This window comes from Chenopodium album, chromosome 3 (assembly GCF_948465745.1).
Source record: "Chenopodium album chromosome 3, dcCheAlbu1.1, whole genome shotgun sequence".
NCBI classification, from domain to species: Eukaryota; Viridiplantae; Streptophyta; class Magnoliopsida; order Caryophyllales; family Amaranthaceae; genus Chenopodium; species Chenopodium album.
The window spans coordinates 13,954,808-14,026,896 of record NC_137836.1 but is presented as its reverse complement, the minus strand read 5'-3'; the positions used below and the strand labels follow the sequence as shown (position 1 = coordinate 14,026,896).

Sequence of the window (72,089 nt, the reverse complement as noted above, 5' to 3'; positions counted from 1 at the left end):
TTTCTAGTGTTTTCGTAGTTTTGGTTGAGTTTTGCAGGGAATTGCACCTTTGGAGCATTTTCCCGGGATTTTTATGAAGCGACTACGAGCATTGGAAGAACACGACCACTTATGGAGCCCAAGGCCGGTTAGAGCCATCGAGTCGGTGATTAAGGGCTCGGTTATTTGGAACGCGAGGCAATTGGACCATGTATTCGAGACCCGAGAGGAAATATGGATTGGGCCGAGAAATCTAGCCCAATCGAAGTCCAAAGCCTTGAAGATAAAGACCGGGCCCGATCGGGCAAGCAATCGCCCGATCGGGCGGATGTGTGGGAGTGCCATCAAGGGAAGGCGCGCCCGATCGGGTGAGCTGCTAGCTCGATCAGGCGCGGCAACTTAGAAGGAGCACTGGCAAAAAGGCGCGCCCGATCGGGCGGCCTCTAGCCCGATCGGGCGCGTGTTTCTGGAGAGGTGTTTTTGGACGAGCAATTAGTTTCTAATTAGGAGTTGTTCTTAGTTTTGTTTAAATACGTTTTTGTACGGATTTTAGGAGGCTATCTTCTACCTCTTCTTCTTCTCTTAATCCTTTCTCTTAGTTTTCTCTCTCTACTTAGACTTCTCTCTCTAAACTCTATCTCTAAACCTTTGTTATTAACTCTTTAATTAATTCCAGATTTATTTTTTGGTAACGATTCCTCTTCCCTTAATCTTAGTTATTTATTCTATTCCTTTCATCATGATTTATTATATTGTTTTGTTTAGTTTAGTTTTTAATATGTGTGAGTAGTTCAATTTCTAGGGTTTGTGGGGATCCATAAATAATATGAAGGGGTAAATTATTGTTGTTGATTATCAATGCTAGATTAATTTCCTTTTGATTGATTTAATGCTCTGTGACTAGATTAGGCCTATCTTTTATGCATGAGTTTGACAATATTGATTCAAGAATCGAGAGATGAGAATTAACGTTTAGGTCTAGTTTCAATAGGCAAGTTAATTTATAAATGGTTAAGTCAAGAATCGAGAGATGAGATTTAATACCGATAAATTAATTGTATGATTGTAATAAGTAGCGTGAGCCCTTTACAATCTGGTTAATTGATGCATTGATGATTGACTATTATTGATTGTTGGTATTGCATGATGATTTCTTATTGGATTGTTTTAATGTTTTACAATTGCGGCTTGTAAAAGTATGGCAATATTAAATTGATGAATCGAGCAGATGTTAATTTGATATTAAAGGCTATTTTCAATAAGAACTTAGATCTAGTAAATTGCGAGAGCCTGTTAGATCTGTGTTGATTAATAAATTGCGAGAGCCTGTTAATCATGTTATTTATGCAATGTCAATGATTGATTACCCTATTTTACCCCGGAGTATTATTTATTGGTGAACCTATGCCCTAGATCCTTTTATATATTATTTTCTCCCTATTCCTACTCTTTTTAGTTTAGTTTCTTATTCATTCATAAATATTGGTTACTTAAATAATTTAGATTATAATATTTAATTAGGAGTAAAAAGACTTGTTTCCCTGTGGAGATCGACCCTACTTCCCTATCTACCTTAGTTAGTGATTTAGGTAATTATTTTTGATTAGGGGATACGACTTTACCCTGTCAATGACTTTCCATCAGGCTTTGAGGCAATGATTAATAGCAGGAAGTCACATCAGTTCGAGGAAAGAATAATTCTAATTGCAGAGAGTTGTGAGTGTGTCACTGCTACCCTTGATATTCAGCATTTTAAGTGCAGGAGCAGGACACAATGGACCTGGAAGCTCACAAGACCTGGTGAGAGCAATATCAATGTTGAGGGGCACGTTTAGTAGGGCTTTTCAAGCAGTATGGTGGATGCTATGCTAGATGGAGTTACTACAGCCCTGAGACAGCAACTGTGGCATATAGAGACAAATGCTCCAAGCAGCAATCTTGCCAAGTGGTTACAAGGAGACTCTGCAGGAGCCTTTCATTTTCGTTACAAAATTCACAGAATTAAAAAGCTGCTTCCAAATTTTCATTGTTTTAGTATTAATAACTGTAAGCTTAATGGGGTCTAATACCTTTTTATCGGCTGTAAAAAAAAAAAAAATAAATAAAAAAACATAAAAGGTGATTTTTTTAAAAACGGTTGGACAAAAAAGGTAGTTTATAACAATTTTACCTTTATTTGATTATTAGTAATTTAATATTAAACTAGTTTTATGCTCAAACCATGCCTCGGTTAGTTGATTGATTTTTAGAATAAACTTTTTTGGCTAAATGTCTTATTTTAACACAAACTCGGTCTATTTGTAATGTTTGTTCTATTTTTTGCACACTTTTCAATGCAATATTGTAACTATTACTTCCTCTGTTCCTTTTCTACTGACACAATTTTGACTTTGTGCACTATTCACATAACTTATTTTGACTCTATGTATGATTTAGTACAAGAATATACTCCGTGTTTTAATAAGTGTTATAGTTTGACTTTTTTTCACTATTCACATAATGAGTTTGACTTGATTAATTTACTAATATATAAAAAAACCAATGTTATTGTATAATACATTGTTAGATTCGTTATAACGAATACTTTCATAATATTAGTTTTCTTATAATTTTATTAACATATGGTTAGATAAATTAATGGTCAAAGTCCTGTCTCGACATGCGTGTTTGGTCAAAATGTAACACTTATTAAAACACGAAGGGAGTATATAGTTATGTGGGGCGATTTGTCTCAACATGTAAATTGGTCCCACATGACTTTACAATATTAGCCCCAACATGAGCAGGAAAAATGACGAGTATACCCCTATATTAACAAAAGATGTTAATACAGGATATCAACATGGAATTTAAATAAATATCAAATTTTTATTATTTTGCTAATACAAAATTTAAGATATTTACATTTAAAAGTATTTGTTGGCAAACTTGCTAAATGAAATGTGTTAACAAATATGAAATGGAGGTTATATAATTTCAGTACATATTACAAAAAATTCTAAAATATTTATTTGAAAATTAAAATCCCTGACAAATTCATCAAGATTTCAATGTTTCGAAGAAAATAAGACATTAGAGTACATTATGGCTGTAGTATGAAATTATGATATACTCCGTCCCCGAAAGAATGACCATTTTGGGTTGATTTTGCAGGTATTAATAAAGTTAAATAAAAAGAAGTAAAAGTACATTAGAAAGATAAATTTACATAGGGTTTACAAAAAAATGGAGAGAGATAGTAATAAAAGTACATGGGAAAACAAAATTTTAAATGGGGAAGCTAATTTTGCACAAATATTATTGCAAATTGGTGAATATTTTAATGCTTTTTTTTTTTTTTAAGAAGAATATTATCATTAATAAATAACCATACGGCATCTACAACAATAATAAAGATTTGTAAACCACAGATCTAGAGAAAATAACATAACTTTTACAATCAAAATCATAACTAATTTGCATATCAGGCATAGCTCACACTCCACCGCTTCAAACTTGACGCGAGTAGTGATTTTCGATGTCTTTGCATCTTTCCAAGTAGAGAACTTCGCAATCTGCGCTAATGTTTTGATCGTAGAGTTGATGACGAACCCTAAACCCATATGAATCCAAATCACCTTCTCAATTATTATTAAAACCCTAAAAATAAAATTCTCATCCATAGATGAGAATCGAAATCCCAAAAAATTGGGAAAACCCCAAAATAAATTGGGACAGACTCTCACAAACGGAGAGAACAAAACAAAGCAAAACAAATCAAATAACAAAAAAGCAAATTAAATTGAAAAAAGGGTCGGAAATAGTCTAATTTCCGAAGAAATTAGACTATTTCCGGCCTAAACGGCCAAGAAAATTAAAACCCTAAAGAGAAGAGAGAGAGGAGAGAAAAGAGAGAAGAGGGAGACAGGTTTGGGGTATTTTAATGCTAATTGGTAATTCTTTTTGGGACTAAAATTAGGCCAAATGGGTCGTTCTTTCGGGGACGGAGGGAGTATGAAAATTTTATTTAATTAAATACGTACTCCCTCCGTTCCCAAAATTTCGACCCTTTTGGCCTAATTTTAGTCCCAAAATGATCGACCCATTTGCATTAAAATACCCACCAATTTACAACAATATTTGTGCAAAATTAGCTTCCTCATATAAAATTTTGTTTTTTCATGTATTTTTAATACTTTATCTTTCTACTTTTTTACAAACCCAATGTAAATTTATCTTTCCAATATGTTTTTATTTCTTTTTATTTAAGTTTCTTAATAACCGCGAAATCATCCCAAAAGGGTCAAAGTTTTGGGGACGGAGGGAGTAGTCGATTTTATTTAATAATGTTTAAAAAAAAAAATCGAGCCCATAAGAATATCTTTTAAGAGGAAAAATTGGTAAATGGTGTTAGATTTTTTTAGTAAGTTCTCCGTATTTTAGAGTTGTGCCTCACTGCTGCGTTTTAATAGCGGCAAAAAAAAAAAAAAAAAAAAAAAAAAAAAAAAAAAAAAAAAGAAATAAAAACTCTATTTGTTTAAATCGTAAGCTCAATAATGCTAATTGTGGGCGATCCTTCAAGATTGTTAAGAGATGCTATTAATAACTCGAACTTCCTTAAAGAGGATTACACCCAGTGGACGCTAACAAACTTAGAGGCTATCTATGGATTCCAGAAAAAATCCAACTAATCGAAGTTGGAATCGCTATTTGGAGGATTTAGAGATGGTGCAACTGCACGTGTTTGTGTGCATCATTGCTTGGGTGTTCTCATTTACGAGCTCTCATATTTAAGAGTTAGCCTCTACAAAACCTTGAGTTTTCATAATCCTTATACGGTCCAAACGAGCCACTTCAATAGCAAACTAGAAATAATGGACACTAATGACTAAAATGAGACATACATTGACAGCTAAACCTAAACGAAATACAAAGATTAAACATTAAGCAAATCATCACATACCATCAGGTTATTTTCTTAGAAAATGCTGAAATCTCATAAAATTACACATTTTGGGACCAGCTGCTCCTAAAAGCCAAAGGCAACTCACCGGCAACCAAAGGAACAGAGAAGGCCACCAACAAGCCACCGCTACGTTCTGTTTCAGACTTATTAGCAGGTGAGTAAGGTAGTTGGGAGCTGAGTTAATCCTACTTTTCCATTGATCTCTCAACTAATATTAATTTCTTCTTTAAAAAAGAAACAAAAAATCATAAATTTGTATACTCTAAATAAACCTCAATATAGGGGAACACAAATACAGAATAACATTAAGCCTTTCGTTTTTTATTTTTCTCCTTTTAAAAAGGCAAACATTACACCTTTCTTAAGGCATAGCAACCTAAATAAAATATTGAACCTAGTTAGGTATATGACATCAGGACTAGTTTAGCTACAAGGGCGAACCCTTCAAGTTAAAATAGATGGTACTAGCAACAGACCAAATGGTCTCTTCTCTCTCTCTCAAAACTCCCCTCATCCAAAAAGGGCGAAAAAAAGGGATTAAAAATAAAAGAAAGACGTTATTTAGACGGGAGTCGCGGAACACGGAGAGAGAAGATAAGAGAGCTTATGATGACAATATACACAAATAACCTATTACTACATCTAATTTTTTTAAGGACTACATCTTCTAATCTACCTACGAAGATTCAATCCCTCAACTAACAATTATGTAATAATAATATACAAGCTACCAATATGCCTAATTACACAAACAATTGCTGCGAGGTCATCCAAAGTAAATAACCATTGCTGGCAACACAAATTTCCAATTCACCTTCTCTGTGGTGGCGGCTTCCCTTTCTTCATGGCTCTGCTATCACTTTGAATCCTATCAGCATACATAGGTAAGCGAATGATCTCTCCTATCTCGTTTAACAGCACCTCCTCAGTTATATTGTCCTTTATACTTTTCATAACCTGCGAAATGCAGTAAAAAGGCATTACTATTACCGCATTGAGTTGGAAAAGTACAAAGAATTACCCCACGAAATGACATAATTAAGTTTAACATTTGTGCTGGACCTTCCTGTAGGTGTTGAATTCATTTGGAGTGTTCTTATCAATCCTGACTCGCATGCAAACCCAGATGTTTTCCTCGGAATCAAACGAGCATTCGACAATCTTACCAGAGTAGGTAGAGGGATCCACATCATCTGCATGTAATCAAATTTGACTAACATTAAGAGTCTGCAAAAGCGTATGGAAGAAGATGAACTGAAAGTCACATCAGCACCTTATTAACTACCGAGACCACCAAATAACAAATCTATATAAAGGTGTGACGAGACACGAGAGGTAAATGCAAACTGAAAGGATGTTGTGTCACCAAAAGCTCAGAGGATCAGATTGTCGGAGAAATCAATTACACAAATAAAATGTTTTTGCCAAAAAATTTAGTTTTAAAGTTTAAGATATTATTTCAAGTTGATGAATGTCTTTCCAACTCTATTGGTCGCATATACAGTCCACATATATGTTTTGTAAATACTTAATTCAAATAAATGTCATAAAACTCTAGCCCATGATATTGAAACATTTAGATGTCCAAATTTTACCTACTTATATAAAGCTATTTAAGCAAAAACTAAAGTATAACACTTCCTCTGTTTTTTTTATACTTGCAACACACCTTGGCACGCTATTTGAGGAGCTGAAACAGACAGATTAACCTATAAAATTTAAACCGCAACAACTTTACACTTCCTTCTTATCGGTGATAAAATTATTCCACAGTGTGTGGCAAAGTGGTTTGTTGCAAGTAAATAAAACGGAGGAAGTACTTGTCTAGGTATCTTATTCTCTCCATCACCCAACGGAACCAAAAACATGGGGAGATTATATACCAACAGTCAAAAGCACAGCCTAGTGCCCCTATATTTTGAAACTTGCATCCTCATCAAATTTATGTTATAAACTAGCAAAACCGGACCAGAAATTTAGGAAGAAAGTAATTTAAAATCTGGAATTACAAACAATGTAAAATACATTCAAGATTGAGGGTTCATTCTCTCCTCAAATAACTAAATAATTCACCCAACAACATTCTTCATTGTTTTCCCCTCCAAATCTCCATGTTTCTAGAACTAAAAATTTCTTTGCTTTCTAATTACCCAGCACATTACATTACTTAGAACTGCATTCTAGATTTCTAGCTATAATAAGAACCTCTTTTCATACATTTGATTACAAATACAGCACGAACTCTCTTAATCCACTCGTTTAAATTGACTTTCACACAGTGCATCCCAGCAATGGTTAAGGGTTCCCACTTCCAAATTTCCTAGTTGATTCCTGCCTCTTCTTCCCGCGACTGCTTTACAAGGACTAGTTTCTAAAATACCCAAGCATTGTAACAAGTACAAATTCAAAATTTTCTAAAATTGCATTCAACCACAAACTGAAGCACGAACAAGTACAAATTCAAAATTTTCTAAAATTGCATTCAACCACAAACATAGGCTCCATATACTGCTTCACTAGTCCAAGTAATAGCACCAAAACAAAGGCTACTATGTTTCATTTCATGGAAATAGTATCCAACAAGTCAAGGTGGAAAAATAATTTAAAAACAACATAAACCAGAAGCACCAGAATCAATCTAAACATACTTCATTCACATATTCAGCTGCAACTATAAAGTAGTTTGGTTATTTGCAAACAAAAAAAATATGGTGAAAAGAGTCAGCTAAATACCACTGTGCAAACATTGGGGGGGGGGGGGGGGAACAAAGGAATTTTTAATACTTCACAGATTAAAAAAAAAATTGAAAATTTGCATAAATAAAAAGCTTTGTTAGATGAATATATATACCTCCAAATGTAACCCTGTTATTGTCCATCAATCGCTTTTTTCCTCGATCGTAAAGATAAAGGTTTTCAGTGCCGTCTTCTCCTATCTGCCAACAAAAGTTATCAAGAAACTTTTAGATCATTAGCATATCTGTTAAAGAAACTGGGAATTCAAATGCGCCTTTGTTCAACTCGGAGTAAAATAATATTTTACTCAGTGTTGAATAGACGGATCACCTGAAATTCCTGCATTTAACAAGTAAAATATTTTGATTGAATGTGTTCCAAGAGAGATTTCATGCGCACATATTGCCACATATACTATTGTTTCCTTTATAAAAGACAAAGGTACAAGGCTCGAGACATTACCTCAAAGAGAAAATCAACTGAGTTCATTTCAGGATATTTCCACTTTAAGAGGCCTTGATGCGTCTTGGGAACGTAGGGATCATCCCACCCCTGATTATTAGAAGAACAGATGCATAATTATCATTTCAGGATTTTTAGGGAGAGGAGTCATCAGAAAAACAAAAAATGACAAATACTGAAATAGCTCCCATACATATGCGTAGAACTGTAGAAGATAGTGAGGCTAAAAGAAGAAAACAGCAATCTCAAAGCATTAATAATAATATTTTGAAATTATAAATATTTAACTATTTTAATAAAAGAGAACTTTAGCATTGAAGTTCACAAAAAGAAAAATGAACCAAACCATACATTAAGCAGCCCACTCTATCCTAGGATCAGAATGACAGATAAATCCCTTTTGAATCTACCACAAACCTCATAATTAAAATCCACTGTCAAAGGCCAAAAATTAGAGCATGCACAATTGAAATGCACAAGTTACTAGCTCCAATAGTTCAAAAGAAACAAACCCAGCCGCAAAATACAAGAGCCATATTTTCTTTAATAATTTTAAGGCTTAGCCATGCCACAATACAGACATGAGCTTATTATAAACAGTGGAATGAGAATGCAACCACCTCCAATTTCCCACTTCACAAGTGATATACCTCGAAACCCCCCCCCCCCCCCCTCTCTAAAAAAAAAAAAAAAAAAAAAAAAAAAAAAAAAAAAAAAAAAACCCCACAGCCGAACTGGAATAAATCAACAATTGATACATCACTGAAGCATACATTGACCTTTGCTTTAGAGAAAGAAATGCATCTTCAGATTTAGGGTTAATAATTGAAAAGTAGGTCTATTAATCAGGAAATAGGAGCAATAAGATGGATTTTTTCATGCAAGCCAATATAGTTGATGTCACAAGGAGAATAATCTCTGAATCACGTTACACATTTAGATACTTCTTGATATGGACTTTTCTCTCTGAAACTGATCATTACCCCTCTTTCAATGAGTTAGGTGCAACCTTGATTCACACCAGACAGCTACAAACAAGGACAAAAAGGACAGGTTACCTAAGTGTGAAAGATGGTTTCATTAGCAATTCATTCTATAAAAGAAGCTCCAGTTTTTATGGTGTCTTTATTGAAGCTATTCTAAAGCTGCAACTACAAGCTAGTTTCTGCACAAGATTTTATATGCCGGATACAATTGCAAAATGGTAATAAAGCACTTTTGCTGTTAAATCAAATGATTTACAGCTATCATGGCCTAATACCACACGTCCACAATTGCAGAAAGATCAGAAACCTTGACATTGCAAATGTGATGCGGTTGTGCACTTGTGCTCGATCAAATACTCAGGTTCTCATAAGTAATTGACTTATCTTGATATAGAAAATAAATTGCTTCATAGATTGAGGACATGAGTTCTATACTCTTTGAACCAAATGGGAAAGAAAAAATTTATAGGAAAAGTGATACCGTAAGGAAGCTAAAATCATTTATGTCAGCCCATACGCTCTTAAACAAAAAAATGGGTATATGTATATCACTGTAAAATCAATCAGAGTACCTGAAAAACAAGACCATCAGCTTCATGTGAAAGGTTAGGGATAAATTCCTTCAAAAGCTTCCCAACTGTTGATAGCAACCAAAAGTCCTTCCTTCTAACCTGAAACATTTGGAATAGTATCATTATGAACAGGCATAAGAGGAGCCAAATACAGTATTAAACATACTGTGTTTCCTGATAGCGTCTAGAATGTCAATTGTACATACCCTGAATGGTTCTAGATCATATCTGTAAAGTGGTTTGCCATTTGTGTCCATATTCCGCCGCTCTTGATTACGTGGCTCAACAACCTCTTTCTCAATCAGTTTCCAACGCTCATAAAAAGGCCTCTGCAAGGTACACAATAATGAGAACCTTGTGAGCCATATATAGTCAGAATTATAAAGTTAGATAAATAGATCTTTTATCTCTGCTGTACAAAGGTTTAGATCTCAACAAACTTCAAAATGTTATTACACTGAACACCTAATGGATATAACTCCATGCATTACTGATTAGCATGGCTAAATACCAATGTGAATCGCATGTAGAATTGACCTGGTAGATGGGCTATTGGGCTGTTTGGGGCAGCAGGATTGCAAACACTCAAAATTGTTAGCAAGGAGGGTCAAGTCATGGTCATGGTCATGGTCATGGTCCTATGGGGAAGGGCTAAGGAGAACCTGATGCAGATCATTGATGGGCCATGTTTAAACTGTAGCTTTTTCATCAATGGGATGAAAAAAGCTGGTTATTAGTTTATTAATGCATTCCAATTTCATCTGAAGTGGCTGATAGTTGTAAGCCATAGTAAGCATATACAGTGGAAAGTAATTCAAATTTTAAAGCAAATCTATTTTTTTTGATATCCAAACTATCAGTAGGAGTAAATTAGCTAGATAGTCTTGAAAGATAACTATATAAATAGGACAGGTTAGGAAGAGGGATATAAATCATGTGGGGTATTGTTAGAACCATATCAAAGTATATTTTCATAATATCAACTTTTTATAATTTTAATTTATTGACACAACAAAAACAAAGCCTTAATTCCAAAATGATTTAGGGTTGGCTAACATGAATCATAAGGAACCGTCCGAAAAGGAAAAAGATCATCGCAAAATAATAAATTGAATAAAAGTTGGAAAAAGTGTGTAAAGTGGATGATAGAAAATATACAAATAAAATTCAGGAGAGTTTAAAAGAGTGGAATTTTTACTTATATATTTAGAGATATTAATCATTGAAATAGTGCTTTGGAAAAAGTAGGGAAGAAAAAAAGAAAAAAAAAGTGTCAACTAAACAAAATGAAGGAATTATATTATACTACTCCCTAAAGCACCCTTCCCTCACATATTGACGTATAGCAACCAGTAATATAGTGATGAAACCTCATTCAAAGTGAATGTAATCACATTCTATATCCAGTTACCAGATAAAACAAGACCAACATTGCAAATTCCCCTCTCATCTGCTCACTTATTACATCAAGTGAATAAAAATCCAAATTCTTATATTTTCCAAACAATAATGCAAGTTCAATGCTACATTCATATATTGAGGCACTCAACAACACATGAACAAAGTACCTCCATGCCGTTTTATCTGTACAGATTAAAACTTATTCTTTCACAATAAAAAGAATCATCTTAATGAGTAACACTCAAAGAATAAGATAATCAACATCAAAAAGACGGTGAAATTTAGCAAACTAGTAAAAGCTGAATACCCAACCTCAGCAAGGGACACACGATTAATAGCAATCAAATCATAGATCAGGTATCTCCTCTCTTGCCTCTGGGGATTTATAGTATCAATAACCATTTCTCCATCAAGCAAAGTATACTGGTGAAGCTGAGACTCAAATAAATCAAGAAAAACAAGCATCAGCCAACATAATAATAGTAAAATATATAGAGACCATATAAGCTCAATTACTCAGGTATAAAAGTAAAACAAATTTATTAGATCTTCTCCACATACATCTGTCATGTTTTTACATGGAAAACGCATCTGGACCCTCCGAAATTTAAAGCTTCTATCAACTAGGTAAGCCCCATCAGGACAAAGGAGCAGCATATATCTTGTGCCATCAGCTTTCCATGTAGCATAATAATACCGCTGCCTTAGCAGTTGTAAATTGTCTCTGTAACCAATAAATGCCAAATGAAGCTAATAGCTGTGTTTATAATAAAATCATGCAAGAGATAATCATAAAAATAACAAATTCTGCCAGTTCAAATAGGTTCATGGAAACAAATAATCTAAGATGCAATGACACCCAAAAATGCTCTTATCCAATACTATCAGAATCATCAACACCAACCTCTCCTCTATAACGAACATTCTATGTTGCTTCTGTCGGCACCAAGGACTTTATAAATAATCCTTGTTTACTTGATTCAGACATTTGCAATTTGATGATCAACAATGAACTGATTATGAATCACTTCACAGATATCCTGATCTACTTGTAGGCAGGATCATGATATAATATATTACAAGGACAAATTTCAAGCTATAGCTCTACTTTATAAATAATCCTTGTTTACTTGATTCAGACATTTGCAATTTGATGATCAACAATGAACTGATTATGAATCACTTCACAGATATCCTGATCTACTTGTAGGCAGGATCTTGATATAATATATTTTAAGGACAAATTTCAAGCTATAGCTCTACTTGAGAACTTATTTGTCAATCAGGGTCGGTAAAACTCTAAACTACTCTCACCTTCCATCAATCAAGTTGGACTCTTCCCCAAGAACTACTCTTCCCGACTCTAAACTACTCTTCCCAAGAACTAATATGTATGTAGTAAATATTTTAACTATTTCGTAACTTCTCTTATTCAAATGAAGAGTGGAAAGCTTTTTTCTGATAAGTAATGTAGATATAAATGATATATATCAGAAAAATACCCCTGCCAGAGGTTGTCACCCAAAATATAAGAGGCCTAGGAACACAACAGCTCAAGCCCCTCGAGTTATCATGAAGCACTTCTTCCTAAAATCATAATCAAGAAACTTTAAAAATTGCTCAGAGCCTAATACATGACTCCAGCTATAGAAACGCCTAAAATATGGGAGCTTAAAACATTGACGAGGGAGAAGAGAATCCTCAAAAACTTATTGGGTTTTTTCTTTCCAACTACACCAACAAATTGCCAACAGAAACATCCAAAAAGAGTATTGATAAAGACTATTGAATTTAGGATCTGGAACACATGAGATAATACACAATCACTAATTCACATTCAATTTTATCACAAAAAAAAAAAAAATTGGGGAAGAGTTTCGTAAGAGATATTTAATCCACAAGCCCCTTCCAAATATTGCCAGACTAAAAGGACGGACATATTTTGAAACATAAGACCCAAGGAAAAACATAATAATCAATTAAGCATAACACTATAAACTTCACAAAAATATTGACGACAAAGCATTGTCTTGCTTCATTGTATCTAAAATCACCCAGATTATATCACAAATTTTCTGAAACGCTTCTCAGCAAATGCCCATAATGATGCTCCTTTTAATTATCCTCCTGCCCTTAGTTTTCTAATGTATTACTTCCTCCGTTCTATTAATATTGCAACAATGGACTTTTTGCACTATTCATCACTCTTGTTTGACCATATAATATGATTTATACGTTAAGCAAAATATAGTCAAGTGGGATCTTGTTGGATTCGTCTCATAAAATACTTTCACAATATCAACTTTTTATAATTTTTACTCTTACACAATTATAGATATTTAGCATATGAAAGGTGTTTCGGGATGCGTAATTTCCTCCTTGTTGCAATATTAACAGAACGGAGGAAGTATATAACTCCACACTAACATTACATTCTCCCTACACAACTTTGGATGTAAAACTTTTAACAGAATTGGCTACACCGTAATGAAAGGCAGGAGAATCAATAAAACAAGTAACTTAGGATACGAATAAACAAAGGTAAGGTGATTCTATTGTCAAAAACAGTGTTACCTATTTTGTTGTATACTTAGTTTTAAAAGGCACAAGGTGCACCAAGGCGCAAATGGTCCTTGCAGCCTAGGCGCAAGGCGAAGGCGTGCGCCTTTTGTATGCAACGCGCATGTATTTATATATTTATTCAAATTAATTTTTACTTTGATAGTACTTAATACCAATTAAAAAGATTCATAATAAATTAAATAATGATATATTTAAAGCTAAGGTAGTCTGAATTTGAAAATATGTCCATCATTCTTCAATTTATAACTTAAATCTTAGTTATTTTCCTTGAGGCGCAAAGGCGCACCTTACCAAAGGCACCTTGAGGCGCACGAGGCGCGCGCCTTTCGTAGGTGACTGAGCCTTGCCAAGCTAAAGCCCATTTCCCAGAGCCTGGGACTGTGGCGCACCCGAGGCGCGCTTTTTAAAACCAAGGTTGTATACTTGTATGCTTTAGTACAAGAAATATAATTCGTAGCTGGCTGATTTGGAGGTGAATTGAAATTGATTGTCCTGTAAATTTTTTGTTGGTTTAATATGTGATTATCAATAATCTGGATTTTTTTTTATTCACTATAGCGTTAGCCTGTAGGTTAGTAGGTGGTGTTTATTATATTTATTCTTTTTTCTTTTAATTTCTAACTTTTGTTTGTGTTCGTTAATACATTACGGAATATATTGACTAGTTTTTCTTCTAGTTTGTGTTGTATAGAATTTTTTTTGAAATATTTTATGGATTTATATTTTGCTGAATTTTTTATGCCATACCCGTTTTTTGGACCTTTGATTTTGCCGTATCCCATTCCCGTTCCAGTTTTTGTACCCGTTCCCATTTCCGTGCAACCTAGCATATTAGCATTATGCCAAATTTATTTCTTCATCATTTTTTACCAAGAAACCGACAGATGGAACCTTGTGTAGACTGTAAGGAAGTAAACAATCCAACATTAAGAAGGCAACCAACGGCACCTTGAATAATCTATTGACCTAGTAAACGTCACTACAATTGGAAATTTTCCTCTTACACAACTGCTCACTTTGTAGTAAACAGATGTAATCTGACATAAAGTTGAACATTCTCGGATCTTCAGAGAAGCAACTTTTTGTTTATATAATTTTTTTATTGCAGACAAAATTCCTAGGACCTATATCAACAAAGTTCCTCCTTCAGTAGCCATCCTCTATTCTTTCAGGTTATATATGCTCACCCAAGTCCATGGTATTTGGTTGTGCTACCAAGATATTAATGTACATAAATTCAAATTTAATAAACTCTTTCTGCAAGTTAGTACGAGTCTTACTGATACAATTCAGCAAAAGGCCACAAGACAGTACATATGAAATAATGGGACTTTATTCTACAATGAGTTGGAATACAGAATCAAAAAATTTGGCGGAAGATATTAGTGATGAGGATAAGTATGTAACGGATTGTTAATAGGGTTTATGGTTTCTTGTAGAAATAGTCTCACTCTTTTTAGAACATCTTATGCTTAAATTTGTCATCTTTTCCTCTCCCTTAAAATTTAATTTTCTTGCCAAAAGATATGAGCACATGTGAAAACTGCAAAGTTTTTTTTCCTGATGGAAGATGATCCAAACAACCCACTGTAATATTATTCTATACAATCTCAGTGCAAAGACCTCTATACGTCTCTTTTAAGTGTTCAAGTACTATTAACACTTTACAACCCTATTTTTGAGGATGAACAAAAAAACCTTCAAACAATTTCATTCAAAAGACTTCTCTTGAGATATAATAACAAATGGTTTATATTTCCATACTCCTTCCGTGCCACAACAGTCTTTCCATTTCGTTTTGGCACACAGTTTAAGGAGAGGGTAAAAAACTTAGGCAATGTTCAGTTCACCTGATAGATTTTTCTAATCTGGTCTGATTTGATTTCCTAATTAGACAAACTTGAGATTATGTTACACTAATCATATTTGCTTAAGTCGAACAGTACAAAGCCTAAGTGGGATATGCTGGGGACATGTTGACTGAGTAGGCAAGTTAGGCAGGAGAGAGGAGGAAATAATTAATAATTCCTCCGTTTATATTCACTTGACCCATAGAGCCTTTGACACAATATCAAAAGGAAAGGACAGAAATTGTAATTGGTGCAGATGCTGTACTTTCTTAACCCCAATTGTTAACCCTACATGCACTTTATAAGATAACTTAGAGATTTTATCTACCAAAAGCTTACCAAATATAGTATGGTTCAAGTAATGACATTTGCATTTTAGGAGTGTTAGTCAAGTAAATAAAACAAAGGAAGTAGTCTTTATTGGTGGATCCATGCCAAATAAGGAATTGGGAAGAATATTTGGAACTAACAGAAATGGTAAATTTGGTAGACTGCTTAAGGTCAAAGGAATTAACAACTACATTCAAAGTAGAAAGTCCTCAGAAAACAAATGTTCCTATAATACAGTAAAAGCTAACAAAATCGGTGCAACTGTTACCTATCAAGAGACACTGGATGTGACCCTGGAAATTGTAGATTACCCCGACCCTGCAACATAAAACAGTGTGGTAAATAACACAGAACAGGAATTTTCAAAAAAAAAAAAAATCCTAAGGTCTATGCCATGTGTCAAAAAAATTAACCCAGAATCTATGCATGCTACATTGAGCACGTACAGCAAAAATTAGGTTTTAAAATTTTACATGATAGCACAACATGCGGTAAGGATCATATGATTTGAGATTCAGTAGAAAATAGATGTACCATGCACAATTCCAGATATATAGATCTTAGTTCTCAAACACATTATTGTAAGGAACCAAGAGGAATCTTGGGAAATAACCAAAGTAAAATAAACAACTCAAATTGCAAATCTTACCAAGCAAGTGTTTGAAAATTCTGAAAAGCAGACACAAAACGAACAAAATTACTTGTTTAAAAAAAAAAGTGTAGCACAAGAGGTTCTCCATAAACAAACAAAAGAGAACACTGAGACAAAGAGTAAATCAGAATGCTATAGCTCCAAAATAGCAACGAATTAAATTATAAAAAGAACAGAATTGAAAGCTGAAAACCAGAGGCAGCCCAACACCATTATCATGCTTTTGAAGCCATCAACAAAAGTATATATTTTTTTTCTTTTCTGAACAAGAATAACCCAATATCTCCCACCACTTACTCTCCTTAAACTATGTGCCCAACAAAGTGTGTAAACCTTTCAAGGGCAGAGGGAGTAACAAGGTTTCTAAAATGAAGAAATGAGGCATAGATTGTTCTGCATTGATTTTTTTTTTTTTTTTTTTTTTTTTTGGGTGTGTTGTCCTGATGTGTTACCTACAAGAACAAAATATTAAGTTCTTAAATAAGGTTAAAGGCTTAAAAAATTTAATTTAAATTTAAATTAGAATAAAAATAAATTAATAAATAAAAACAGTTCCTTAAAATTTCATCCTAACTAAAGACACTATACAACTACTGAAGGAGAGACATTTCAAGATGTTACTCTTTCCCTTTAATGGAAAATTAATTACAAGGATCAGGTATGAAAAGGTAACCAAAGTACAGTCAAAGAATAAAAAATATATTCTTTCTCGCTCAAAGGAACCCTAGCCCAATCCTTCATAGATTGTGGCTACCATGGCAATTTTAGCAAACAGTAAACCCAATTATTACAATTTTAAAGTTGCCTACGTTAATGTTTTCTTCAATAAAGAACATCTCTTCATTTGTAAAATTGAGCTATCTCATCTTTTAATGGTTGAATGATCTCTCCTTATAATAAGAACCAAACGTCTGAATTAAGGTCTAATATTTTAAACACCGCACACAAATTGTCTAATGTAATTACATGGAAATAAGATTAAAACCCTAATTTTCTTACGAAACTCAACTTCCCAATCTAGAGAGGATATAAAATATGTGGATACTAAAATTCTGAGCTAACTAAAGAAAGATCTACAACGGGAAAATCCCCAAAAGGCCAAACAACTATATATTGAACAGACCCACACATCTAGTTCAACAAAACAGGAATTTCAGACAGATAAATTGCCCTAAGAATATATAGTTTGCAGCTTCAGAAGAAAACAAGTACCGTAGTCTTAAGGATTTCGCAGCAAAATCTCTGCAATTGAAATTCTTGCTGATCAGGTATTTTATCCCCTAAGACATCATCATTGGTCAATACTACAGCATTCTCCAGTTTTTCCTGAAAACGGAAACTAAACATCAGACTGCATAATACAAAAAATTAAAGCTAAGTTACCAATGAAGCACAGACGCCAGTCTAATTTATTGACTAATGGTCTTGTTTACTACACAACAAAAGCAATTGTAGGAATTAGTTGACAGCAGAAACCAATTAACCAGCAAATTTATAAGAGAAACTAAGACAACTCAAATAAAGGGCATAGCCTATAAGAAGATATGGAATAATTTATCAAGGAGCTCTGAAAAGTCTTATCACTAGTTACAAGTGCACTGCATTACAGTACAAGAGCTAAGGGCCTGTTCGCTTCAGCTTAATTTCTGTTCAGTTCAGTTCAGCTCCTAGTTTCCTTCTCTCATAAAATATTTATTTCAGCTCAATTCAGTTCAGTTCAGCTCCAATCAGTCCAGCTTAGTAAACGTGAACAGGCCCTAAGACTCTTGCTTAAATTCATTTTCAAACTTCAAGTGGAGCATAATATCATGTTTTCCCACTTGAGTATAATTTTGCAAGTATGGTTCACAACTTGGGCTTTCAAACTTGAGGAAAGGACATAAATGCATCTAAGTGTCACGGGGACTTTGGCCACACATATATCTAATAGAGTTGCAAGTCAAGGCTTAAATAATAACGGTGTATTGCAGTATGATGTCCCAAACATAGAAAATACATACATTCGTCGAAGCATATGGAACCCCATCATCATCTTCTGGAAGAGCTTCGCCATTTAGATCAAAATCAGAGGACCTCTTCCACTCAGGGGTATGGGGACATACAACTAAGTCACTTCTAGTTTCATGGTAGAAAGCAAATAATGCATCAATGTAGTCTGGTTTATAGATCCCTGGAGGCCGAGCTGCTGCAAATCTTTGTATAGCCTGCTCATAAGAAAATAAAGTACTTAAGACATTAAGCATCAGATAATGATAAATAAAACGCTAACTAAGAACAAAAACTAAACTGACCTCAGCAACACAACTAGCTTGCTGTGTACGCATCAAATAATGAACTATCATGTAACCAGTTCGATTGTGGCCATGAGTGCAATGAACTAATACATACTTCTTGGGTTGTCTCTCATTCTGATTGAATATAAATTGTGCAACCTGAAATTCCTCAATGAATGTAAGATTGTAAAATACAAATATAGATAAATGAGCAACACTTGGCAATGTATGTTTACCAAATAAAAATTGATAAGAGGTAATGTGCCTACACCCAAATACAATCTCCCTCTCAGACATAATGTTGGGAGCCGAATAAAAATTGTTAAGAAAACCAAATATTTCCTCCATCCTCTTTAAACTGCAATAATTTGACCATCACACTTGCAACACACAATTTTGACCATTATATCTAAATAATTTAATTATCCAGCAGAAGAACTCTATAAAGTTAACCTTTCGAAAGTATGCATTGAGACCCTAATGAAAAAATCTTTAGCATAATAACATTTGTTCAGAATGTATAAATAAATAATGGTAAAAAATTAGCTTATGAATATTGCAATAGTCAAATCGTACCAATCAAAAGAGAATAGATGAATAATTTACCAAGTACATAAATGCAATGCTACATAATTATTTATACATTGATAATCCTGATTCTTGATTCATCCCCTGCTACTCTAAATGTGCACGCACACACATAAACATTCTAAATTCTACTCACCTCAAAGACAAAGGTGTTTACAGACTCATTATCTGGTACAGAATCACGACCCTGGCATCGAATCTATAAAGAAATTGTATAGGTCAATTAATTAAACATAAAAACCAAGAAAATCAGTTCATTGAGGGGCTTTTAAGAATTTAAGGTACCTTTAGATATTTAAGACCTTCCTTCTTAAAATCACTTGGTGAATAATACCGATCTGTATTTGTCAAATCAACTATCATACCAAGCTGAAAAAAAGCATCTACATCAGTCATTTACTTCGCCAATATAGCAATCACATCATACATTAAAGGACAGGCAAGACCGTGAATTAATAAAATAAAAAGGTAAAGTACGCCCAAATATTTAATTCATATCAGATCCCAAAACAAGGACCTATGAAAAAGAGAATCAGGAACCATCAAAAGGACTCTTGCAATCAGAATGAGTGACTTTCTAGAAGAATTGATCAGTAATATATCATTCAGTCTAAGAAAATGTTAAAAAGAAATCAAATTTCTGTCCACTATCAAGCAAGTACAAAACCAGAAAGGCCAAGATATAAAATGTGCAACTTCTTTTCCCTGAAGTTCAAAAACTATAATATAGTAATATACACCTTGTTCAGTTATCAACCAAAATCATCTTTCTGGACTCTGGAGGTGTTAGTGGATGCCTGGTTAACTGATTCGGCCTTCATCCCCAATTCTCCAAGGATAGGCTACTCCCATTTTCCAAAAATTGATAGACAATATTAGGAATAGAAAACCAAGTGGGTGTTTCCCACATGCCATACATAAGGTGGAACAGGGAAAAAACTACATGCCCACAAAAGCATTGAATTACCTAAGAGGCTAAGACAGAGAATTTAATTCCAAATAGATTCCAAAGCTTGTGATACTTTCTATAAGGAGAATGACGGAATCAGTGAATGGCAAAGGGATGTAACAACATTCCCAGTTACTTTTTACTTAACACCCTTAACAATAAATATTTGAATTTTGGAAAAACAAGATGAGTCAAAAAAACCACACAAAAAATTGATATTTCTAAGAAATTAGTGTCAAAATACGGCCAAAGCTGATTCAAATCACGAAATGACCTAAAAATATGAAACTGAAATTTTAAGAATACAGATCAATACACCTTTTTAAAGAAATTAGTTTGACTTATTCTTGATTTGGCACTGCAGATAATGTGCAGGAGCACTAGCTATCCTATAGAACTCAGGCCACCGATAAATTGGGACCTCGCATAGCACCTTATTCTCTACAGCTATTTAAGTATCAAAACAAAAAGGGAAATTCTATGTGGTAATCACGAATTTTTATTTTTTCTCAGTGGTAAAGTCTGAAACTTTTAATTATCAATGGTAATCACAAATCAATATTACTAAGTCAGTGGTAAATTAAGTTAAATAAATTGTTAATTTTTAACCATGGTTTAACTATTGTGACTATAAAAAGACGCAACTACCCCCATTTAATTTACCCCAACCTTCTTTCTTCTTCCTTTTTTTCTTTCCACCTCCATTAATTCTTTCTTCTGCCACGAATTCCCCACCTTTTTCTTTTTCTTTCTTTTCTTTTTACATTCCTCCATTATTTCTTCAATCCTCGATCGTGGACTCGTGGTTAATTGAAGATAGACGGAGAGGAAAGAAAAAATTAATGATTTTTAGGGATTGTATCAAGCGATTACGGGTTCAAACCTCAAGGCAAAGCTGCTCCAATGGCGGGTGCTAAATCCGGCATCAATTCTTCTTCTTCTTCATCTTCTTCAAATACTGATTTTAATTTCGAGATCAAAGGGTCAAAAACGGCGTGTCGATGCTCGTTTTGGTGCTCATATTGGGATTATTGAGGTGTGGATGGTGGGGGTCTGGGGGGATTTGAGACGCCGTCAACCGGGCCAAGCTAAGCGCCGGCTACGGAGGGGGGATGGCGGTTGGCTGGTGGGTGGGGAGGGTTTGGAATTTTATTTTTTTTAATTGAAGGGTACTAATGTAAATTCAATGTTACTTAACCAAGACTAACCGTGGTTAATCGTTTAAAGATATTTTATTATCATCAATGTTATCATTGGCTTAATAATATTAACTCGTGATTAGCACTGATAATAAAAAATTTCAGACTTCACCACTAAGAAAAAATAAGGTGATCACAAAAAATTTCCGAAACAAAAAATATGACAACAAAAAATGTATCAATTGTATTTGTCTATCATTTGATTAGACCCTAGGTAAACGGTTGGAGCTATAAAGCAATCTTCATCAAAAAAAAAATAGATCACAGCTGGAGCCCTTAAGAAAGCCTTAGGCACTACTAAAAATACTGCCATAGAAATGTACCCAATTATATATCTTCCTTCACTCTTCAAATCATAACTAGTATATGTCATTCAATTTTTTATCAAAGGACATGCCATACTTATAAAATACAAAAGAAATAAAATAAGGGGGAGAAACTAAAAGACTAAATGGCTTCACTATGAAAAAGAAGATTTTTTTAATTTTTAAGAACTTAAAAAGGAAAAATTTTAACAAGAATAAACCCTAAGTCTATAGAAAACAAATTTATTTCTGCCTAATAACCCTAGTAAGAACTTATCGAAAAGCTTCAAATCAATGCACAATAAGTCAAACTTTATGTAATCTAACAAATTTAAAACAAGTTAACATACATGCTTCCAAATTAGATGGTCCATATGCTGGACATCACGCACTCTAAAATTATCATCAGATAGGAGAAGTAAAAAAATATATATATATATATAAGTTAGTTTGAATATCTTACTTTGATATTCTTCACTCTTGTTAAATGAAACAATTGACGGAAAGCATATCTTTTGCCTGGACCAATGCAATCATTAAAACTTTCATCAAGTGGAACTTTAGATGGGACAATAAAACCAACTTCCTGACCAAAATTTGGACAATCCAGCCAACCTGTTTATACACAATAAAATGTATTCCTAAAATGTGTCATATAGAGAGAATATATAATAAGAAAGGTTAGGTAAGAAGGAATTGCAGATATATAACCATTAACATATTGCCATCCATAAATTTTAAATGATACATTTATCTTGCTCAGACACCTCCACAATCATATATTTAAATTATTTATTCTACAAATACAAAGAGTAACAGTGTAGCCCTATAATAAAGACTTTAAAAGTATATGGACTACAGTAAAATTTAACCAAGAAAAATTTTCCAAGTTTAGCCCAGGTTTAAACATGATAAAGTGGATATAACCAATATGCTTGAAGAAGCTTACCAGGGGGTAGCCTGTTTCTGTCAGTTTTCAACTTCTTCAAAATAGGCCCTTCATCACGCTCCAAGGGCCTGGTTACTCGCATTGGTCTATCATCAATCGGATCTCTTCTTATTCGCTCCCGTCTTTCTTCACGCTCCTAAACAATAACAGTTGAACTGAGTTTATCAAGGCCAAAAATATTAAAAGGCTGAATCACCAACCAAATATCAAGAAAGAGTGCTACACATATAAAATAACAAGGCTTGTATTGGACAGTTATAAAACGCTTCTTAAATGGAAATCTCATTCTAGACAAAGATATTAGACAACAATATCTCATCAAAACACTGTTTCAACATCTATGAGTAGTTACAGCATCAAAAGATGTCAACGAATTTGTTAAGCTTATGACCTTCTATTCCTTTTTCCAGTCACAAGGAAAAGGAAGGAAGAGAATAATATCAACAGAAGGCCCCAAAGGCCCAAAATGACAAAGAATAATAATACTACCACCACCAAGTGAAGATCCTACCAATATCAGGTGTGAGGAGAACAAGATGCACACAATCTTTGTCTATTAAATGATTCTTTAAGAAAGCATTTCAAGGGAGGTACAGCAGCAACAATGACAAAATAACAACAAAAAAAACCTATCCACATATTGTACATAAAGAAAATGGCAATAGCCTCAATGCCAATTTCATTGCCATGCTTCAGTGTCCCTTGACAAACTACTAAATTATACTTTGTATAATATAAATTTTTAAAATTTTCCCTTTGGCTGCCAGTTTTTTTTCAATAAATATGGCTGCTACATGAAGTGAGCCCATGACAAGAAAGCTGGATTTAAACAGCCATGAAAATTTAAAGAAAAATCCTTCTCAAGTAATATTATAAGCAAATGGCTCGACAAAAATATGTTATTGTTCATTGGAGCACATGTCCCGTTCAAATTCTTAGAAAAAATAATTTGGAATGGGCTATTAGATATTTAGATTATATTCCTTTGACTTAACCTTTTGAATTGTCAGCCTGAAGAAAGGCTGGTAGCCACACATAATAACACTTATAAGAGTCTTTCGTGATTCCGCCTCTCAATTCCCAAAAATTTGAGACCTGGATATTTTGACCACAATCGCACAGGCAACAATAGGACTCAAACTTCTTTTCAGAATGTAGGGTTGCAGGAAAGTAGAAATAATTAGATGGCAGAGATAACCAAATGAGATAAATGAGAGGGAGGAGAGACGATAATGAGGATTCCTCAAACATGTGAGCCTATTAATTTGAGCTCACACGCACAATGGAGAAGCAAGGAAGGAGCGTAGTAGAAAAAGAGGAATCAAAGCAAAAGCTTAGGAGAGAGGATGGAGTCATACAGCAACTGATAGATTGGGCTAAGAAGATTATCTTGATTCTATTTATAGGCCATTGCATTATTAGGCAGTCGAGGCGGGTAATAGCTGGTCATCTTGTAAAGGGCCAAAAGCAAGTTGTGGGTCTTTAGTGGGTGAACTGATAAATGAGCAAGAGAAAAAAGAGAGGGAGACAAAAGTACGTACTTAAGAATAGTAAACACTACATGAAAATTATTTAGCCTTATCTACGACATGAATTCTATTTAGCCTTATCTGTTTTCTTCTATATAATTATCCGGCAATATTCTATTGACCATGTCCAATAAAGATCCTATCTATTAACAGCCTTCTCCAAAAATAAACTTTATAAATTGACCCCAATCCTATACCCATTGGTTGACACTATCCAATAACAACACCTACATCAAAACATAAATGTAATGGATATTGACCATCAAACTCTATCTCTGGTTAAATCGGATTTTTTTGGATGATCAAAGTTTCAATTCCAATAAAAAATCATAGCATTGATAAAATAAAGACAAGGAATCCTGGTAGTACGTACACAAGACTAACCTCAGCAAACAACCATATACGGTAATGTAAAACCATAATATTAGCAAGTATGAATAAAAGATGCTCCACTGTCTCAATAATCCTATACCCATTGGTTGACAATATCCAATAACAACACCTACATCAAAATATCTCTTTGAAGTGAGGCGCACTGTATAAACAGTTAAAAAATTGGCAGAAAATTGCTTCAAGTGCACCTCAGGTGCGCCTAATTGAAAACGCCTCGCCCAGACCCCAAAAAGCTCTTACCCCCTATCGCGTTGCGCCTCAGCGCCTTAGGCGCGCTTTTTCAAACACTGCTATGAACAGTCAAGGACAAGAAAATCGAGGGTCACAAAACCAAAAATATCATCATCCAGGAAATGCTTTGGCCCCATTGCCTTGAGATGATCTTACAACTAATGTGTAGAAGACCTTGTAAGTAACCTAGGTCCGTATATTCATCAAAGTACTCTAGTTACATAAACACTAGCATAGATGCATAAAGTGGGGTATCAGAGCTTGGTTCAACATTTCAAATCTATACATTATTAAAGTAAAGCTGGATGAATGTGAGGACTCTAACAGCTAAATACTCTTCTCGCGTAGTGCCATGTCATACACACTAAAAAGGGATGATTATGTCTCATTTACTAATATAAACCATAGTGACATGACATACACACTAAAAAGGCAACCAAGATAATTATATCTTCAATCACAGTCCAATCAAATTAAATAAGGAATAGTTAAGTGCTTAAGTCTCACTTACTTACATAAATGCAATATTAATCTCTTTCCCTCTAAACTAATACATGTTTAAATTATTATCTTCATCATTATCTTACATTCATAGAGGCTAATCCCCACATCTAAGCTATACTCATATCATCTTCCTCAACGCCACATCATTTCTCTCCAACAAAATTTAGTACACAAGCATATAGTCAGATGGAAAGGAAAAAGGAAATCTACTGACACAATAAATCGAATGTTTGACATAGCAATATAAATGTCTAAGATAAGATATGTCGAATAGAGTTTTAAAAAACTGATGCAAACAATGAAACATTGAGAGCCATAATCAAATAGAATAAAATATTCCATTGTTTTTCAATTAGACTGCATCTAGGGAAATTAAATAATTTTTTTTATATAATAATTGAAGCCTTGATATGATGAAGAGAATGGGAATGGGGAAGAGTGAAGGTGGGAGTGTCATTACGCTGTAGATAGGATAAATAGAATTAATAAAAATATAAATTTTACAAATAAATTATAGTTTATTTTACTTTACAAAAACTGAAAGCATGGGCAAACTAGTAGGTGCAGATACAAGATCGGTCTATTTTCCTCATCAAATAATCTATATCTATACTAATCTATTAAAAGGCGTTTATAAAAACGTCTATGCGCCACATAGACTAAGTTAATGACTCTTCCAAAATTATGCCATGTCACTTCACTAACAATTCATGACGCCACGTCACTTCACAAAACACTTGATGGAGTCACGTCACCCACCCAACATCTCAACATGCCACATCATCACTAAATATAAAAATATGAAGATAAGAGGATTTGAACCCCAAACCACTTACAACAAACTCGACTATTTAGCCGTCTAAGTTAATTATCAAACACGTTATAAATATATATACATAAAAGTATAAACCACATGGTTTAATTATTTAAAAAAAAAACACATATTCATTCAAAGAAAATTAAATCATAAATGACAATGTATATTAATGATCAGCTAGTTTCATGTAATAGTCCGGGCAAACACTAGTCTATACTAATCTATTAAAAGGCGTTTATAAAAACGTTTATGCGCCACATAGATGCTTCCAAATTATGCCATGTCACTTCACTAACAATTCATGACACCATGTCACTTCACAAAATTGGAGCCACGTCACCTACCCAACATCTCAACATGTCACATCATCACTAAATATAAAAATATGAAGATAAGAGGATTTGAAGCCCAAACCACTTACAACAAAATCGATTATTTAGTCGTCTAAGCTAATTATCAAACATGTTACAAATATATATATAGAAGTATAAACCACATGGTTTAATTATTAAAAATAAAAAAACACATTCATTCAAAGAAAATTAAATCATAAATGACAATGTATATTAATGTTCAGCTAGTTTCATGTAATAGTCCGGGGCCCAAAAACTAGTTCATAATAAAACACCATCGAAGAAAAATTCAATCAATTAAGTAAAGAGTTCAGCATACCCGGCGAAGAGTTTGAACAGATGTCTCTACGTTATCATGTCTCGCCACATCTTCCTCAAACTGGTGTTCAAAATACCCTTCATCTTCTTCCGGCGAAGGTGAGACATTCAAGTCCATTAGACTACTCAATCAACACCAAGCATGAACCGGAAAATTTAATATCTGCATTACACATCATCAACCGCAACATTAACCACATGCAGTCGATAACAATCATACACTCTTTTAAAAACTTCATACTTCGAAATCATGCATTTAAAACAGCCGAGAAGAGGTCTAATTTCATAGTTCAATCCAAAAATTAAAGCATTCTGCAATACATTAGAAACCAAATTTGATTCAATTATCAAAAAAATCTCGAAAAATCACATAATTTTAGGGATACCTGATTCAATTATCAAATTAAGCTCGTAATTTTCTTTTCTAGCAACATAATCGCTGGTTATAATCTCTCATAATCTTAGTAATTAAAACCAACAATTGAGATTTTCGAACCCTAAACTTACTGCACTAACAATTAAATTAAATTAAATTAGATCAAAGATAAACCCTAGATTGTGAAATTGATATGATGATTACAAATAGAAACAAGAACTAACCTCAGAAGTTGCTTCAATGGGGGATACAAGTATTAGAAGGCGCGTCAATGGAGGACGTTACGTGCGCTTCAATGGAGAACGTGAAGTGCGCTTCAATGGAGAACTGAGAGAGAGACAAGGAGAAGGTAGGGCTACGTTCGTTTTTTTTTTCCTTTTCTTATTGACAATTAGAGCAATTCAATGGGTTGGAGCCCCATTAAAAAGCCTTGACCGTACCTGTTAAAAATGGGTCAAATCCGTCCGATAACTAAATTGGGCGGTCGTAATAGGGTCATTTATTATTGATCCTTGACGGATTGAAATTAAAAATAGGAAAAATTGTTATTATTAATTCCAACTTTGCTTTGTCCACTAAAAATAATACTAACTTTCGTTTATTTTTAATTAATCCCAACTTTATACCATGTCCGCTCAAAATAATCCCAAATGACTTGCAATTGGCTAAACAAGTTAACATTTGTGAGTTGGATTTTTTTTTTCTTGCACACATGTCACCACGTGATTGGTCAAATATTAAAAAAAAAACAACCAAATTAAAAATAAAAAATAATAATAAAAAAAAAAGGCAGCCACCCTAAAAGGCAATCGGAATCGAGGAGGGGATGGGAGGGGTGGGGTGGTCGGAATCGAGGAGGGGATGGGAGGGGTGGTCGGATTCGCGGGGGGGGGGGGGGGGAGTGTGAGTGTGGCCGATTTGAGGAGGGGAATGAAGGGGGATGCCGGAATCGAGGAAGGGAAGAAAGGGAGTGGCCGGTTGTGAGAAGAGAAGGGAGGGAGTGGCCGAATATGAGAAGGAAAGGGAGGGAGGGGAAGCCTAGGAGTGTTAAAATCAAGGGTAAGGAAGCTTAGGAGTGCGAATATCAAGGGAAGGGATGCTTGGGAGTACCGGAATCGAGGGAGGGGAAAGGATGTGGCAGTCGGAATCAAGGGAAGGGAAGGTTGGGGTGGCAAGGTTGTTGTACCATGACTGCCTTTTGTTTTTTTTATATATTTAAATTTTTTTAACAAATCATGAGCTGACACATGTCTAGTAACTTGCATATAATGTCAGGTTGGTTGACCGGATGGGTGTGTTTCGGGTGGACATGGTATAAAGTTTGGATTAATTAAAAAAAAAGGAAAAATTTCACAAAATATTCCCACCTTTAGGACGTTCGCTAAAAAATAATCCTACCTTTACCCCCGGTCTTTTTTAATTGTCTCATTTACTTGGAATCGGTTGAGTAGTTTTTTTTTTAAAAGTGTTATTTACACATGTCGTTACTTGATTGGTTAAAAATAAAAATAAAATAAAATAAAATGAAAAAGGTAAAAAAAAAAAAAAAAAAAAAAAAAAAAAGAAAAAACACTACCACCTAAGCCATACCAATTCAGCCACCACCATCCCCTCCACCACCCAAACCTTAGTTACACATCTCACACCCAAACCCTAAACCACCGCCATAGCTCTGACCGAAATCCCACCCCAGCCAACCCAACCCCATTAACTCATTAACTCAAGAACATTTGAAAACCCCCCAAATGCTGCTGGAAATTGCATTGGGAGGTCGACGCACGCCGAAGGGGGACGAGGGAGGTCGACACAGCCGGATGGGGACGGGGGAGGTCAGCGAAGCCGAAATTGGGGGATAAGGGTGGTCAGTGACAGGGTATAGTCGTATCCCCTAATCAAAAATAATTACCTAAGTCCTCTAACTAAAGTAGATAGGGAAGTAAGGTCGAACTCCACAGGGAAACAAGTCTTTCTACTCCTAATCAATTATTATAACCTAGATTATGAGGTAACCAATATTTATAATTGAATAATAAACTAAACTAAGGAGATCAAGAATAAGGAGAAAATAATATATAAAAGGATCTAGGGCATAGGTTCACCAATAAATAATATTCCAGGGTAGAATAGAATAATCATTCATCAAGGCATATATTAATCAGATTATAAAGGGCTTTCGCTACGTATTATAATCACACGATTAATTTACCGGTATTAAATCTCATCTTTCGAATCTCAACCTAACCATTTATAAATTAACCTGTCTATTGAAACTAGACCTAAACATCAATTCTCATTTGTCGAATCTCGAATCAATATTGTCAAACTCATGCATAAAAGATCAGGCCTAATCTAGTCACAGAGCATTAAATCAATCAATAGGAAATTAATCTAGCATTGATAATTAACAACAATAAATAACCCCTTCATATTATTTATGGATCCCCATAAACCCTAGAAATAGAACTACTCACACATGATAAGAACTAAACAAATCAAAGCAATAAAACAAGACATAATTAAAGGAATAAAATAAACAACTAAGATTAAGAGAAGAGAAATAGTTACCAAACGAATCTGGAATTAAGAATGGATTCAGAACAAAGGTTTAAGAGAGAGAGAATCTAAGAAAACAATTAAGAGAGTAAAGAAAGAGTAAGAGAGGGAGAGAGAGAGAGAGAGAGAGAGAGTGAGAGATCCTAAAATCGTATTATGGAGGAGTATTTATACTCCGTACAAATCCTAACTAAAACAAACTTAAACGACAGAAATTAACTCCTAATATTTACACGCGCCCGATCGGGCGAGGCACCGCCCGATCGGGCGCGCCTTTTTGCTCTTCAGGTAGACTCTCGCGCCCGGCCGGGCGCGTCACCGGGCGCCGACCTTAGCTTCTCCCGCCCGGCCGGGCGCGCCTCCGGGCGCCAGCCTCTTTGGCCGGGCGGCTCTCCTGGGCCACTAATTGGACTACGATTGGGCTCCAATTCTTCGGGCCAATCTGGGTTTCCTCTTCGGGTCTTGAATACTCGGTCCAACTGCCCCGGTATCACCTATACCGAGCCCTTAATCACCGGTTCGATGGCTCTAACCGGCCCTGGGCTATAAAATTTGGTCGTGCTTCTCCAATGTTCATGATTGCTCCAAAATATCTCGGGAAAATACTCCAAAAGTGTAAATTCCTGCAAAAGTCAACCAAATCTACGAAAACACTAGAAAACACCAATTAGTAATAAAAGTGGCTCTAAAGGGCCAAAAACACTACTAATTATGACCAAGGGACGGGGGTAAAATACTATATAAAATAGACACATCAGTCAGCGAGCCCGGAAATCAGGAGATGAGGGTGGTCGGCATGGCCGAATTCGTGGAACAGCTGGATTCTTAGGACAAGGGAGGTCGACGAGCGTCGGGATCGGTGGCAGGGGAGATTGACGCACAGGGAACGGTGGCAGGGAAGGTCGACGCGTCGGAGTCGGTGGTAGAGGAGGTGGTTTGGTTGGTGGGTGGTTTTTAAACTTAATTAATTAATTTTTTTAACTTATTTTTAAAAAAAAAATAATTTATTATTTGGACTAATCGGGTGCCGACAGGTGTCAAATTGGTTGGGACCATTTGAAGCAGATTGACATTAAAGGTGTGATTATTAAAAAATTAACGCAAAGGTGGGATTATTTTTTAGCAGAAGCTCCAAAGGTGGGATAATTGACGTGTACCGTTCATATTTATAACTGGGTGATGTGGCATCCTCTTGATAGAACCAAGGAAGAAAGGGGCGACACGTGGCTTGTATGTGACACATGGCATGTGTCCTTGATTAGGAACACTTTTTAATCAGGAAGTGGAAATGGAGGAATGTTATGCATTTGTAAATACATAACATTGATTAAAATATTTTAAAAACGAATGGTAGAGAGAGAAAAGAGGAGAAAGATAGTAAGAGAGAGGTCTGTAGGTAGACCCCACCTATTTTTTTGTCGGATTGTATCACGTGATGAGGGACCACATGTTGATTGTTCCACTGAAAGTTTATATGTACCATTGAATCCTCAGTGGTACTATTTATGCATAAATTTTGTACAATTGAATGCATATATAATACCATTATGTGCATATATAGTATCACTATATATTCAGTGGTACCATTTGATCATCCAATATAATGATACTAGAATATGCATTCGTTTATACATATGTATAATTACATGAATACGTACCCCTTGTTATGCATTTTAACATGCCTAACATTTCTCCCTTTAAAATTCCTCCTTTTTCATAGATTGTAGAAATGGAGGAAGTATATTTGGAGGAATGTCTCACAATATAAAATAATATAATAAATGTACTAGGAAGAGGGAGAAAGGAAGAGAGAGATAGAGAGAGTGAAAAAAGGGTGGGTGGGGCCTACCTTTTCGTTAGAATTAGTTTTACGTGCAAAGAAGAGAAAAAGAATTGGGACCATGCGGCCACAACTCAAGAGAGTATATTTTGTACCATTGAGGATTTTTGTAAGTACCACTGAAACTGTATTGAGTACCACTGTAAGTACCACTGAAATTGTATTGAGTACCACTGAGCTCTAATGGTTTTATTTGACATCCTAATGAGACAATTGAATCTTTTTTGGAATACCATTGAAAGTATATCTTGTACCATTGAGAGTGTATTTTGTATCACTGAATCTACAATGGCAAAATTTAAATCATGCATGAAATGACCAACCTGCCCCCGCGAGACACTTCTAAATCTCTCTCAACCCTCTGTTTGGAACACCTTGTAGAAATGGAGAGAAAAAAGGGCAATATCATGAATCATGAGTTAAATGACTCCGTTTTTATCCTCCAATAAAACCTAAATTCAACTTGTTTTCACTTTTTGATCTATTATAGGAAGGTTTTGAAATTCAAGATTTTTTTAGATGATGAAATATGAGAATTAATGCGCCTTAATGTAGTGGTTTTGATCCATATTTCCGAGTCTTCTATAAAAAAAAATATATTCTCTTCATGGTTTGTAACACCCCAATAATTCTCTCTTTAAACCTGTGAGGACCCTGAACAATATTCAAGAAAATTACTGGCGTGCTACCGCCACGTGTTCAAACGTTAAGGCTTTATCAGAAAATAGCAGCGGAAAAACTAAATCAGTTATAAATAAGTTTCAAAACCAACGAATGAAACCAAATTAAGTTATACAACTTGGAACCATTAAGGCCCTTATTCAAAACTCAATAAAAGTAGTAAGTGATTAAATTCAGTGTTCAAATAAATTCAAACCCAAAAGAAATAGTGTCGAATAAAATTGAATCAAAATAAATTCAAACTTGCAAAAGAAATAAAATGCAAACAACCAACTCTCTACTCAAGATCCCACAACCCTGATGAATGCTGCATGTGTAAGAACCTGTGGTAATTCTGCTCCCCAATATTACAAGTGTAAAAATTGGATCGTCACAGGGTCATTGAATGGGCGAAGGCCATGACCAAAGAAAGACACACAAAGCACGCAATCAGAAAAGCTGAGTACATACAAGCTGCGAAATAAATTAAGAAATCCATAACATGCTACTAATAATCAATCATCATGCATCATTAAATTATAGACTCAACACACGACTCAACTATTTATATTACTAAGACTCCATTAATTAATAATAGGTAAATCATTATTTTTATTCATTGGATTACGCAATAGACAAGGTTGTCCAACCCATGCTCCATTTGGAACATCAATAAAAGAAAAACCCCATGCCTCCTTTCGGAAACATCAATAAACATCCAACGACCACGGGCGCGACTCCGTGACCGTAGTTAGTATGAGATCTCACCTAACTCCTAGTTTTGAAAAATATTTGAAATAAGAGACTCGTAGATCAGACGGCCTCGAGAAAAGTACATGGCTAATACCCCATGTACCCCAACCCCTTATTGTCATTACTCCAGAAGTGCACCAATCCAGAGTTTTATTGCTCATCCATCTTGCACTTTACGTGATTTACAGGTTTAGACTTGGTGATGACTCATATGCATAACAACACAATCAATCCAATATCAATTCAATCAAGTAAAACAACTTTTCAATTTCAATTCTTGATTTATTAGTGGCAAGCAACATTTATTATTTATTCCTTTACTACCTCGGTGTATAAACACCTTGAGTGCATAAGGCACCCCAAAACCTTAACCTCGTCTTAGAAGACTTAAATTCTTCCTTTACTCATCCTGCTTGCATAATCATGAATGAGTAATAAATTAATCATTACACCAGTCATATACCTTTGCCTCTAAGCGCACCTTGCATAATTAGAGCACAAATAATACTTGCAATATAAAATAGTGCACATCATTTGAAATTCACAATGTATAACCAAACAATTTAACCCAGTCAATCCTATACATGATACTAAGTTCTCGATCCGTCCTTAAACATGCACCTACAAGCAAGGTTTCGTAACTTGTACTTACCTTAAGTAAACGAATTGGTATGCCACTTTACTAACTAGAAATCACCTTCAATAAACTCCTCTCCTAAGCCAAATAATAACATCTCAATCAATACCCAATCAATCAAATTTACAGCAATACTAACTTACTTTAAAACCTTCAAAATCCAAATCAAACAACACTTTAAAACCTTCCCTTTAGTTAAAATTAAAGGCTTATATATAGTTCTTTAAATTTTCTTCATAAAAACCTTAAAATACACTCTTATACATGAAATTACAGCAAGTTCAAAGTCTAATAAAAATCTGAAAATTATATAAAAACCCCTAAAAATCTCCCTTTTTAATGGGTGATTAAACCCTCTTTATAAAACATCAAAAGTAGTACTTAGAAACTATTTCCAACACTTAAAAATTCAATAAAAACATATATTTATGCTTAATTAACTTTAAACATAATTAATTTTATTAATCAAACTCAAGGATAATATTTTAAGTATAAAAAAAACTTCGTTAAAATCAAAAACTGCCCGAAAATCATATTTAGAGGCTGAATTTGGGCACGAGAGGGTGGTGCTCATTACCAAAGGTAATGAGTCTTTCTTAAAATGTTGTTTCCACATGGAAAACGCTACTTTTTCATCAAAATCGGATGAGTTCAGAATCTGATCGGGATTAAAACGCGATTAATATTAACGAACGAAAATCTAAAATTAAAACACGAATTTACATGTTCAAAATAATATGGAATTAAGTTAAACTAATCATTAGTTATAATCACCAAAATTTCAAAACATCATTACTATAAAAGCCCTAAATCAATTGTTCATAAAAACCCTAAAATCATGATTTTCAATAATTAAAAACCCTAGGTTATAAAATTTACAAAATCTGAAAATTATGATACTTATAAAATCTGAAATTATAAAGTTTAGTCATCAAAATACAATTTGATACTAATTAAATTACTTTCAAACAATAAAATCAAAATCCATAAATCAATAATTATAATTATACAAATTAATAAAACAAAGGAGAGAGAAAATAAGACTAACCTTTTTGTGTGGGAAATTTTTTGAGATTCATGGGGTATTTATAGGAGAGAATTATTGTAGGGTAAAAAGAAAGATTGGGCCTCATAAAAATAATGGGTCGATTAAGTAAACAAATGGGTTAGGCTTGTGTGATTGGACATAAATTGTAGAATAAAGGTGCATAAAATAATTTGTTCAAATAATTTCCGACCTAGATTAATAATTTGAAACTTTTGAAATTAAATTATGAAAAATAACAAATAAATATTCTAAATAAAATAAATTTTCATTTATAAAATATTTAAAAATACGGGAGATTACATGGTTGGTTATGAAATATGAGAAATTGATGAGCCTTAATTCTCTTTTGAAAAATATTAGTTGTGGTGCCGCATGCGCAACAACTTGATTATTAGTATATATTTAAGTATAGTTAATTAGTTTTTTTTTTCTTTTCGTCAACTAATGTTTGACAATTTTAAGTATAATACAATACTTACAAAATATGAAAGAGTTGGGAGAAAAATAGTATAGATGTACAAACTAAATATATTATTTTATTATTAAAATACAATTATTGTATTACATAAGTAAAGCTTATATACTGCAGTACAAATGTTTAAATGTTGTAAAACTCATATAAAGATACAAATAAATACATGAAACTAAATACATATATACTATAAAAGTCCATACATAAATATATCATACATACAATAAACTCTAGAGATAAATATATGTATGAATATAATTTAAAGCTTGAGTTTAGTAAAATTTATTGACATTTGTTGTAAATGTTTTTTTTTATTATTGTGTCTTCTAATTTCAATTAATAATAATTATAGTTGCCAACATCTATATTGTAAGTTTGCTGAAGAAATTTGAGTACTTGTCTAGTAGTATTTTGTTGTGGTGGACCAATTTGGGTGGTTGGTGTCCCAATAAATCGTACCGGACATGGGACATTAGGAACACCATTGATACCTATAAAAGCTTTTATTTCATCATATGAGGTAATCCTAACTGAAGTAGTATATCGATCATGTAGAATTATTTTGATATTTGTTTTCAGAACTTTCCGTGGTTCATCCATTAATATGCTAGCTTAGGACTTAGTATTTTAATGTGAGGAAAACAACCTATTATGTATGAAGTTAATCTACAGAAGTTATTGTTTTGAGAGAAAATCTCAATTTTTATTTCTATTTATAGGCGTACTATAAGAACCTTGTAGTGAATTTTTTTTTTTATTACGTATTGTGTATTGAGTATTCAAATATGCATGTTAAAACCCAAAATGTTTTATAATACACATGTCTGACTTGTATTATTTTTAATGTATAGTGTACAAGTGTACTATACTGTAAATTGTACGATATTGTACAATTTACACGTGTGTGTGTGTGTGTGTGTGTGTTGTGTGTATTTATGTATTCATTTTTAATTTATTATTAAATCCTATATGCTTATAATATATCATATTAATCCTATGTAGTTTGTATCTCAATAAATTGTACAGGTTGCTATAGAGTAAATTAAAGCATTAAAATGTGATAAATACTTACAGTAAAAGTTTATTTTATGTAAATCTACATGTATAAGTACATATATATACAAACAAACATTATTTAATATACATTTTAAAGTTGTAACTGTTTAAGGGAATAAAGTCCGTAATAAAAGCATGAAATTATACACATGTGTATGTTCATAAACATGTCTGAAAATTATTAAACATCTAAATTCCTGTAATGTGTTTAGCTTTCCAGCAGAGCTGTTGAAATCCTTCTCCCAACATGCATGTGGTCCTCTCTATGGTCAACTCTTTGTCTTTTAAAGTTGCAATGCAACTTTCTACAAGAGACCTTTGTTCTTGAAATTGTGTATAAAATGAATTTGTTTTACCCGTATAATGATTACTGCAAACAATTTGTAGTGTTGAGTTTAATATGAGTTGTAATTGTTAGGTAATAGTAATAAGTTAAAGCATACATATATACTTGTAGTGTGAGCGTAGCATATGATTAGCGTCATCATTTATCAGTTGTTCAGCAAGATGACCAAAAAGTGTGATCGGTATGTCACCACTATCGTCAGCAAAAGTGATATGCAACACAGTTCTACGAACGTGTATGATTGTGCATGATTAGATAGTTAACAAAATAAAGAAAAGCAGTGATTGCATGCTATGTTATTAGTAGTGGTACATCAATTACTGTGGTTCGGACATCCCTACGTGTGGGGAGCTAAATGCACGACAGTTAAACACCGATCCTCTTTCAATTTCACATCGTTTACTACAGACATTGTATATTATACAGTTTTTGTTTGTAATGTCAATGGCACGTCCAACGATCCGTAGTGTTTTTTTCCAAACTTGTACATAAATAAATGCATGATATAGTTATACAAAATATTATTTTGTCACTTTAATTTGTGTATTAGTGAAACATATTATGTAATTTACCTCTTGTTTAGATAATTGTGAAATCGGAATCATAAATTCAGAGGTTGCTGAGAGCTTTCTGCTATTTCAATTGCGGATTAATTTTGAAGGATTATATTATGGTCCTTATTATTCATCGCCCTATAAAGCAACAATGTTAGGTAAGTAATAATTAACACACAAATATAACCAGGTTGAGAAATTCTATTTACCAATCTCGGAGAAGTTGTGCTTTTGGATTACTTGGGTTAATTTTCAGTGTAGAAGAAAAGGTTCCGTTGAATGAATCTGTAAACATGTGGACAATAGATATTTAATGAAAGCGTACTCATTATTTTATAAATATTTGTTCATATCATATACTGTTGAAGGACCTGTTCACACTTACTAAACTGAGCTGAACCGATTGGAGCTGAAATGAACTAAATAGAGCTGAAATGAATATGTTATAAGAGAAGGAAATTAAGAGTTGAACTAAACTGAACTGATTGGAGCTGAAATTAAGCTGAAGTGAATAGGCCCAAAAGTGTATGCTTTGACGCGGGAAACTTCTATTACAAGCATCGTGTCTATAATTTCAGCAACAACAATAGCTTCGTGTGTAACCAAATTGTACCACACTAATAAATTAACAGGCTCCATGCTGCCGAAAGTAGAAGAAATTAAATGTTCAATAACAATAGTTATAATTAAGTTAAAGTACTTATGTATCGGAAAACCAATTTATATTATTGTAGTATATACACGTACCTGGAATTTATCATCTCAATCCTACGCACTTCATTAGGTAGTCCAGAACTCTTAGAGCGAATGATTGCTATATCGTGTATGTGAATAATAATTCCAATGATATCTAGGATAAAAATAAAATAAAGAACTTAATTATATGTTGATTAATTCAGGTGTATTCATAATGCACATACAATAATTAAAATTTTTTAATAAATAATAAGTAATATATACCCATCCAATCAGATCTGCCAATAAAATCCATAACCCGATTAAGTGGGACAAAGTATGAGCTTGGTTCAGGTTGTCGTTGTGTTTCAGAAACTCTTGTTGTAGAATTGATCATCATCTGATACACTGGTTTTCTCTGGCAAACATGTCAGGTGTACGAGTTATGATAGGGTTGGTAATGTTGTATTCTCTCCCTTCAAGAAGAAGATCATGAAAATATGAAATAGCTCAATATCTCGTTCAAAGATCCACAACCTTCATTTGTGTTATCTGGCAATTTCAATGTTAAATAATCGTTATATATGTTAAGATAATTAATATTCTATAAGTTGTATATAATATACTTCTACGTCTTCAAAAATCAGTTGTTGTAAATTTGTTGTGCTGCTGCGAGATTTTTTAGATGGGGGTGCTTCTTTATTAATGTTGCTGTTACATTAAAGTTTCGGCTTTGATCTGTTAGTCTGGTGAGTGTAGACACCTAAAAATGTCTCCCCCAAAACCAAACCCGATGATGAACAACCTTTCACCGCCATTATTGGTCGGGTTGAGTATTTAATCTTGGAGTGCTTAAATCCATATTTCCATTTCATAAACCAACCCAATTCCTATCCCATTTCCTCAAACCATAACTTATTTTCCTCTTTTCGTGCCTTTAAACCCAAAATAATTCATTTCGTGTCCTTTATAATCATTCATTTCGTGTCCTTTTTATAAAATGTTTAATCCAGTTTATTTTGGTCCATAATCAGGGTCCAATGATTGAATAGTTGGATGGGGCTTGAAAAGAGATTTTCAACGATATATTATAAGCCTAAATCCGAGTTATAACGAATAAGTTATGGCCAAAATATTAAATTGAGCCCAAACCGAACCTAAGCCCACCTTACCTACGACCCAATGATCATGTAGAGGGTCCAAATTATTTAATCCAATTCCTAAACCAATTAGGATTAATTAGAAGCTTATATAAGTTTCTAAAAGATCCTAATTATCCTTTTTGAAAAGATAAGATTAAAGAGTTTGAAATTGAATAAAACTCCTATTTTTGAAAGTCCTAATTTTATTCGAATTGAAAGACATTCAAAGATAGACAGATATTATTTTCGTGACTCATAGTTGTTATCCAAATTTTATATGGTTAGATAGCCCTTGAAATTATATTTCCAATGATATATTATAATATCAATTCCGAGTTATAACGGAAAAGATATGAATAAAATGTCAAACTCTATCCAAAACTGACACCGTCTCACTATTTCGGCTATATATTTTGTTCTACAAAATATTTTAATCTGATTTTAATTGGATTAGAAAGTAGACTTCAAGATCTTTCCAACTATATCTTATTCATCTTATTCCTATTTCTAGATCAAAAGATATGATAAAAACAAAAATCGCAAAAACTGCAGTCCATCGAGTTTTATTCCGATTTAATTCAGATCTTATCTTGATTCTTCGACCCTTCTTTTTTTCTCTATAAATAGGGGTCATATCTCCCCTTTTTCAAGGATCAACAATCTTGATCATCAAATTATTCTCTCTTCCTCTCTTTTACACCAAAAAATCATTCTCTTCTTTCTCTCTCTCATATTCTAAGCCTTAAATCTATATTTCTAATAACACCATTCTTCCCTTAAGCACTCCAAGGAGTTCATACTTAACCCAAAGTTCTATACTTAAACCAAGGCGTGAAAGGTAGAATTAACTGAGGGTTTGGACCAAATCAACTCTACTTTTTAATTTAATTTCCATTTGCTTTATATTTTTATTGAAGTTACTAACAGTTTATTCTTAATGTAGCAATTTAAAGGAACGCGCGGAATGTGAGTAATTAATTAATTTAATTACTCTTATTTTATTTTCTTATTGCTAGTATCATGATTAGGTTATTTTATATTTGATTTGACTAACACTATTATGGTTAAATTGCTTCCAATGTTAATGTTTATTTTATTATGTTTATTGATCACCATATTGCATGTTTAATGGGAATATGTAATTGAAAATCACGCCTAATAAGATAATTTGGACAACCGGTTTAGGTCCTTTTTAATCTTGTTTTTTAATCAAGTGATCACGATATTTTAGAATTATATGTTGCATTAATATTCAACCAATTTAGCCTAATAATAGTTTGGAGCAAATTGAATCTTTGTTTGCATGCCTTTGAGATCGCAGGAATGTTTTTCACAATAAGAATCGAGTAGAGGCCAGTACGGGCGAATGTGACCCCATGACTCACTTCGTACCATCATCTCCGATCCTCCTTTCGTGGTTCCGAACCATATGGAGTTAGTAATCTCATGGATTATGAATGGGGTGTAACCTTCACAGGTCAATCGTTGTCCCTTATCGTGGTTGCCTTTAATGATCCGTGAACGGTTTACAAGTTCCTTAAAAACTTGTTGGCGGCTCCCTACTTTCCTTGTCCCTAATCGTATTATGTCAATTCCCACTTCCTATGAGTGCCAAGCATATTCACACATGCTTTAACGTAGGCGCACCTCGAGCGACGCCTACAATTTGGCGACTCCACTGGGGAGGATTCTTGGTTATTTATCGATTTGAGTGATCAGTATTTAATTAAGATAAGTGGATGAGACTTGAAAGATTCTTGAATTGTATTCTTGCGATTTAATTGGCATTTTCACATATGCATATGATTTTTTTTAGGTTACCTATTTTGCCACAATAGTACGTGTTCTACGTATGTGGCTATCCCGGGGGATTTATGCTCTATCAACCCGAAAACGCTCATGACAATAAGGGTTCATCCGAGTTTTTAAATCTACCCAAACCATGGAGTCGAGTTCGATTTCATCACGAACTCGCGGAGCCGCCCGTTGGCATACACCCTCAAGGGAGGCTGCCTTGCTAACGCGTCCAAACTCTTAACCATGGTACCCTTTGACACCCAAAATCTTGACCATAGTCGAACATAGAACTTGACTTTAGGTTGCGAACTTCATTGCATCATGCGTGACAATATGCTTATATATGCATTTTTTTAGTGAATTTTTTTAATTATTTTTTTCTCTTATCAAACCCTTTTTTTTTTATTATTAGAGTCGAGCCATAGATTTTTTTTTTTTTTAATTTTTGAGTCACCCGGATTTTAATTCCCGTATACTGCACAAGAGTCAACTTGTTTTGGTCATAGCCGGAGTTATAGAAAGAGTTACGTGTCGTGCCACATATGGATCTGAAGCCCCGAGTTTTATCTTTTATTTAGAGTTGGTTTCGTCCAAATTAGAGTCACAGATCAAAAGTTATAACCGATATATTACAGCCTGTCCAGTTTAGGTGTCTTTTTAGCGTCAACTTTTTTATTTATTTATTTTTTTTATATCTTTTCGTGTCAAGCTAGTCTTAGCCAAGTCCTTTAATCCTTGTCATCAACTCGTATAACATAGGATTATAGATTATTTTATTTTATTTTATATACCCATGAGTCTTAACTCTTCTAGAATTCTAGTCCTCTTCCTAGTTTCTTGTGATCGATTTTTGTGCTAACCTTAACATGTGTTCTTTGTCTTTGATTGTGGTTGATTTTATTTATGACTAATGATTGCCAATGGACCGTTTTCACCTAATAAATAGCATAAACATTAAAATTGGACAAAATTAATCAAGTTAGTTTGTCTTTTAGTCTTCCGTGCTATTTGGTCATTGGGTCCTTTGTTTTTCACAACGTCCTCATGTCTAGCCATGCGATCATACCACGAGTCTTAATAAACTCACCTAATCACACATGTTGAGTCATTGCACACACTTTGTCTTCGAGTAATGCACTATATTGTTTATGATCGTATATTAGGACCATGCATGCGTCATTTTCCGTCGTAATAGGAATGAGTGGAGTATTTCCCATCAGATTTCAAAATTGTTTCATACACTCTTCCTTTCCAATCCGAGTATTGAGTGAATGCATTAAGTGAAATCATCCTTACACAGTACTTGAGTCTAAAATCACTAGGCAATAGTTGGAAGAATAAGGGGAACGTCATTCCTTCCTTCTTTTCTTCTAATCAAAGCATCAACAACAACAAATTTCTTGTCCCCCCTAGCGGTAACAAGTAATTCATAAGCAACTAACCATGAAGACGAAGCACAAGACAAGTTTCCATACAAGATTTCATGTTTTTTTTCCTTCTTTTGTTTCAACCCTCTCCCCTAATAAGTCTAGCATAGGTTCCCGTTATCCATGTGTACTGTCTATGTGTCATATTTCTTACCTTTTCCATCAATGAGCATTCCTTTCCTTTGCAATCTATCATCGAATTCATTCGAAAAAAAAAAAAAATCAATTCCGAACTAAACACAAGGTACACCAATGACTCGAGGCACATTTGCAACCCTGTCATTCCCTATTAACCATTTAATCACATATCCATTTCTTCGTCAACCACTTTAAGCCTCGTCTAACGATTGACCTTATTTATTCAACCCACATTCACTTAACCCTGGGATGGGAAGGTGTGCAATTTGTGTAACAGTCAGAAAGCAAGTTCAAATAAAAAAAAAACACAAATAAAAAAAAAAAAAAAAAAAAACAAAAACAATGTCTAAAGGCAAGTGTTCCAATCTCTCCGATATGAACATGTCTCAAATTGCGTCTCTCATCGAGTACTTGGTACCGTGCCTGAGAAACATGAATGCTAAGTGAGTGATGGACCGCATGATCTGAGATTGCCTACATTGATTCACAAGAATGGAAAAACGAAAAAAAATAAGAAATTCAAATATATATATATATATATATATATATATATATATATATATATATATATATATATATATATGAAAAATAAAACTTGCAAAGTCTAATACATAATTGCATATCTTGGGGGCTTCTCTCGGGTCTTGATCCTTTTACCCCTTTCTTCTTTAAACCTTCAGCTTAACCACATTACAACCCTTGAAAGACCTCTTTGAGGTGTACACACACTTGTGCAAAGTTCGGTTAGAGCTACGTTCGGCCTGATTCCTAACAGATACGTAGGCAACCTCATATTGAGGTGCGGCCACATTCATATGCATGATCAAGTCGAAGAATATCCAATGCTTAATCCTATGACCCTACCCATTTAGAGCTAGACTTGGGGGCTTGAACCCACATCATTTAGCCTACCCAGCCTGAAGAGTCATCATCTTTGACTCTTCTCACATCTATTTCCATCACCATAACCCTTGCAGCCAGCCTGAGTATCACATTCACACACTTCACTCACACATCCATATCCATATCAATCATCCTTCCCTTTAAGAGCCCTTTATCATGAAATCTTGTTTAAACACTATGCATGTTTCATCGTCTTTCAGGACAACATTTATTAAAAGAAACATTGTATACTTGCTTAGCTTCCTGACCTGAGCAATGTTCATTGTTTCATGTATCGCATAATATGTTGAGCAACATTTATATACAAAGTATATCGTTCTTATCTCCTTGACCTAAGCAATGTTCATTATGCAATAATCACTTCATCTATATACGGGCTTAGCTTCCAGACCTAAGTGACGTTCAAGATCGTTTCTTCACACCATATATGATGCTTAGCTCCATGACTTAAGTTCATTCATCTATCGTGTCACATGATGTAATTGTCCTTAGCCTCCTGGCCTAAGAACGTGCATCATGCATACATTATTTTCAGGACAAGCAATTCAATCCATACGATTCATTTCGTCTTGCTCAAGGAGGAAGTTCAAAACTTCTTCCCTTTTTCAATATTTTATTTGGGGAAGTTCAAAAACTTTTTCAAAATTTTTATCAAGGGTAGTTCGAAAATAAAATTTCATTTTTCACGTCTTTCTTTTTTGGGAGAAAGTCGGTACCCTCCACTCGTCTCATGACAAAAATGATGGAAAATTTTTGCTTTTGCATTTTCGGTTGCTTGTGTCTGCACACACACACTCAAACTATATACACACAATCACAAGTCATACTCATGTCATGTCATGTCGTGTCAAGTCAAACTTGGTCAAGTCAGTTGGTTAAGTCAATCATAATATATACGAGTCCATTGGCAAATTTATTTTTGTAGGTCTCATCTACAGCCCACGTTCGGGGACAAGCGGACCATCTACAGCCCACGTCCGGGAACAAGCGGACCATCTACAGCCCACGTCCGGGGACAACCGGACCATCTACAGCCCACGTCCGGGGACAAGCGGACCATCTACAGCCCACGTTCGGGGACAAGCGAACCATTTACAGCCCACGTTCGGGGACAAGCGAACCAACTACAGCCCACGTCTGGGGACAAGCAGACCATCTACAGCCCACGTTCGGGGACAATCGAACCACCATCATTTCATGACGCAAGGTTCTCGATACACAGAGACTTGCAATCTCATCATCTGTCGACTTTCCTCAAGCATGGAAAGTATTATCCGGTGGATTTCTTCAAGCATAGAAAACCGCCAAATTACTTTGTCGGCTTTCCTCAAGCATGTAAAGCATTATTGGTGGATTTCTTCAAGCATAGAAAAACGCCAAAATCATATGTCAACTTTCCTCAAGCATGGAAAGTATCATCCGGTAGATTTCTTCAGGCTTAGAAAGCTACCTAACTCATTAGTCGACTTTCCTCAGGCATGGAAAGTATTTCAACAAAACGTCATCCGGTGGATTCCTTCAAGCATAGGAAGATACCAAACTCATTTGTCACCGATACACTAGTGTCAAATAAGCGTTCTATCCCTTTACTCTTTTATCTATGGAATTAACCTTTTTTACAAGTATCGGCGTATACAGAGTGATTGAGGATCGCAGAACATCTTAAATCATTCTCCGTCCCTATCGACTACTTTGACTATCGTTTTTGAAACTAACGTTTCTAAAAACTCAGTCAAAGTGGGGGCTTCTGTAGACACCTAAAAATGTCTCCCCAAAACCAAACCCGATGATGAACAACCTTTCACCGCCATTATTGGTCGGGTTGAGTATTTAATCTTGGAGTGCTTAAATCTATATTTCCATTTCATAAACCAACCCAATTCCTATCTGTAGGGAATAATTTCAAGCTTTAATCCCACTAGCTTGAACCCCACTGTGATCATACACTAAAGTACGGTGGCGTCCAAAAGGGAAGAAGATAGAGCAAAAGAGTCGCCAACAAGTTTTTTAGGAACTTGTAAACCGTTCATAGGATGAAGGTTACACCCCTTAACGATCCAAGAGATCGTCAACTCCATAAGGTCTAGAACCAAATAAGGGTTCGGGGATGAAGGTACAAATCCAACCTAAAAGAGATTGAACCTACCCTAATAATATGCCTCTACTTTATTCTGATCGTATTCATGTGCGCTTTCTGACTAACATGCAATCAATAGGATTAACCTAAACATGTTTATCTATGTTGGTTGAATATAATGCACACATAAATCTATTATTGGCGATCACTTGAAATTATAATCATAATTAACCCTAAACAAGATTATTAATTATCTTATTAAGCGTGATTACAAATACCAATTCCCTTTAAACATGCATAAAAGGTGTGATCAAGCAATAAATAATCAATAATCAAGCAACATAATAATAATAATAATAATCATAATAATAATATCATCAAAATAATAATAATAATATTCATAATCATCATAAATTATAACAATTATAATCATAATCATGTTCATGTTAATATTAAAGCATAATAATAGCAAGACCCTAGGCATGATACTAACAAGATTAATAACAAACCCTAGCATGTCACTAAGCAATAAAAATAAAATCTTTAACCCTAACATGATATTAACAATCATAAATATCAGGAAGAACATAGGAAGCATCGCAACAATCATATTAAATATTAAAATTACCCTAGACATGATACTAGGAATATCATAATAACAATCTAAACATGATGTCTACATCATAACATCAATAAAAAAACCATTAAAGCACTTACTTTGATGCCTCGCACCTCTTTCTAATAACAAAATACACACGTTAGTAACTTCAAGGAAAATAATAAAAAAAACAATTAAATTAAATAATTGAAAGAGAGATTTGGTGTAATCCCCCATATTTATAAATATATTATAAATGAATTTTTGTTTTATTAATAATATTTATATGTGTTTTTCCGGGATTTAAGTTTTAAAGTTCCAAATTATTTTTGGGTTGATGATTGATTTTGTTCTAAAAGGATTTTTAATTGTCCATTCAACAATTTATGCCATACATATTAAACAAAGCTAGCCCATTTCATTTATCTTATGAGGCCCATTAATTTTATGAGGCCCAATCTTAAAACTAACCCTACACCACTCTCTCTCCTGTAAATACCCCATACATCCCCAAATTTTTCCCCACACAAAAGATTAGTCTTATTTTTCCTCCTCTTTATTTTCTTTATTTTATTTTCCCTTTATTTTATTTATTTCCTTTTTCCTTTATTTTATTTTATTTTCTTTTCCTTTTTTTTTTCTTTTTTTTTTCCTTTCTTTCATTTCTTTTCCTCCTCCTTCCTACGTGAGTTTGCACTCACCTTGCTGCCACCCTTATGCCGCTAGCCACCACCGGCGCTAGAGCTGTCAAAAGTTGACCCGACCCGAAATACCGACCCTAACCCGACCCTAACCCTAACCCGTCTGAACTCGAAAAAAATGGTGACCCGAACCCGACCTAACCCGACCTGAAACCAACCCTAGACCCGAGTTGACCCGAGTATTTGAGACCCGAACCCGACCATGAACCGACCTAAAGAGGACCCGACCCGAATGTGACCCGTAAATTATTGACCTGAACCGAACCCGACTCGAACCCGAGAATGACCCAAACCCGATTTAACCCGTCAAAACCCGAATTCAACCCGACCTGTTACTAACCCGACCCGAGTTCAACCCGACCTGTTCCTTACCCGACTCGAATTTAAACCCGACCTGTTACAAACCCGACCCGAAATCAACTCGACTTGTTAATTCAACCCGACTTGTTATTGACCCGACCCGAATTTAAACTCGACCTATTACTAACCCGAATTTTAGGATTTTCGAATTTTTAGGATAAAAAGAGTACTCCGTATTGACTATTGAGTTTCAGGCTTTTTTTCAATTTATTAACATGGATTCCAATTATAAAACAAAAGTGGCCTTTCTCATCTTACTTGACTTATCTCTTACATAATCCTCGTCAAAGAAAAACTGAACTGGACAGCAGCCAAAAAAAAAAAAATTAAACAAAAAAATAAAAAATAAAAAAAAAAAAACAAAAGTGGCCTTTTTTATTATTATTATTTTTTTAAAGGGAATTCAAATTTTATTATTCACATGTCTATTTAATTTTTTTTTTTTTGGAAATTTTTTAAATTACGTAATTTAATTTGGAGTTTTAAATAAATTAAAAAAAATTAAAAAAAATGTAACTGGACCCAATATGACCGACCTGATATCAAACTTAAACCCTATTAATCCAATATTTGATACCCGAATACGAACATGACCCGACTTGATTATTATAATACGAGAATAAAAAGACTTGAAAAGGACCAATCTAATTATAACTCGAAAATTTTTGACTTGAACCACACTCGAGACCGACTTGGAAATGACCCGACATGATTATAACCCGCAAATTATTGACTTACCAATTTGAACTCGAGAATGACCAGACAAGTTTAAATGACCCAACTTGATTGTAACCCGCAAATTATTAACTAAACCCGACTTGAACCCAAGAATGACCCGACTTGGAAATGACCAGATTATATCCCGCAAGTTTTTGACTTGAACCGAACCCGACCCGAACCCGAGAATGACCCGACTTAATTATAACCCACAAATTATTGACTTGAATAGAGCCCGACTCAAACCCGATAATGACCCGACTTGATTATGACCCGCAAATTATTGACTTGAACCGAACCCGACTCAAACCCGATAATGACCCGACCTGATTATAACCCGAAAATAATTGACTTGAACCGAACCCGACTCGAACCCGAACACGACCCTAACTCATTCAAACCCGTAAAAACCCGAATTTAACCCGACTTGTTTTTCACCCGACCCGAATGTAACCCGACCTTTTATTGACCCGACCTAAACCCGACCCGAACCCGAAAAGATATATGACCCCACGTGACCCGACTCAAGCATGACCCAACCCGAACCCGACCCACATAGGTCCTAACATTAACCCGTATTGACCCGACCCGAGATGACCCGACCCACACAAACCCGACCCATTTACCCAAATTGACAGCTCTAACCGGCGCCCCCTGCCGCCGCCGACGACCCTGCCGGCCCACCAGGCAGCCCAGCCGTGGCCACCCCCCTTTCTTCTTCCTCCTTTGTTTCTTTTGCTTGATACTTGATTTAATTGTTTTGGGTTTTGTTTTTGTAGTATAAAGATTATATTTTTAGTATCAAAATCATGTTTTTGATGTTTTAAACTAATAATTTCAGATTATAATTGTTGTTATAATTTTCAGATTTTATAATTTTAAAACCTAGGGTTTCAATTTATTTAAATTGAGATTTTAGGGTTCTTATGACTAATTAAATTGGGGCTTTTTTTCCTATTGGATTTCTATTGATTAATTAAGCATAAAAACATGTTTTTGATGAAGTTTTAATCTAAATTATAATGCTGGAAATTTGGTTAAGTATTAATTTATTGTTGTTGGTTGTTTTCTAGGAAGTGATTATTTCTTAGGAGACTTTTAAGTGATTAAAAGTGGCACAAAGGATTGTTTATACGAGGTACGTACATGTCTACTTCGTTGTAAGTAGTATCATGTTTAGGTACCAAAGAAAAGAACTTAGTTTCATGATTAGAGAACACTTGGATGAAAATTGTTTGGTTATACATTTAATTAATTCATGTGCTTATGTTTATGAGAAATGTTTTGGTGAATTGATTATGTTTGTATGGAATTATGGATGCAAACATGTTGAATTATATTGGATTAATTGTTTGTATGGAATGTTGATACAAGCATAATTTTATTGGATTGGTTTGTTAACCACATTTGGATTATTAAAGGATTGGAATTGAATGGTTTAAGTGGAATGAATTTATTAATTATTCCACAAGGATGTTATTTATTTTATTTATTACTCAATCATGACTCGTTAGTATGTTGAGTAAAGGTGGATTAAGCCGAATGGATAGGTGAGTTGACTATGTTCAACAATTTTGGATAATTTGGAAGTTTAATGGAATTAAAGGTCAATTTGTTATGTGATCACCATTGTCCTAAACAAGATTAAAAGTGCATTGATGTATGATTGTTACGTATGGTCTACTTGAATGAGTCGGCTATTAATTAAAATTGTAATCACGTAAAGTGAAACATGGATGAGCAATAAAACTCTAGAAAGCATGCACTTCTAGAGTATTGACAATTATGGGTTGGGGTACACGGTGGTAGCCCGTGGCTTTTCGAGGTTTGTTTGATCAACATGTCCTCTTCTCTTTTGGTATTTACATTTTATTTTATAATGAAAGTTAGATGGGATCCTAGACTAACTTTGTGAGAATGGAGTCGCGCCCATTCTTGCATCGCGCTAAACTTTTATTTTAAATGGTCATTTGGGACCAAAATGATTTGGTGGATTGGACAACCTCGTCTATTGCTTACTCCAAACTAAATTAATTAAATTAAATATAAAGAGTCAAGTGTTTGGAATTGATTAGCAAGTATGTTGAGTCGATTGAATTGTTTAAGTGTGGAGTCTTGATTAATGAATTCGTGTTGTATGTTTATTTACTTTAATTAGTTGAGCATGCTAGGTTTGGTACGTTGTAGCTTGTATGTACTCAGCTTTGCTGATTGCGTGCTTTTGTGTGTTTTCTTTTGGTCATGGCCTTCGCCTTTCAATGACCCTGTGATGATCCAATTATTACACTTGTATTATTGGGGAGCAGTATTGCATAGGTTAGCTTGATGATGTGAAGTTCGGGGATTTGACATACGTATTGTCAAGGGATTGGTGTGATTGAGAGTATTCGTTCTTTGTGTTGAACTTATTTATGTTTTACTATTTTAATTATGTTTTGGGACTTTGATTATTGGTTTGGTTTTAAATAAGGGCCTTTATGGTTCCAATTTGTAAGCTTTGACTTATTGGTTTTCTAAATTATATTATTTTAATATTTAAGTTGGATTTCCGCTGCGATACTTTGATAAAGCCTTAACGTTTTAACACGTGGCGGTAACATGCCAATGGTTCTCCTCTATTTTTATTTAAAGTAAGTGGTTTGGAAAAAGGGAGAATTATTGGGGTGTTACATTTGGGACCAAGCCCTCAGAAATTAAAACCTTTCACGTCTAGGGCGAAGGCAACTTCGAATATGGCTAGGTGTTTCTAGATCTAATGAATGCGGAATTTTGTATTAAAAAGCAAAGTAGGAATTAAGAGAAAGAGAAAGAATTAGAAAACTGATTGTTGATGAATAATCGTGAGAATTGGTCCATGAAAACGGAGTTTTTAATACGTTATTTATAGAGAAAATCAGCCAAAAAAGATAAAATAAACAAAACAGAGTCTGACGCACAAAAAACAAAGCTGGAGCAAACCCTGGCTAACTGGCGCCAGGCACCAACACTAGCGCCAGGCGCCAATGGCTAGCGCCAGGCCTGGTTCCAGGCGCCAAAGCCTGGGTCAGGCGCCAAGCCTAATTTTAACGCGTTTTCGAAAATCAGATAAGTTTGCCGTACTGGAGGATAAAATCATATAATTTCCTTGAAAATGCTATTTGATTTTGATTAAAACTCTGAAAAGTCAACAAAAGTCAATTTATCAATGCTAATTGAATTAGGAATGAAAAGAACCTTATAGAATTAGGAATGATAAATCATATTAGGCCCTCCTCTAGATCATTGGACCGTATATAAAGTTCAAACCGGGCCCAGTTTAGTAAATTGGCCATAACTTCCTCAATATTCATCGGAATTGGGCTTATAATATATCGTTGGAAAGGTCTTTGCAAGCCCCATCCAACTACACTACTATTGGACCCATATCATGGACCAACCAACTGGATTGGCTGTTTTCTTAAAATAAGTTTTCAAAAACAGAGAGAAGAGAAAAGAATTAAAACTATCCGCAACACTAAACTTTCCACACTTTCACTTCATTCGATTATGATTCGACGCGAAAGGTACTCATCACTGGGTTTGGTTTTGGGGAGACACATTTGGGTGTCTACACTATCCCATTTCCCCAAACCATAACTTATTTTCCTCTTTTCGTGCCTTTAAACCCAAAATAATTCATTTCGTGTCCTTTTTATAAAACGTTTAATCCAGTTTATTTTGGTCCATAATCAGGGTCCAATGATTGAATAGTTGGATGGGGCTTGAAAAGATCTTTCCAACGATATATTATAAGCCTAAATCCGAGTTATAACGAATAAGTTATGGCCAAAATATTAAATTGAGCCCAAACCGAACCTAAGCCCACCTTACCTACGACCCAATGATCATGTAGAGGGTCCAAATTATTTAATCCAATTCCTAAACCAATTAGGATTAATTAGAAGCTTATATAAGTTTCTAAAAGATGCTAATTATCCTTTTTGAAAAGATAAGATTAAAGAGTTTGAAATTGAATAAAACTCCTTTTTTTGAAAGTCCTAATTTTATTTGAATTGAAAGACATTCACAGATAGAAAGATATTATTTTCGTGACTCATAGTTGTTATCCAAATTTTATATGGTTGGATAGCCCTTGAAATTATCTTTCCAATGATATATTATAATATAAATTCCGAGTTATAACGGAAAAAATATGAATAAAATGTCAAACTCTATCCAAAACTAACACCGTCTCACTATTTCTTTTTTTTTTTCTTTTTTTTTTTTGGTAAGTAAGCAATTATATTAATAACAAAAAACTGTACAAAATGTACAAATACAACAGCCTGTGAAAGGCTACCCAAACTGCACAAGAGCCAAAGGCCCAAACCAACCCCAAGAAGCAAAGAAAAACCCCAACCACCTTCCAGGAAGGGTGCTGAGGAAAGACAGGCATCCCTTCTGAGAACCACACAGATCCTGCTACCTTCTAGGAAGGGCACAGGAAAAGATGGACTCAGGAAACGACACAAAAAAAACTCCAAAAAGAGACTAACATCAGAGGAAAATAAAACACTAAACAACAATTACAGCATATGCCTTAGCTTAAACAACCATTTACAGTCTTCTGTCTTCCATCTAGCATCAATAAGTTGTTGGGCTCTTCCACCAACTTCTCTTCTGATTGCCTTTACCAGCACCTCAGGATGTATTACAGCATGCTGCCAGAACACATGATTCCTGGCTAACCAAATGTGGTAAATAGCAGCACTCAACGTGGCTAGAAAAAAATTGCTCTGAATCTTATTTTTCCCTAGATTCCTCCAGCTCTTCCAGGCCTCACCAATATTATCCTACTGTAAACTAATGCCCAGCCAACTACAAACACTAGTCAAGCATCTCTTACTGTAATTGCAGACAAAAAACAGATGGGTAATAGTTTCAGTCTCTTCTCCACATAGAAGACACAGATCATCAGAGCAAACCCCAAACCTTGAAAGCTTATCCCTAGTTTTGAGCCTCCCCAACATTGCCAACCAAATTACAAAAGAGTGCTTAGGCACATTGAACTTATTCCAAACCCACTTGCTCCAAGGAACTTTATCCAAATTGCCCTGCAACCACTTATAACAATCTGCAATTTTATATTGTTTGCTAAGCCACATATTACTAGCAAACCCTTCCTTGAGCTCCTCCTTGACCTTACACATCAGTTTCCACCCCACCCAGCACTTCTCTTGGGACTATAATGCCACCAATCCTGCCCTTTAAGATAAACTGAGTGCACCCATTTTACCCACAAAGACTCAGTGTTCTTAGCAATCTTCCACACATAGCTACCAAGAGCTGCCCTATTCCACAGCAAACAGTTTCTAATCCCCAAACCACCAGCATTTTTGGGTCTACAAACCCAATCCCAAGCCAAGGGAGGAGCTCTACTCAAAACATCCTTGCCATCCCATAAAAAAGCTCTGCAAAGTTGAACAATCCTGAGCATCACAGTCTTAGGAATTAATAAACACTGAGCCCAATAAGTGTGAAGGCTCATAAGCACTGCATTTACCAAGGTAGCTCTAGCAATATAGGACAAATTCCTGCTACTCCAACACTGAATCTTATTAAGCATTTTGTCAACTATAGCATCATAATCAGTAACTCTCAAATACTTGTCATTCAAATGATTCCAAGATATTTAAAAGGCATATTACCAACAACAAAACCAGACAGCTGCAGAATAGCATCCCTTCTGCACATTACCAAAATAAATAGCTGTCTTATCAGTGTTAACCTGCAACCCAGATCTTCTTTCAAAGGACTTCAGAGCTCTGAGAAGCAGCTTAACAGAATCCACATTCCCATAAGAGAGTAGCATCAAATCATCAGCAAAGATAAGGTGGTTCAAAGCTAAGCTCTTACATCTCTGATGGTATTTAAAAACCTTTTTCTTCCCAATTTTCTTTAACATCCTAGTCAAGTACTCCATGACCAACACAAATAATAAGGGAGACATAGGATCACCTTGTCTTATCCCTTTTTTCCCAGCAAAAAAACCATGTAGACCACCATTTAACATCAAAGAGAAAGAAGGAGTACTAACACACTCCATAATCCAATCAGTAAACTTTACAGGAAACCCCAAAGCCCCAAGCATATTTTTTTATAAAGCTCCAACTTATAGAATCATAAGCTTTCCTCAAATCCACCTTAATTGTACACCTAGGAGGCATTCTCTTATTACTGTAACTCTTAAGCATATCTTGACAGACCAAGATATTATCCAAAATGGATCTTCCAGCAACAAAAGCACCCTGGCAAGGATCAACTAAATCAGGTAGCACTTCCTTAAGCCTTGCACAAATGAGCTTTGAGATGATCTTATAAACAACATTACAGCAAGCAATTGGCCTAAACTGAGTCACTTTATTAGCATTATCAACTTTAGGCACCACGGTCAAAGTAGTAGCATTGACTTGCTTCAATAACTTACCCTCAGCAAAAAAAAATCAGCACAACTTTAGTGACAGCTTGACCAGTAACATCCCAAGTACTCTTGAAAAATTTACTTGAAAAACAATTAGGGCCCCGGGCTTTATCATCATCAATACTCCAAAGAGCCTCATTCACATCTTTCTCACTAAAACTCCTGCATAAGCTATTTGACTGTTCAACACCCAAACATTTCCCTTCCTGAATAACACCATCATGCACCTCACCAGTAGCAACATCACTACTACCTAGGAGAGCTTTATAATAGTCCAGAAAAGCCTCACAAACTTTCCTAGGTTCAGCCAAGACAGTCCCATCCTCACAAACAATAGAATAAACACTGTTCTGAATTCTCCTTTTCCTCAGTATTGCATGAAAAAAATGCAGAGTTCATGTCCCCATCTTTTAACCAATGAACCTTGGCTTTCTGCTTCAAAAACTTATACCTAGCATTATGAGCCTGAGTATACTCCTCCCTTGCTATTTTCTCTTGCAAAATTAAATCTTCATCCCTAGGATTACTCTGCAACTGAGACTGTATATCTAACAACTTCTTCTCAGCAACAGCATCAGCTGTCTCAACACAAGTAAATCTAGTCAAGTTAATGCTCTTAAGTTTCTTTTTAGCTTTAGTTAACTTCCTAACCAATTGAAACATATCAGTTCCCTGGAAACCAATAGCCCAAGCTTCCTTTACAACATCCAAGAAACCAAGAGCATCAATCCACATATTAAAGAATCTGAAAGGTTTTTTCAACTGCATGCCACCATCAAACAACTGAATAACACATTGACAATGATCCATAAGACCCTCAGGGAAAAAAGTAGCTTGCAAATTAGGAAACTCATCCAGACAAGCATTATTCACCAGAACTCTATCAATTCTAGTGCTCACTCTATCAATCCCACCTTGCTTATTATTCCAAGTATAGAACATACCCCCAGTTTGCCAGTCAAACAGCCGAGCATCACTCAAACATTGTATAAATGGCTATATCTTTTGTTCTACAAAATATTTTAATCTGATTCTAATTGGGTTAGAAAGTAGACTTCAATATCTTTCCAACGATATCTGATTCATCTTATTCCGATTTCTAGATCAAAAGATATGATAAAAACAAAAACCGCAAAAACTGCAGTCTATCGAGTTTTATTCCGATTTAATTCGGATCTTATCTTGATTCTTCGACCCTTCTTTTTTTCTCTATAAATAGGGGTCATATATCCCCTTTTTCAAGGATCAACAATCTTAATCATCAAATTATTCTCTCTTCCTTTCTTTTACACCAAAAATCATTCTCTTCTTTCTCTCTCTCATATTCTAAGCCTTAAATCTATATTTCTAATAACACCATTCTTCCCTTAAGCACTCCAAGGAGTTCATACTTAACCCAAAGTTCTATAATTAAACCAAGGCGTGAAAGGTAGAATTAACTGAGGGTTTGGACCAAATCAACTCTACTTTTTAATTTAATTTCCATTTGCTTTATATTTTTATTGAAGTTACTAACAGTTTATTCTTGATGTAGCAATTTAAAGGAACGCGCGGAATGTGAGTAATTAATTTATTAATTTAATTACTCTTATTTTATTTTCTTATTGCTAGTATCATGATTAGGTTATTTTATATTTGATTTGACTAACGCTATTATGGTTAAATTGCTTCCAATGTTAATGTTTATTTTATTATGTTTATTGATCACCATATTGCATGTTTAATGGGAATATGTAATTGAAAATCACGCCTAATAAGATAATTTGGACAACCGGTTTAGGTCCCTTTTTAATCTTGTTTTTTAATCAAGTGATCACGATATTTTAGAATTATATGTTGCATTAATATTCAACCAATTTAGCCTAATAATAGTTTGGAGCAAATTGAATCTTTGTTTGCATGCCTTTGAGATCGCAGGAATGTTTTTCACAATAAGAATCGAGTAGAGGCCAGTACGGGCGAATGTGACTCCATGACTCACTTCGTACCATCAACCCCGATCCTCCTTTCGTGGTTCCGAACCATATGGAGTTAGTAATCTCATGGATTATGAATGGGGTGTAACCTTCACGGGTCAATCGTTGTCCCTTATCGTGGTTGCCTTTAATGATCCGTGAACGGTTTACAAGTTCCTTAAAAACTTGTTGGCGGCTCCCTACTTTCCTTGTCCCTAATCGTATTATGTCAATTCCCACTTCCTATGAGTGCCAAGCATATTCACACATGCTTTAACGTAGGCGCACCTCGAGCGACGCCTACAGTGAGGGAAAGTCGTTGAGCAGTCATTATATTGTTCTGCATTATGATTTGAACCTGTCGCCAATGTATTGTCAGTAAACATTATAAATAGTAAAATAACAATAGTATTGTAACTAGTAGAAAAAATGCTATTTGTCACTGGCGAAATTGACTTTTTATAACTGACATTGTTGGTTGCGAATGCCATCGTTACAACTAGTGAAAATTGTTCGTAACCAACTAATGTTAGTCACAAATAATGTACTATTCGTAACTGGCTTAACCTAACGCCAATTACAAATAGGCTATTTTCCAAGATAGAAAGCATACTATTTGTAATTGGCATTAAGTTATGTCGGTTACAAATAGAGTATTATTTGTAATTGGCATAGCCAAATGCCAGTTAGGAATAGTGTATTTATTATTAAAAAAATAAATAAATAAAATGGTAGCAGTAGCAAATTCCTCTACTACCACCACCCGTACACTACATTTATATATATTTTTTAATGTAAAGACTATTAATTGTTAATAGACTTTTATAAAATACAATAGCTATCAATATAACCAATATAAGACCAACTTTAAGCAACATCTTGTAAATTATATTGAATTGAAGTTCTTGTAAATTACAAATATTTTTCTCATAATTCACAATAAATAATACTCTATAACTAAAAAAGCTAGTTAGATAATTGATACAATAAATAATACTCTATAAAAAATCGCGAACATCTAATGCCAGCTCTAGATCTTGAACGGACCATCATCTGCCACAGCAAATGCATAATTGCAAATATCAATACGAGAATAAAAAATATGCATACAATTCCTTTCTATCTTACATTCACAAACACTGACATAAATATGGACTTGGTACAAGAAAGACATACCAAAGGTTGGACAATGGATCTATGTTATTTGAGTGTTTGCAAACACAAACAAATGGATTTTATATGATGTTAATTAAAGAGATCGTCGTAGCTAGGGAAAATGGGAAGGTGGTGCTCACCTCTTTAATCTGCATAACCCGACGAGCCACGTCAAGGGGAACACTATGTCTGTTTTTGTCAAGACAATTTGATACTTGGTCTGATATCTGAAAATTGAAAAAAGTTATTAGGATGCAAATTGAAGGAAATCATGTTATTGAACGAAGGCCACCATCAGTTTGACAAGTTAGTCTAAGACCTTTAACTTATGCTAGAAGTCTTAACTTTCAATAGCAAATCCAATGTTTTAAAGTACGAATTTGAGATTCACAACAGTGTTAGTCACCATACTTTATGTAGAGCATTACTAATGCTAGCAGAGCTACGCAAAGATAACATATAGCAAATCCAATGTGCCTGAACATTATATGTAATAAAAATAAATAAATAAAAACTTTACTCCTTGAAGATACAAGTGAATCCGACAACATACAGGCCAACCAAAATGACATGTGTGCATCTACATTCTCACAGATATATCTAACAAGAAAACTGACTCCAAAAATGATACTCGAGCGCCATTAAAAAACTCATTCAAATTGCTGTCAAGATCCTTCAATTAAAACCCTAGACCCTATAATCGAATCGTGTGCATCTACATTTATGTCCTAAGACCACTCAGTAGCATTAATGCAGGGGAAATCAAGGCAAAAAAAACATAAAAAAAAAATAAATTAAATAGCAAAAAATTTAAAAGGAGGGAGCTTGGTTGTTTATATTGGAAAACTTCCACTGAGATGTATATGTTTAATGGGTAAAAAGGTCCTTTACTTAGTCTTAAAGCTACTATATACGAATTATATAAAAAAAAGGACCATCAACTTGCTCACCTGATAAAACTTCAGTAGAACCTAACTGCTAACAAGATAAGTGTAAGCTCTTGTGACATAAACGAGATTTTTGCAAATCATCCAAAGTGAAAAAAGTTCACTAAAAAAATAAGATAAAATAGTTTCAGGTACAAAAGAGTGTAGCTACAACAAAGTATACAAAATTATAAAGGAAAATTTGTCAAAAATAACACCACCTTTCACCGGTCTTCCAAGAATAGAACGACCTTTAGATTATTCTAAAATATAAAGGACCTTTGATACACATCTTCCAAAAATGACCGCTCCATGACAATAAGATGGAATACATTTAGAAGACCAATATAAATTAAGCATAATAAATTCTACACAATATTATACAACATATACAAAGACAAGTCGGGTAACTGACCATCACATCTCATTTTAAATTGATGGTCTGGTGGCAGAAATACACATGTGCAACACTCTGTTCATATTCGTGAGTCAATTCAAGTTTTCCTTTACAAATAAACATAGAAATAATGACCTTCGAATATCCACTTCCTCCCCTTCCCTTCCCCAACCCAAGGCCGAACATCCAATTCCTCCCATCCTGCTCCCCAATGGTGATAGAACATCCAATTCCTTCCCCTCCCACTCCCCAATACAGCCAATAGAAAGGCCGGACATTCGTAATTTTGCCACCCTCTCAAGTCTCAACAATAGAACGACATAAATGACATATTATAAGCAAACAACCAGTGATTGACTACCAGAATCGAAATATTAAAAGAATTTTGCCAAACTTAGGGTTCATAATTCGAATCAAGGCGCACACCTATAATAATCAAAATACAAAACTGTAAAATACAATTAAATCAATGACTCACATGTTCAATTAACAATTATAATGTAGAGTTATAGGAAAAATAAGCTTGTTAACCTTCTGCTAGTACCGTGTCTTTAAAAAAAAATGGTCTACAATATTCCAGCGCGCCTTACAATCTCATAACATACAACATTTTTAGTTCTTTTCCATCCATCTGATTCATCTATAGTAAATACATGCAACATATAACTGACCATGAGAAAAAACCGGTTGTGGTAAATATATGCCAACTGTATCAAGTGTTTGACCTTGAGACTTGTTGATGGTCATTGCAAATTGCTTGTGGGTAAATCTGAATGGGTACTTATCCGTAGCTGACGGCTGCAACGGGATTGGAGGTATAAAAACCCGTTGGCCACAATGATGTCCAACAATTATTTCGGCATCAATAACATTAGGGAAAAATGCTTTGCATACTAATCTTGTTCCGTTGTATGGTATAAGCCTGATGTCAGGTCTATATTTCAAAGTAAAATTATTGGACTTCCTACCTTCAAAGTTAAATGATGAGGCAGAATATTGGACGGACAAAGGCTATTGAGAAATTCAGTTGGGTATTGTTTACTCGAGTCATCTGTGCAACCGTCAAAACTTTTGTACTCATAAGCTCTTCCTGGTTGTTGTTGGACTAATAAAGAGTTTATTTTTGCAGCATGTTCATTTTTAGGGGTTAAAATAGTTCTCTTGGTTGCAAAGAATGATTCAGAAGTCATATTCGCTCTATCAGGATAGATACTATTTACTAAGAGATGCAGAGATGACTATTCATTGTCATATGGAATAACTAATGGTTAAGGTAGCTTTATATTTTTCCCATCTACATAAGGAGGAATGTCGTTTCTGATTTGCAACACAAAGTTACAAAAAGTTAGATCATTAATTGCTCTCATGTTTTGTGTTAAGTGGATTTTCTGAAGCTCATGTCATTAGGAGGGCATCACAAAACTAGTTGCAACAACTTCACGTAGACTTCTTTTCAGTACGACAGGTATTATTTGTCGAAAATCACCACCAAATACAACAACTTTTCCTCTAAATTTATGTTGATTCAAATAGACGTCTTGTAGCAATATGTCAAAGTATTCAATCGTTTAATGCGTGCTTTGCCATTAGTGCTTCATCCCATATAATAATTCTTGAGAGTCGAATAAGTTGTCTTAGAGCACTTTGTTTAGAAATACTGGGGCTTGGAATCTCATTAACATCAAGAGGGATTTTAAATCAAGAATTTGCAGTTCTACCTCCAGACAGACTCGATGCAGCAATGCCAGAACTTGCAACTGCTAAAGCAATCATTCCCTTTGCTTTTACATTAGCAAGTAATGTAGAATACAAAAAAGTCTTTCCCGTACCACCAAGCTTCGCCAACGAAGAAAGTAGCTGCCTTATTATTCAATACTTTATTGTAGATAGTGTTATACGCAATTTTCTATTCATTATTAAATATTTCAGCTGCATTGATTTTTTCTAGACGTATAGGGATCTGAAGTTCTTCTTCAATTTCTTTCATTCCTATTTCAAAGACGTCTTCTTTGAGTTCTAGTAAGCCAAAATTGTAAGTCTTGAAAGACTGTCCCATTTATTCAACAAGGTAACAAATGCTTTTTATAGTTAGTTTGCGAGCCTTTTTTTTTTGTTTGAAGGAGAATTATGATTGTAATCTTCATAAAGATAGTGTAGACACCAAATTTTGATCCTATTTTTTTTTTTATTTTTTTTTATTATCACTAATAATTATCTTTTATGATATTATCGTTTTTTTTTTTTTTTTTTTTTTTTTTTTTGCAAATAATTATTATTATTTTGCTAAATATTTTTATAAGTTTAATAACGTTTGTTTTATTATTTAAAACGAAGGAAATGAGTAATAATAATGATTTGTATTCATAGTTTCCAAAATACATGTTACAATTTGTACTTCTAAACTACTAAATTACAAAATATTGAAGTACATCTAACACTACATGTATTTTTACCCTGCTCCACCGAAGTAATTTTCGGGCTTTACTTGTGGATTAACAAGTAAATTAATACAGCTATTAGAAGGACCACTAGCCCCACAATGTACATGAAGTACACCCTTATCATCCTCATGTCTTCCTCAAAGGTGAAGACAGACTGATCTTCCTGGTTTTCTTGAAACATGGTGGCCGAGTTTTAATGGTGGTTTTTTTTATTTGGTTTTTTCGGGTGAGGAGGAAAATGGAAGAAGATAAGAATTAAGTGGTGAGTAGAGATTTTGGATAAGGGTAATTTCTTTTTATAGTAAAAAGTAAGTATTTTAGACCGTATTTTTATACATATATGTATAACAATCGTATAGTATAAAGTTTAATATTTTTGTCTCGCCAGGAGAATGTGTCATTTTCCTTATAAACAAGCGTTGTTTACTCCTTTAGAGTATAATAAGTATATTCGTATGTTCACTGATGTATCTATTTTATATAGTATTTTACCCCCATCCCTTGGTCATAATTAGTAGTGTTTTTAGCTCTTTAGAGCCACTTTTATTACTAATTGGTGTTTTCTAATGTTTTCGTAGATTTGGTTGACTTTTGCAGGGATTTATGCTTTTGGAGTATTTTTCCGAGATATTTTGGAGCAATCACGAGCATTAGAGAAGCACGACCAGATTCTATAACCCAGGGCCGGTTAGAGCCATCGAACCGGTGATTAAGGGCTCGGTATAGGTGATACCGGGGCATTTGGACCGAGTATTCAAGACCGGAAGAGGAAACCCAGATTGGCCCGAAGAGTTGGAGCCCAATCGAAGTCCAAATAGTGGCCCAAATGAGCCGCCCAGCCGGGCGGGAGAAGCTTAGGCTGGCGCCCGATGACGCGCCCGGCCGGGTGCGAGATTAGTTGTAAGGCTAAAAAGGCGCGCTCGATCGGGCGGTTCCTCGCCCGATCGGGCGCGTGTATTTCTTAGGAGACGTTTAACGTCGTTTTAATTTGTTTTAATTTAGGATTTTGGACGGAGTATAAATACTCCTCCGTAATACGATTTTAGGATCTTTTTTCCTCTCTCTCTTTTTACTCTTTCTTTACTCTCTTAATTGTTCTCTTAGACTTCTTTCTCAAAAACCTTTGTTCTTAATCTACTCTTAATTCCAGATTTATTTTGGTAACGATTTCTCTTCTCTTAATCTTAGTTGTTTATTTTATTCTTTTCATCATGACTTATTTTATTGCTTTGATTAGTCTAGTTTTTACCATGTGTGAGTAGTTTTAATTCTAGGGTTTAAGGGGATCCATAAATAATATGAAGGGGTAATTTATTGTTGTTAATTATCAATGCTAGATTAATTTCCTATTGATTGATTTAATGCTCTGTGACTAGATTAGACCTGATCTTTTATGCATGAGTGTGACAACATTAATTCGAGATTCGACAGATGAGAGTTGATGTTTAGGTCTAGTTTCAATAGGCAGGTTAATTTATAAATGGTTAAGTTGAGATTCGAGAGATGAGATTTAATACCGGTAAATTAATTGTGTGACTGTAATACGTAGCGAAAGCCCTTTACAATCTGATTAATTGATGCATTGATGATTGACTATTATTGATTATTGGTATTGCATGATAATTTCTTATTGAATTGTTTTAACGCTTTACAATTACGGCTTGTAAAAGTATAGCAACATTGAATTGATGAATCGAGCAGATGTTAATTTGATATTAAAGGCTATTTTCAATAAGAACTTAGATCTAGTAAATTGCGAGAGCCTGTTAGATCTATGTTGATTAATAAATTGCGAGAGCCCGTTAATCATGTTATTTATGCAATGTCAATGATTGATTATTATGTTTTACCCTGGAGTATTATTTATTGGTGAACCTATGCCCTAGATCCTTTTATATATTGTTTTCTCCCTATTCTCGTTCTTTGTAGTTTAGTTTCATACTCAAATATAAATATTGGTTACTTCATAATCTAGATTATTTTAGTTAATTAGGAATAGAAAGACTTGTTTCCCTGTGGAGATCGACCCTACTTCCCTATCTACATTAGTTAGAGGATTTAGGTATTACTTTTGATTAGGGGATACGACTTTACCCTGTCAAAATTTGGCGCCGTTGCCGGGGAAACGGTTTTATTTTTATTTCTGATTGTTTTTGTAGTCTAGATTATTTCCTTTTTGTCTCAAATAGCGTTAGTTCTCTAAGACAAATATCATATTTGCTTCTAGTTTTTGTTTATGCCCAGGTGTTCCAGATCAGGTTACATTATTCGATCCTGAGATCGAACGTTCCTTCTATAGACAGAAAAATTTCTACAAGCAAATCCTGGCGGATTCTGGTGATAATAACAATAATCACCGAGATCCTCCAACTGGTTCTAGCGATTCAGAGGTATCATCAGACGCAGAATCAGAGATGACGGCTCCAAAGAAGCTTAGTGATTATTCACAACCAAAGCTTACGGATTTTCCACATCTCACCCCTACTCCGGCTCTTGATGGGGTTCAATTTGAAATTAAACCTCAATTTATAACGATGATAGAGAGGAAGCAATTCAGTGGAACCAAGGGTGAAGACCCAAATCTTCACATTGCCGACTATTGTCAATATTGTAACACTATCAGGCAAGCCGGGGTCATCCAAGACCAAATCAGGGAGATTCTCTTTCCCTTCTCTTTAACTGGAAAAGCTAAATTGTGGTTTAATGGCTTAAATAGAACTACACTTGGTATAACTGACTGGGAAACTCTTGTTTTGAATTTCTATAACAAGTATTATCCTGTAGAGAGAACATCCGTACTACGGAGTGCGATCCAGAATTTTGCCCAAGAAGCCGATGAATCTTTATATGAGGCTTGGGAGAGGTTCAAAGATTTGCAAAGAGATTTCCCCCACCATAATTTAGCACAATGGCAGTTAATCCAAGCCTTTTATAATGGCCTTGGAAATTCTTCTCGAATAATTTTAGACTCTGCAGCTAGTGGGAGATTTATGAATCTTGATGTTGAAGATGCAGGTCAGGTTATTGAAGACATGGCGATACACAATTCCCAATATGGGAACCCTAGAGGATTTTCTAACAAGGGGAAGCATAGTGTCGACTCTGTATCCTTTTTGCAAGCTCAACTAACCTCTATTTGCCAAAAATTAGATAATCTGAGCACTGCTAATGTAGCTAATGTTTCTGCGATTAATAATAATTCTAACGAAGCTTTCTGTGAAAATTGTGGTATTGTAGGTCATTGGGAGCAAGATTGCAGAAGTTCCGTGGAGCAAGTTAACGTCTTCCAAGCTTATAGGCAGAATAACCCATACTCCAACACTTACAATCCTGGGTATCGGAATCATCCGTACCTTTCCTACCGGAGCACTAATGTTCAAAATCCACCACCACAAGAACCACAGGTGCCACAACAACAGCAGCAGAAATATTACCATCCCAATGCTAGCCAGAAGAACCAACCACAACAACCCTCCTCATCCTCTGACCCTTCTCTGGTGGAAATTAGAGCAATGTTGGCCAATATGCAAAAGCACATGGAGAGCAGAGATGCGACAATTGATCAAATTCTAGTGCATAATAAAATTGTAGATAATCAAATTGCGCAACTCTCCGCTACCCTACAAGCCCGCCAACAGGGAGTCTGCCGGCACAGCCAATCCGGCCTACGGATCAAGCATTTGCAATTACTCTAAGGAGTGGTTCAAACTATGAAGGGCCCTCTATGCCCAGAGTTGATGAACCTGTTTTATTAAATAATGCTAATCTTAATTCCGTTAAACCAAACAATGTAGTTGATAGCCCTGCAGGGCTAAAGGATAGTACTAACATATCTAATTCTACATTGCAGGGTACAACTCTAGAGAAGGTGGCTACTCCAGACAAGAGTAATAATGCTCTAAAGCCAATTATCAAACTCCCATTCCCCAATCGTCAATTGAAGACAAACTTGGATAAGCAGTTTGGTAAGTTCCTGGAGGTGGTAAAAGATTTGAAGGTAATAGTTCCTTTTACTGAATTGATCACACAAATCCCCTCGTATGCAAAATTTATGAAATAAATATTGACGAGGAAAAGGTCTATTAGTGAGGTAGAGATAGTAGCTTTCACTGCAGAGTGTAGTGCCGTACTTCAAAATAAGTCTCCACCTAAATTAAAAGATCCGAGTAGTTTTTCTATCCCTTTTCATATTGGAAATCTCTTGATTGATAATGCATTATGTGATTTGGGTGCTAGTGTTAGCGTCATGCCATTATCTGTGTGTTCTAAGTTGAATATGGGTAAATTAAAAGCTACCAATATAACTCTACAAATGGTCGACCGTTCTTTCAAATACCCCTTAGGTGTTTTAGAGGATGTCCCCGTTAGAGTAGGTAAATTTTATATACCTGTAGATTTTGTTGTTCTTGATATGGCTGAGGATATGCAAACCCCAATTATTTTGGGTAGACCATTCCTTAACATTGCAGGAGCAGTCATAGATGTAAGGAGTGGTAAGTTAACATTATCAGTAGGGGATGATAAAATTGTTTTTAATCTGAATAATGCCCCTAAAAGCTCCATGACTGAGGAGAAATGTTTCAGTGTTAATGTGGTTGAAAATTATTCTAACAAGCCCCAAGCTCTTGAAAAAGATCCCTTGGAGGCGGTATCTTGTGTTACATCCTTTTCAGATGAGATAGACAAATGGCAGAAGGAAGTAGATGCAATAGAAAGAGCGCTTTACACTGTTGGTCTTGGTTTCGAGGATGAACAGGTGGAACCGATCGAGCAAGTTTGCAAACCGAGCCCATGGTAAGAGTTCCGCCGGATCGAGTCGCAAGTGTTGAACGCAATGACAATTTGAAGCAACCTTCGATCGAAGAAGGATTTTTAGTGCGTAGCATTGAAGATCCCCCAGTCCAAGTCAAGAAGGATCAACCAGATAAGATGATTTGGCGTCCCACAGGGTATGTCAGGAAGCCGCATCGCAGCCTAAACACTGTTAGACCGGGTGAGAAACCACCCGATCAAGCGTTAGGCCAAGGGTCCTAGATATTGTACTTGGTAAGAAGGTCGTGCGGGACCTAGATAAACCAGCGCTTTGCGGGAGGAAACCCGTATTTTTAATACTTTTTAGACTAGTTTTTCTTTTCTTTTTCTTATGAGAGGAGAGATGACGGAATTTAATGAGTTTTATGAGTGTTTGTACAGGTTTGAAGGAAAAGAGTTAGCCAAATTTTGGAAAAAAGAAGAAAATTAATGTTTCGCTGATTTAGTCTCGGGCCCGACCGGGCGATCGCCGCCCGATCGGGCGCGAGAGCAAGGGTCTAAAAATACATTTTTTTCGCCCGACCGGGCGATGGGCGCCCGACCGGGCGCGAAATATGTCGTATACGGACTAAATTATCCGCCCGATCGGGCACCTCTCGCCCGACCGGGCGCGAGAAGAGCATAAATTTGCAGCTACAGATCGCCCGATCGGTCGAAGGGCGCCCGACCGGGCGCGAGAATTGAAGAAATTGGGTAATATTGATCGCCCGACCGGGCGAATGGCGCCCGACCGGGCGCGAGAAGTGAACAAAAATCGGACTGAAGATGGCCCGACCGGGCGAACGACGCCCGACCGGGCGCGAGAGCTCAGCCAAAATGAAAAATAGATCGCCCGACCGGGCAAAGGGCGCCCGACCGGGCACGAGCGGCGTCCTCCCCCTTCTTCTTCTTTCTTTTCTTGTTTCTTCCTTCATTTCTTCTTAGCTCCATAACTTTCACTCTCTAAAACTCAAATTTTCTCTACCTTCTCACTAAGATTTCTCCTCCATTCCTTACCCAAATTCAAAACTCTTTACATATTTGTGATCCTCTCTTCATCCTCTACACCTTCATATAAAAATTCTTCAGTTTTAATTCAATAAATTTTCAAACCCATTTCCTAACATGGCTTCAAAGAGGGCTAGGTCCATTTTCGGTAGGAGCTCCAGTTCGAGGGAGGAATACGACCCGGACTTGCAACTCCCGTACTGGCCGACGATCCGGATTGTGAGCCGAGAGTAAAAGGAACGGCTAGAGCACTTAATCGGTCGTGAGGTAATTCCTTCTCGGTGGTTACACCGCCCTACCCTAGAATCATTTGGTTTGTATGATTTTGTTAAACAATTTTTGAATGACATTGGCATGAGAAAATTTGTTGATAAGCACTATCCTACATACCGAGAACTTACTTGTGAATTCCTGTCCACTTTCCATGTTGTTAGTAGTAGAAATGGGCCAAATTTATTTTTCAGGTTAAACAATAGAAATATTAGTTTAACTTTTGTAGAATTTTGTAAAATTTTTGAATTAAATTCTGAATTATCTCACCAGTGGCATGCGAACTATAAAATGGGTGACTTATATTATGCTTTGACTGGTTTGCCTACCCCCGACCCCCAACATGCTAGTACCAAACCTATTCACCACCCTGTCCCAAAAATCTGGCAAAGATTTGCGGGTTTGTGTTTTTTAGGTAGGGCCGAGCCCCATAACGCTCAATCTAACGAACTAGCTGTCATAGGACACTGTAGGGAATAATTTCAAGCTTTTATCCCACTAGCTTGAACCCCACTGTGATCATACACTAAAGTACGGTGGCGTCCAAAAGGGAAGAAGATAGAGCAAAAGAGTCGCCAACAAGTTTTTTAGGAACTTGTAAACCGTTCATAGGATGAAGGTTACACTCCTTAACGATCCAAGAGATCGTCAACTCCATAAGGTCATGAACCAAATAAGGGTTCGGGGATGAAGGTACAAATCCAACCTAAAAGAGATTGAACCTGCCCTAATAATAGGCCTCTACTTTATTCAGATCGTATTCATGTGCGCTTTCTGATTAACATGCAATCAATAGGATTAACCCTAAACCTGTTTATTTATGTTGGTTGAATTTAATGCACAAATAAATCTATTATTGGTGATCACTTGAATTATAATCATATTAACCCTAAACAAGATTATTAAATATCTTATTAAGCGTGATTACAAGTACCAAATTCCCTTTAAACATGTAATAAAGGTGTGATCAAGCAATAACAATAAATAGCATCAAGCAACATAATAATAAATAATCATTATAATAATCATAATAATAATAATAATCATGAATAAAATAATCATCATATTAATAATAATAATAATATTCATAATCATCATAAATTATAACAATTATAATCATAATCATGTTCATGTTAATATTAAAGCATAATAATATCAAGATCCTAGGCATGATACTAACAAGATTAATAACGAACCCTAGCATGTCACTAAGCAATAAAAATCAAATCTTTAACCCTAACATGATACTAACAATCATAAATATTAGGAAGAACATAGGAAGCATCATAGCAATCATATTTAATATTAAAATTAACCTAGACATGGTACTAGGAATATCATAATAACAATATAAACATGATGTCTACATCATAATATCAATTAAAACCATTAAAGTACTTACTTTGATGCTTCGTATCTCTTTCTAATAACAAAATACACACGTTAGTAACTTCAAGGAAAATAATAATCAAACAATTAAATTAAATAATTGAAAGAGAGATTTGGGACCAAACCCTCAGAAATTAAAACCTTTCACGTCTAGAGCGAAGGCAACTTCGAATATGGCTAGGTGTTTCTAGATCTTGCGAATGCGGAATTTTTTATGAGAAAACCAAGTTTAGAGGAAAAAGAGAAAGAATTGAAAGATTAAAGAACGCTAATTAAAACTGATTGTAGATGAATGAGAGAATTAAAAGAATGCTAATTAAAACTAATTGTTAAGGAAAACATGTGAATGAGGAGAATTAGTGAATGATAGATGTAGATGATGAATGAAAACGGAGTTTTTAATACGATATTTATATAGAAAATCAGCCAAAAAGATAAATTAACAAAACAGAGTCTGACGCTCAGGAAACAGAGCTGGCGCCAACCCTGGCTAGCTGGCGCCAGGCACCAGCACCAGCGCCAGGCGCCAATGGCTAGCGCCAGGCACCAAGCCTGGTTCCGGGCGCCAAGGCCTGGGTTTGGACGCCAAGCTTGATTTCAACGCGTTTTCAAAAATCCGATAAGTTTACCGTACTGGAGGATAAAATAATATAATTTCTTCGAAAATGCTATTTGATTTTGATTAAAACTCTGAAAAGTCAACAAAGTCAATTTATCAATGCTAATTGAATTAGGAATGAAAAGAATCTTCTAGAAGAATCTAGAAGACTAAAACCATTCCTTATTGCATTTGGAATGATAAATCATATTAGGCCCTCCCCTAGATCATTGGGCCGCATATAAAGCTCAAACCGGGCCCAGTTTGGTAAATTGGCCATAACTTCCTCAATATTCATCGGAATTAGGCTTATAATATATCGTTGGAAAGGTCTTTGCAAGCCCCATCCAACTACACCACTATTGGACCCATATCATGGACCAACCAAACTGTATTTGCTGTTTTCTTAAAATAAGTTTTCAAAAACAGAGAGAAAAGAAAAGAAATTAAAACTATCCGCAACGCTAGACTTTCCACACTTTCACTTCATTCGATTATGATTCGACGCGAAAGGTACTCATCACTGGGTTTGGTTTTGGGGAGACACAAATGGGTGTCTACAGAAGCCCCCACTTTGACTGAGTTTGGAGAAACGCAAGTTTCGAAAACAAAAGTCAAAGTATCGATAGGGACGGAGAATGATTCAGAACGTTCTGTGATCCTAAATCAATCTTGCAACGCCGATAACTGCAAAACTAGCATTAGTTAAATAGATAAAAGAGTTAAGAAACGCGTATCTTTCACCGTCGAGCACACGTCTCTGAAAGTAACCGATTGTTTTGATGACCTCCTGCAAGCTAGAGAATGTCGTCCCGCTTGAAAACCGCTATGCCCGTAACCGCTTCCAATTTGGAAGATTGCTTCGCCTGAAACTATCCTCTCCGCAATGATAATATTCCACATCCTAGGGAACATTATCGAAGATTATTTCTCTTGAAACAATCCTCATCCGCATTGACAATATTCCACATCATAGGGAATATCATCGAAGATTATTTCGCTTGAAATAATCCTCAGTTGCTCGTGACAACTCTCCGCAAGCTAGGGAACGTTGTCGAAGGTATCTTCTCTTGAAGTCATCCTCATTTGATGCAATAATTTTCCAAAGGAAACTACCGAAGATCCACACCTGTCGATCCTTAAAAGTTCGCCTGAACTTTGCTTCCGCTATGCCTGTACGTCGGCGCTCTTGTTGCTTTGAACCTGTATGTCGGTGCTCTTTGCTCTTGAACCTATATGTCGGTGCCTTTTGCTCTTGAACCTATATGTCGGTGCCTTTTGCTAATGAGCGAATGCTTAGGCGCTTTAAGCTAAGTGAGACGATCTGTTATCAGGTCGATCACTTCATGTAATCAAGCCGATTAATAAATCATGTCAAATTGCTTAGAGGGGATAACTAGCGTACCAAGGAACCCAAAAATATGTTGCAGAAGGCTAGCACAACCTCATCAGGTGGCTGGATGCTTTGGCGTCGCTGAAAAACCATCAGTGCCAGCCATTTGGTGTTAGCGCCAGGCGCTGATGTTGGCGCCAGGCGCCAAGCCCAACTTGTGACGCCAATGCATAGGGACTGGTGCCAGCACGGGAATTTCTTTAAATACCCATTTTCTCTTCATTTCGCTGCTCTGTTCGTCGCGAAACTGCTCGAGGAAACCGAAAGCTTCAATTGCTCATTGCTTGCTCGTTTTTCAACCGAATTCGCTCAAATTTGTTGCAAATCAGAGCTCTTCTCATCTATTCTCCCGATCTATGTAAGTTTTCCTCAAACTCACATCAGTTTTTATGAATTCTTGGCATGTTATATTCACGAATTTCATGAAAATTCGAATTTTATGATGCTCAATTTGCTTTGTTTGTCAAGTTTTATGCCATGAATTTGCTTGATTATGTTTGTATATTTCCTTGGGAGTAATTTGAGACTTGTTTGACTCAATTTGGTGAAGAAATGAGCAATTTGCCATTGTTGGACCTCTTAAGGTCGTGAAGAACAATGTGACTCGTTCTTGATGTTTTTGCTAGCAATTCTTGTCCAATTTGTCACAATAATCACTATAGTGTTGCAAGAAATTGTTTGATTGCTTGAAAAATGTTGTCATGCTCAATTTGAATTTGTGCTCTGTTTTAGTACTACGTACTCTGTTTTTGTGAACATAGTATCATGCGGCTAGGCGAACCTTAGATACTATAGAACCTTAATTTATTATGATTCTACACAATGTAGCATGGCTAGACAACGAGGCTCGGGTTCACGGTCCCGAAACACTAGACGGGAGCATAAGCCCGTAGAGGACGACGACACGCCGTCCACTTCACTTGGTCGACTTCCGGAGTGGGACGAGCGGACTCTGTTCTTCGCCCATGTCCACCACATTTCCGAGAGGGTGAGACGAGGTACCGAGCCCGGGAGGACACGGCATCACGGCTCTGGCTATGACGGTTTAGGCGATTTGTACAGGATGCACATCGCCAGGGATCTTGAGACGAGGCTCCTATGGGAGTCTTGCGGGCTAGCTACCCTGTTTGAGACCTTCGAGGCTATGGTCGCCTCCAGCGTGGGTCATCACGTAGTGCGCGCTTTGGTGGAGTTCTTCTGGGACACCACCAACACCTTTCATTTCCCTTGGGGCGAGATGATGGTCACCCCTACGGACTTCAGTCTCATCACAGGACTGGAGTTCACTTCTGTGCCACTGCCGTTTGACGGTGGGATCGACGTCTTCTCTTCAGAGGTTGAGGAGTTATTGGGGCCGATTGCTATTCGGGCCCGAGCTGAGGTCGAGGCGACTCAGTTCAGTGCTAGGGGAATTCGCCGCTTGACGCTGGCAGCGGCTCTTGACGACGATACGACCACCCGAGAGCAGCGGGTGCGCATCTTTGTGCTGATGTTGTTGTCAGGGACATTATCCCCTGACAAGGGTAGTAGGGCATTGCTTTACTACCTTCCTGCTGTCCGTGATCTCCAGCGGATTGGAACTTATGACTTGGC

At 35.3% G+C, this 72,089-nt stretch overlaps 3 protein-coding genes and 1 non-coding gene across 4 annotated transcripts; all 4 read right to left on the bottom strand.

Moving 5' to 3' along the window:
* Window positions 1-5,437: 5,437 nt before the first annotated feature.
* LOC145623854 (uncharacterized) lies at window positions 5,438-27,655 on the bottom strand. The gene is made up of 18 exons (XM_081676737.1): window positions 27,505-27,655; window positions 26,906-27,067; window positions 22,760-22,895; window positions 22,274-22,425; window positions 19,643-19,726; window positions 19,494-19,556; window positions 18,788-18,928; window positions 18,497-18,700; window positions 17,709-17,822; window positions 16,113-16,162; window positions 11,643-11,805; window positions 11,394-11,513; window positions 9,887-10,009; window positions 9,681-9,779; window positions 8,123-8,212; window positions 7,776-7,860; window positions 5,987-6,117; window positions 5,438-5,881 (listed from the first exon to the last, which is right to left on the bottom strand). Exons 2-18 carry the CDS (start codon window positions 27,020-27,022, stop codon window positions 5,735-5,737), a joined length of 2,019 nt encoding a protein of 672 aa, XP_081532863.1. The 5' UTR covers window positions 27,023-27,067; window positions 27,505-27,655; the 3' UTR covers window positions 5,438-5,734.
* Window positions 27,656-52,901: 25,246 nt separating this feature from the next.
* On the bottom strand, window positions 52,902-53,798 carry LOC145624866 (uncharacterized). Its single transcript, XM_081677950.1, has 2 exons — window positions 53,413-53,798; window positions 52,902-53,286 (listed from the first exon to the last, which is right to left on the bottom strand). Exons 1-2 carry the CDS (start codon window positions 53,796-53,798, stop codon window positions 52,902-52,904), a joined length of 771 nt encoding a protein of 256 aa, XP_081534076.1.
* A 7-nt stretch (window positions 53,799-53,805) lies between these two features.
* Window positions 53,806-55,115, bottom strand: LOC145624865 (uncharacterized). The gene is made up of 3 exons (XM_081677949.1): window positions 54,518-55,115; window positions 54,206-54,426; window positions 53,806-54,102 (listed from the first exon to the last, which is right to left on the bottom strand). The coding sequence occupies exons 1-3, from the start codon at window positions 55,113-55,115 to the stop codon at window positions 53,806-53,808; spliced, it is 1,116 nt and encodes a 371-aa protein (XP_081534075.1).
* Window positions 55,116-63,842: 8,727 nt separating this feature from the next.
* On the bottom strand, window positions 63,843-63,949 carry LOC145625918 (small nucleolar RNA R71). The gene has a single exon (XR_014110811.1). It is a non-coding gene; the product is annotated as a small nucleolar RNA R71 (small nucleolar RNA).
* Window positions 63,950-72,089: the final 8,140 nt, after the last annotated feature.

What these genes read in the sequence shown, in the direction of transcription:
- LOC145624866 (XM_081677950.1), bottom strand. Translation starts at nt 53,798, where the DNA reads ATGGAGTGTGTTAGTACTCCTTCTTTCTCTTTGATGTTAAATGGTGGT. An exon ending in TGCTATTCTGCAGCTGTCTG is followed by an intron (nt 53,287 to 53,412) that starts GTTTTGTTGTTG and finishes TTGGAGTAGCAG; the next exon opens with GAATTTGTCCTATATTGCTA.
- LOC145624865 (XM_081677949.1), bottom strand. Translation starts at nt 55,115, where the DNA reads ATGTTCTATACTTGGAATAATAAGCAAGGTGGGATTGATAGAGTGAGC. An exon ending in AAAGGAGAATTCAGAACAGT is followed by an intron (nt 54,427 to 54,517) that starts GTTTATTCTATT and finishes AAGCTCTCCTAG; the next exon opens with GTAGTAGTGATGTTGCTACT. An exon ending in CTGGTCAAGCTGTCACTAAA is followed by an intron (nt 54,103 to 54,205) that starts GTTGTGCTGATT and finishes AAAGTGACTCAG; the next exon opens with TTTAGGCCAATTGCTTGCTG.
- LOC145623854 (XM_081676737.1), bottom strand. Translation starts at nt 27,022, where the DNA reads ATGGACTTGAATGTCTCACCTTCGCCGGAAGAAGATGAAGGGTATTTT. An exon ending in CTGTTCAAACTCTTCGCCGG is followed by an intron (nt 22,896 to 26,905) that starts GTATGCTGAACT and finishes GTTATTGTTTAG; the next exon opens with GAGCGTGAAGAAAGACGGGA. An exon ending in AAGGTCTTAAATATCTAAAG is followed by an intron (nt 19,557 to 19,642) that starts GTACCTTAAATT and finishes ATTTCTTTATAG; the next exon opens with ATTCGATGCCAGGGTCGTGA.